Source organism: Triticum aestivum, chromosome 6B (genome assembly GCF_018294505.1).
Source record: "Triticum aestivum cultivar Chinese Spring chromosome 6B, IWGSC CS RefSeq v2.1, whole genome shotgun sequence".
NCBI lineage: Eukaryota > Viridiplantae > Streptophyta > Magnoliopsida > Poales > Poaceae > Triticum > Triticum aestivum.
The window spans coordinates 625,122,512-625,194,600 of NC_057810.1; positions in this window are offsets into that span (position 1 = coordinate 625,122,512).

The following is a 72,089-nucleotide window of genomic DNA, read 5'->3' on the forward strand; positions in this document are numbered from 1 at the left end:
AGGGACCTTTTAAGACAGTCATCATACAATGCATAGTCCCACAAACAAGTCACGTACTTGCTGATACACATCATTGATAATGTCCAAGGACTATCTTTATTCATAAACACATAGGAAATATCATCATACATGATTGCCTCTAGGACATATATCCAACAGTCTCCCACTTACACTAGAGTCAATCAAATAGACATCGAATGCCCATAGCTCTAACGTGCCCCTCATGCTTGGGTTGTGGAAGCGGCTTAGTCAACGGATCTGCAACATTTGCATCCATGTGAATCTTGCATAACTCTACATCATCGTTCTTTATGATCTTTCTTATCAGGTGATATTTCCGATCTATATGTCTGACCTTGTGGTGATTCCTCGGCTCCTTGGCTTGTGCGATGGCACCAGAATTATCACAATAAAGGTCCAATTGTTTCACTGAAACTGGGAAAATACCAAGATCATCCAGAAAATGCTGGATCCAAACACCTTCCTTTGCAGCTTAACAAGCCGCAATGTATTCGGCTTCTGTGGTAGAATCGGCCACCGTATCCTCCTTGGAACTCATCCAGTGCACTGCTCATCCGTTCAAAACGTACACGAATCCGTACTGTGCTCAATAATCATCTCTGTCGGTTTGGAAACTAGCATCGACGTAACCCCTTACGACGAGCTCTTCCTCACCTCCATAAACTAGGAACATCTCTTTAGTCCTTTTCAGGTACTTCAAAATAGTCTTCACCGCTGCCCAGTGACTCTCACCTGGGTTGGCCTGGTATCTACTTGTTAGGCTTATTGCAAAAGAAACATCAGGCCTTGTACATATCATGGCATACATGATTGATCCGATTGCCGAGGCATACGGAATCCTACTCATCCTGCTTCACTCATCAGATGTCGAAGGACTCTGAGTCTCGCTTAGCCTTATACCATGTGAGAGTGGCAAGAACCCTTTCTTCGCCTCACTCATGTTGAACCGCTTCAACACTTTATCTATGTACGTGCTCTGGGTTAAGCCGAGCAGCCCCCTCGATCTATCTCTATAGATCTTAATGCCTAAAATATAGACTGCCTCACCAAGGTCCTTCATAGAAAACTTGCCATTCAATGATTCCTTGACCAAGTTTAGCATCGAAACATTGTTCCCGATCAACAATATGTCATCCACATACAAGATCAAAAACACTATTGAGCTCCCACTTAACTTCATGTATAAACAAGAGTCCTCTTTGCTTTTGATGAAACCGAGACCAGTGACGACCTCATCAAAATGAATGTTCCAACTCCGAGATGCTTGTTTCAACCCATAAATGGATCTCTTGAGCTTGCATACCTTACTAGTGCTAGTCGGATCGACAAAACCCTCGGGTTGTATCATATACACGTCCTCGGTTAAATTTCCGTGAAGGAAAGCCGTTTTGACATCCATCTGCCATATCTCGTAATCGAAATATGCAGCTATAGCTAGTATGATCCTCACCGATTTCAGCATCGCTACCGGCGAGTAAGTCTCGTCATAGTCAATTCCTTGAACTTGTCCATAACCTTTAGCGACAAGCCGAGCTGTGTGGATGTGAACATTTCCATCCACATCGGTTTTCTTCTTAAAGACCCATTTGCAACCAATGGCTGTTATGCCAGGTGGCGGATCAACCAAGTCCCAGACTTGATTCTCATCCATGGACTTTAACTCGGATCTCACGGCCTCCAGCCATGCCTCGGAATCTGGGCTCACCATCGCTTCCGCATATGTGGCCGGCTCGTCGCTTTCTAGCAACAATACATCGCGCACTCTGCGCAATCTTTCCGACCTCCGTGGTTCCGGTGCCGCTTCCACTACGGGTTCCCTGACTGACTCCGGTATGATCTCATCACTAGCCGAGCCATCCCCGAGTGGTCCTCAAATTTCTTCGAGTCGGACCATCCTCCCACTGGCCTCCCGACTAAGAAACTCTTTCTCAAGGAAAACCCCGTTCCGAGCAACAAACACTTTGTTCTCTTCCTGGTTGTAGAAGCTATATCCCAAGGTTTCCCTCGGATATCCCATGAATATGCATTTATCCGATTTAGGTGTAAGCTTGTCTGACATAAGTCGCTTGACAAATGCTTCACAACCCCAAATCTTTAGAAAAGACAAACTGGGACTCTTCCCGGTCCACATCTCATGTGGTGTCTTGTCTACGAATTTTGATGGTACCCTGTTAAGTGTGAAAGCTGCAGTTTCTAGAGCGTATCCCCAAAATGACAAGGGTAAATCTGATTTGCTCATCATAGACCGGACCATGTCCAACAAGGTCCTATTCCTCCGTTCTGACACGCCGTTTCTTTGTGGCGTACCCGGAGGTGTGAGCTGAGGTACTATACCTCGACTTTTCAGATGATCATCAAACTCCTAGCTCATGTACTCACCTCCACGATCAGATCGCAGAAGCTTTATAGTCTTGCCGAGCTGATTCTCAACCTCGTTCTGAAACTCTTTGAACTTTTCAAAAGTTTCCGACTTGTGCCTCATCAAATAGATATATCCATATCTACTCAAGTCGTCGGTAAAAGTCACGAAGTACTGATAGCCGCCTCTGGAAGTTGTGCTCATTGGACCACACACATCACTATGTATAAGTTCCAACAGCTCGGACACCCTCTCGCAACTCTTTGCGAAAGGGGACTTAGTCATCTTGCCGAGCAAGCATGATTCACATGTCTCGAACGACCCGAAGTCGGACGAAGTTAGGAGCCCATCATCATGGAGCTTCTTCATGCGTTTCAGACTCGGATTTATCTCATTAGGCTTATGCCTCTTGACATTCACGTTATAGACCAGTTCCTGTTCTAGATTCAATATAAATAGCCCATCAACAATGGGTGCATAGCCGTGGAACATACCATTCAAAAATATCGAACAACCATTGTCCTATAAATTGAATTCATAACCTTGACTCATCAAACATGAGGCAGAAATAATGTTCCGACTAAGTGCAGGAATGTAATAACAACTATTCAATTCCATAATGAATCTAGAAGGAAGCTGGAGCTGCATCGTGCTGACCTCCAACGCAGCAACTCTTGCTTTGTTGTCGACCCTGATGTCAATCTCCCCTTGTGCCACACGCCTAGTTCTTACCAGCCCCTGCATCGAGTTGCAAATATGAACAACCGATCCGGTATCAAATACCCAAGAGCTACTAGGTATGTCAGCAAGGTAAATGTCTATAACATATGCAACAAGTGTACCTTTGCCTGAAGCAGCATTCCCGGCCTTCTTGCCATGCTCTGCAAGCCACTTGCTATAGTTCCTCTTCCAGTGACCGGTCTCCTTGCAGTGAAAGCAAACGGTCTTCGAGTCCGGTCCAGACTTTGGCGCAGCGGCGGAGGTTACCGTCTCCGTGCCCTTGGCCTTAGCCTTTTTCTTGGACCAACTCTTCTTGAACTTAACCGATTTCTGCACCATCAACACTTGATGCGTGCCTTTCTTAATATCCTGCTCTGCCACTTTGAGCATCCCATGCAATTCAGTGAGCTTCTTATCCATGCCATGCATATGATAGTTAGAGATGAACGTCCCATAGCTGGGCAAAAGAGAACCCAGAACAGTATCAGTAGCCAGCTCATCCAAGAGCAGGAAGCCCAAACGATCCAAAGCTTGCACATATCCGATCATCTTGATCAGATGTGGGCTCAGTGGATCACCTTCCTTCAGCTTGCAATCCATCAAGGATCGCTAGACGTTGAACCTTTTGGTCCTAGCATGTGTCTGAAACATGCTCTTGAGACTCTCGATCATATCGTAAGCCTCAACGTTTTCGAAATGCTGTTGCAAATCGGGCTCCATACAAGCCATCATCAGACAGCTGATCTCCATTGATTCATCAACGAGTTTCTGGTAGGCATTCTTAGTGGTGGCATTAGCATTATCGGTAGGTTCCTGTGGAAGTGGATCCTCTAGAACATGTTCCTTTTTATCGTGCTTGAGAACAATTCTTAGATTTCTATACCAGGTGGTAAAGTTTGTTCCATTCAGTTTATCTTTTTCCAGAATTGATTTCAATGCAAAGTTGGGGTGAGCAGGTGGTGCCATTGATCTACAACAGAAAATATGCAATCACTAAGCAATGTGTTTATGTAGAGTAATTCTCCTAAATAGATTTACTCCCACTGAAGTCAGCATCCCTCCGCAAACTCTCAGTGATTTAGGATCCGACTAGCGCATGCGACTAGTGAGCTTTAGCATCACTGCTAGCCAACATACCTATCCAGTAAGCAACTCCTTGCTAATCGCATCTCTAAACGACTCATGTCGGTCGGGAAGGTATCTCATACCCCGGCTCCCAACCTTCTTTGCCACAAGGCCCAAAACCGTTTTGATAGCCTTGTCAAGTTAACCTGACGCAGTGCATGTCCGTGTCCTACACGAACCCTTCAGTTCAAGGACACCCAGCAGCACCCCAATTTTATGGGCCCACTACTAGACGTACTTGACATGCGAAGGTGCAACATCGGGAATGGCAATTTACTTGATATTCATGAGGGATCTTTCTACCATTCTAACATGCATAGAAACAAAGAAGCATAACAATCACAAATAAACACATATTGTGAAATAGTATGGCTCCTCCATGGACGTTCTTCCAGGTCGGCTCCGACTCCGATGACCATCTAGGAACTCCATCTTGTTTATCACGCCGGGACGCCAAGCCACCAACCTGATCTCTATTATCCAACTACTACAACTAGTAATTGATTTACATAGAGTCACAAGTCGACACGCAGGTCGTTATACAATATAATGACAGCACTTTGGCTCCTGTCGGCTGACAAACATGACACGCAGGCCATGTATAAAATACACACATGCATCACATACACATGAGCCATACTATTCACATCAAACCTGCAAAACAAAGTTATGCATAGAATCACATTCTACCGGTTTGTGTGTCGTGTACAAAATACACGACGCTACGCACACGGCGGTCCCTCTTTTTTGTCCATGGTTGGCCCAAAATCAGCGAGCATACGTGCATATGATGCGGAAGAACATCACAAACGATCAAGTCGGTATATCCACATAAACTGAAGCGTACATGTACTTGATGTTTGATAGTTAAGAATTTGCCCTGCCATAAGAGCATGTATGGATAGGATGATCTATCAGGGACAACTTCAAAGTTGTTGGGATCTACGGTAGGGTGCGTCGACTGCAAATTAAAATTTCCTACGCGCAGAATAACCAAGAACATGCTACGGGAGATGGATCACAGTTCGTTAGCACTAGACGCGCAGTGTCGTGCAGCGGAAGAAGAGTTGGGGCAACGCGTCCGCGTGGATCGTCTCCTCCTCGTTCGATCTCCCTCGAACAGCCGATCATCCGATCCCACGTACAAGTTCGCCGGAGCGGGGCAAGTGCACCGCCTCTAACGGTATCCGCGCGTGTAGGAGGAACACCGTGTGGCGGACTGCTAGGTCCGATCGCATAGTCAGCGGCGAGTGGAGGTGTCTATTCGCAACACATACAAACCCTAGTCGCAGCGCCGAAGCGATCAACCACATAAGTGCACCGCACCTCCACCTTATATAGGCGTCCGTCGCAGGCTCAACACTTGGGCCTTGCACGGACCCTAAAGCCCACAAGTCTACTCGGCCACAATCCGAATACAGCTCGGATCACATCCGACCAGTGTCTTCGGATCCGACCTCGTAGGTTTCTTCCCTTAAGCGCGCGACCCCTTAGGTTCAAGTCAGCTTGGTCGCAGTTCGGATCACCTCCGACCTGCACGGTTGGTAGCGGCCTCTAGCAAGGCGTGCCGACCACTAAGCAGACTATGAAGCTGGTTAGGCGAACCTGTACAACGTGTCACACTTATGTTCCCTTTGCCTCACGATATATGTTGTCGGGCTCAAGGCGAGACTGTCATCCTTGTGCTAGCCTGACCTCTTTCTCGTTCAAGTGATCCCGACCACTACCCGGATTATCTCATAATCCTTGTCGCATGGCCATGCTTATCCTGGTCGGATCACACGATGGGCCCAGAATATATCTCTCCTGATCGGAGGGGCAAATCCCATCTTGCTCGACCATGTCTCGCAGCATGGGACAGGACATACCCGAAACCTACCTTTGTAACTACCCAGTCACGGAGTAGCGTTTGGTCGGCCCAAAGCAAGTCTGTCACTATCCCGAGTACATGCGCCAGCTCAGGTCTTAGGATATAGAACGTATGTTGTACTAGAGACTCACAGATGACATATCGATGCGTCTCATAGTTGGGTCTGTCCGACTCGGACCTTATCTCGACTCGGATCCGACTATGTCGAATCCGACCAGACCTTTCCAAGTCCATATTATCCGGTTAGCATCCAATGCTCCATGGCTAATGAGACCAAGCCATCGACCGTGTCATATGCTAGTCTAATCGGCTGCGCGTCCACACAACCCTTTCGACTAGGGACCTTTTAGGACAGTCATCATACAATGCATAGTCCAACAAACAAATCACGTACTTGTTGATACACATCACTGATAATGTCCAAGGATTATCTTTATTCATAAACACATAGGAAATATCATCATACATGATTGCTTCTAGGGCATATCTCCAACAAAAGCATCAACCATGGTTTGATTAGTCAAATTTATCTTTGAATCATGATCCATCATTGTAGCACAAGTAATACTTCCCACTTGCACCCGCGTTTAAATCTGGAACCAAGAAAGGGCACTTCCTGGTTCCTGCTCACTTTGTGACATCTCACCTTCGAAGTAATATTCGGTCCTCATGGCACTTATAGAATCCGTATGAACAAACTATAGAGAAAATTTGCACCATAATAAACCCAGTAATGTGATACCCACTGATAAGGGCACGACCTCGGACGCGCCGCTGATTTGACCCGATCTTTTATGATGCAATAACTTTCTAGATCTACGATAAAAAATACTTCCAATTACACGAGCAGTACGCGTGACCTGAAGCAGGGGTGACGACGACCAACGGATAATCCCTCGACACACGGGAAACCTTCCGCCAAAATAGACGTAACCAGCATGCAATCCGACAAAAACGACGGACCTCAAGCCAAATGCAACTTGCATGTAGAAAGATCACACAAAATAAATAATAACGACACCTAAAGAAGACCGCTTAATATTTGATGCACATGTTGTCTAACCTATAGAAAGTAACCTCATCCTTTACATGGCCGACTCCTGACCTTTTATATGGTGCACGTAGGCACGTACGTACTCAAACTAGTTTAGGATTCCTTGCTTGATACGACCTTCATCAACCAACCAAAAAGACAAACGTTTCTCCTTTTATGATTAAAGAAATGAATGAACTTTCTAAAACGGACTCACGTAGCTAGTACTCTTTAAAGAGAAAACTAATTAATCTCTACTAAATATCTCCGGCCATGTTGATTGCCTGCCTAATTTTTAGGATGCCGCTAACTGCCATACGTGTGGGCGTTAAGAAATCTGCCCACACGTTCTTTGTGGTGCCTAAGAGGACTAACCCACATGTTTGTGTGTGGGCAAAACAACTAGCGCCCACACATTTTTTTTCTTCTTCCGGTCCCTCTTACACGCGTGCGTGTGGGCGAAATAGATAACGCCCACACGCCCGGTACGTCAGGCTCGCACGCCCCATGTGACAATTTACCGCGCGCCCCGCAGTTGTCATGGGTCGGACCCTCGTCCATGTTCGTTTAAGTGCAGTTGCCATGTCGCTGAACTACGGTTGCCATGTCGGACAACTACAGTTGTCATGTTTGCTCAACTGCAGGTGCCATCTCAGGTCAAAGTTTCAGATTGCCATTTTTTAGACAACTACAGCTATTGTCATGTGTGGTCTGGTCTACTGCAGTTGCCATGATTTCAAAACTTTAGGAGTTGCCACCTACTAACACTAGGCAGTTGCCATGTAGCGCTACAAAAAAAAGCATGGTAAAAAACGTTCGGGTAAAAAGAGAGAGTTGTCATGTGCTCACAAGCACGCTAGGGCAGTTGCCATTTAAAAAAGAAATAGTTGTCATCTGCTTACGTGCACGCTAGGACAGTTTGCCATGTACCATGTCAAACATATGGCAACTGACATATTCGGGTAAAAAAATGAGAGTTGACATCTGCTTGCAATCACACTAGGGCAGTTGTCATGTACACTGCAAAACGCATGGCAACTGGCAGCTTGGGTGTGGGAGAGGAGGCGGGCGTGTGGGCGAGATTGCAAACTGCCCACATACCAGCCCTTGTGCGTGACTGAAACTGGTGTGTGGGCGAACTGCTAAACGCCCACACACCGGCCCCTCCGTGTGGTAAAACGGATGTGTGGGCGACCTCTCTCACACACCACACACGCGAGTTATCCTACGTGGCATACAAATCAGCTAATTCGTGCCAAGATTCATGCAGGAGTTACTGGACGGTGATGGAGGCGTGTTGGTGAGTTGGCTAATGCCCACACGTGTGGGCGTTAACATTTCCGAATTTTTAAAAAGAAAATAAATACTCTCCTTTACGAACTTTGGACTACTATTTCACCGTACGGAAGAAACACCAATATTGGTCTTGGAGGAGTCCTGAAGTTCGGCTTCACGTCATCCTTCTTCGGTTCAGTCGGTGGCACGTCGAAGCTAAAAGAGCCCACTTGTAACACGGACTGAAGATTATCTCTTGCACTTATGGCCACATCACTTCCCTTAGGGCCTACTGCCCAGAGAAGGGGCGCACCCGGGGCTGGCTTGTTCTTCCTTTGTCCCATTAGGCCTATATCTTTGCCGGGGTGCCCGAAACTCCTTTCCAGTGACCCGATAAGTACCTGGTACCCACCGAAACACTTCCTGTGTCCGAATACCATTGTATTATATATCAATCTTTAACTCTCGACCATTTCGAGACTCCTCATCATGTTCTTAATCTCATCCGGGACTCCAAACAACATTCGGTCAGCAAATCACATCACTCATATAATACTATATCATCATTGAACGTTAAGCATGCGGACCACCCTACGAGTTCGAGAACTATGTAGACATGACCAAGACACCTCTCCGGTCAATAACCAATAACGGAACCTGGATGCCCATATTGGCTCCTCCATATTCTGCGAAGATCTTTATCGGTCGAACCGTTATGACAACATACGTAATTCCCTTTGTCCATCGATATGTTACTTGCCCTAGATTCTATCATCGGTATCTCTATACCTAGTTCAATCTCGTTACCAGCAAGTCTCTTTACTCGTTCCGTAATACATCACCTTGTAACTAACTCCTTAGTCATTTGCTTGCAAGCTTATGACGTGTATTACCGAGAGGGCCCAGTGATACCTCTCCGATACTCGGAGTGACAAATCCTAATCTCGATCTATGCCAACTCAACAAACACCTTCGAAGATACCTGTAGAGCATCTTTATGATCACCCAGTCACGTTGTGACGTTTGATAGCACACAAGGTATTCCTCCGGTATCCGGGAGTTACATAATTTCATAGTCGAAAGAATATGTATTTGACATGAAGAAAGCAATAGCAACAAAATGAATGATCATTATGCTACGCTAACGGGTGGGTCTTGTCCATCACATCATTCTCCTAATGATGTGGTCCCATCATCAAATGACAACACATCTATGGTTAGGAATCCCTAACCATTTTTGATCAACGAGCTAGTCTAGTAGAGGCTCACAAGGGACACTGTATTTGTTTATGTATTCACACATATATTTAAGTTTCCGATCAATACAATTATAGTATGAATAATAAACCTTTATCAGGAATAAGGAAATATAAAATAACAATTTTATTATTGCCTCTAGGGCATATTTCCTTCACGACTGGCACCTCGACCTGCACCGCATTCTGGTGCCAGTCGTGCCGCAGTCATAACGCACGCGGAGGAGAACTGCAAGTGTTGTGCCCTCCTGACGCCGGAGCAGCGCCAGGACCCGGCGTACGCGCCAGACTCCCCCATCTGGGATGCCTGATTCGCCAGCGAGCACGACATGCGGTCCGTCTAGATCGACCCCGGGTTCGCACCGACGCCCCCAATGGTAGCGCAGGAGGACGAGGAGGCCGAGGCGCATACCTCACCGCACTGGAGTAGGCATACAGCACGCCCTCGAGGAGGCGCTCCAACTGTCGGTGGCAGGGCCCTGCGTCTTCCCTCCACCGCCACCGACTCCCCCAGTGCAGCCCAAGCCCGAGCCAAGTCCCAGCAAAGCCGTCAGCACAATAGACGACAAAGGAGGCGGCACTGGCGGCCTACCAGCAGGCATCCTTGTGGGCTGCGCCGCCGGTCTTCTTCTATCACCAGCTCCGACTCCGAAGGCGTCGCCTAGGGCTGCAGGCTCTGGCAGCTTGGTGACGGTTTTTAAATGTTTAATTATGTTTGAAGTGGACTTTAACCGGCGTGAACTCTAATTTTAAAGTTTAATGATATTTTAAATTTAAATATTTTGTACGTCCTTTTGAATTTTGTTAAGATCACGCGGAGTAATGCGTTGACCGTGTTGGGTGTATCGGTCGACCCAAATCAAAAACCAGACACCTGTATCCTTTTAGCCTACCCAAATGAATAAAAACCATGTCCGTTTGCATGAGTCGGTTAGAGTTGACCTAAGGTTTGGAGGCGATGGCGACACGGAACCATCTCTCGCGTGTGTGTGGGTCAGTTCGTTCGCCAGGTGAGACATGCATCTCGGAATGGTACACGGGGAGGACGCGACGACCGACTTGTCTACCTGGTCGTACAACTCTCTGATCCCCAACCACCCAGAGGCACACTGCATTGAAGCGATAAAAAACCACGTGGTCTGAGTGGCCGGGTCATGGCAAGCACGACATGCTGCCCAGGTGCCTGGACAGCGGAGTAGTAAAACTGGGCCAACAGGCACCACTGTCCACTGTCACCACGTCTTTAATCATGTACTCCTACGGGCCGAGGCAGTGCGCGGCTCGTGCTTGCAATTACGGGCACCGTCTCACCGGCGACCACACGTACGCCGTGCGCACTCGACACGTTGGCTCGTTCTGCCGCAGCACCAGCAGATCCGGTCTCAATGATCTGAAAAGTGATACGAGCCTCCGACGTCGTCAGATCGTGGCCTTTTTTGAAAAGGGTTTCGTGGCGAAAAACAGCCAATGAAACCGGTTAAAAATACACTTTAAAAAGTCAAGTAGTTTTGTAACTCTTTTTAATGAAAATGCTATAGCGTTACGCTCACATCGAAATTTTACAAACAAATGACTACCGTGATCTTCTATGCAAAATAATTAAAATTAGGCATATACAAACATTTTTTGAAACACGAGGTCTAGATAAACGTTATTGTTCAAGTTTTTGAAGTCACGATTTTACCTTTTTGGCGCAGAATTAAACCGAAAATCATTTCTTCATGAAACATTGTATATTTCACAATTGTAATACTTTTGGAATTATTGAATGTATTTCTATCTTTATTATCTGAACACCAATGCTCGCTAAAAAGGTGTTTTTGAACTATTTGAATGTTTTTGTTATTTTTTCTCTTTATTATTTGAATACCAATCTTCCCTAAAAATGTTTTTTTTTGTTTTTTAATTAAAACGCTTTAGTGAGTACGCCTGGCCCTACTACGTTCCAAAGATCCACATCCATTGTCGCGGCTAATTGTTGGTTACTTCTCGTGCGTCTCGTGCTTGCTGGCATAGCTCGTGCGTCGAAAAACGCCATTCGACAGCAACTGCAGATGCTCCTAGTTTTCCCTGAAACCCTAAAAACCTCTGGCGGCGATTAGGGTTAGGTGGACAGGAAGGCGCCCGCGGATCTCATCGGCGGGGCGCACCGACACGCGCGGGGGCGATGGCAACACCGTCCGCCGGCAAGGGCTGGAAGCGCAGCGGCAACCTCTCTCCCCGCTCCGCGCGAGCGCAAATAGAGGAAGCGCTGGGCAAAGTGGACATCACCGAAGAGGAGGCGACACCCCTGGTGATCGATGACGCAAACGATGGTGCTCCGACGAAGTGGCTGCTGGCGGGGAAGGTCCTCCATCGCAATCTGCTCCATATCCAGACAATCGGCAATGCCCTCCACCTAGCCCGGGGAAACCCTAGAGGTCTATCTTTTTGGCCTTTGGGAGAAAACACTTTTGTGGCAGAATTTGTGTCCAAGCGCGATCTTGATCGCGTTTGGGAGGGACACCTTGGCACATCAGCAAGAACGTTGTTATCCTGGAGGTGTTTGAGGATCATATGCAACCTTCTGAACTACAGTTTAACAAGCTACCAGTTTGGGTTAGGGTAGTCAATCTACCTTACAACCTGAGGGATGACAAGAGGGGTTTGGCGATAGCTCAGCAAATTGATAAGCATGCTTCTGTCATCCAAATTGATCCGGTGGTGGGCATTTTGAGGACACGAGTCACTATTGAGGTGCTCAAACCCCTACGCAGATGGATAGTCATCGAATCGACCAAGAGGGACAAAGTGGACTGCTATGATATTGAATATGAACAGATCCTGCACTTCTGTTTTTCTTATGGTCACTTAGGTCATTCTGATCTGTTCTGTCCTACGTCAGGGACAGGGGATGCTAACGGTGATCTACCTTTCAAGGAAAGTCTGCGAGCACCCGAGGAACGGAAGAAGAACTTTTCTAGGGAGAATTCGTCGAAGGAGAAACAAGATAAACAGAATAGCACAAAGGAGTCTCGAACGTCTAATTTGAAACAGAACAAGGGTATTGAGGTGACCTCTCCTGTCAAGAACCCCATTCCGAATAAGAGGAAAGGAGGGACACAAATGCAGCTTTATCGTCAAGTGGTGCCAGCTCCACTCGCGATCACAGAGAAAGGAGAGACGGCTACGACCTCTGAGGGGGGGAGGGACCCATCTATTGCAACTGATATGGAAAATCCAGGGGATGTCTTTGTTGAGAAGAATCCTAAGAAGAAGAAACCCCCCCCCATCATTTGAAACCTCGGCAATGTCTGCTAGTAAACACTGCCCGTCGCAATGACCACCATCAACTGGAACTGTCGAGGGCTTGGGAACCCTCAGACAGTTCGTGAGCTTCACAAGATTGTGAAGCAGGAAGGTCCTGCCCTGCTGTTCATCATGGAAACAAAAATCAAGGGCAAGAGAGTGGAATATCTGAAATTTTCTTTGGGTTTTTTGGGTTGTTTTGCCATCGACAGTGATGGCCTTAGTGGTGGTATTGGCCTATTCTGGTCAAAAGATGTTGATGTCAAATTGGAGAACTTTAGTCGTTAACATATTGATGCTTATGTAAAACAAGATATTAAAGCTTGGTGTTTTACTGGTTTCTACGGAGAACCAAGGGTGGAGAACCGACACCAAAGCTGGAGATTTCTCGCTACCCTGTTTGCTATTCTACGTGATGCATGGATCTGCATGGGAGACTTTAACGAAACCTTGCAAGCGGACGAGCATTTCAGTATCAACCCATGACCGGAATACCAGATGAGGGTATTTCGGGACACGGTGTCAGATTGTTCCTTCCAAGATCTTGGATGGAGAGGAATTCCCTACACATGGGATAACAGGCAGGCAGGCTCCACGAACGTGAAAGCGCGTCTTGATCGAGCCTTTGCCAATGACAGTTTCCTGAATATTTTTTAGTTTACAGCGGTCAAACATGTAAGCAGTATCAAGTCGGACCACTATTTCGTCAAGGTGGAATTCAGAACTAATGCAGACAATACGTGGCCACGAGCTCGACGAACTTTCAGATACGAGAATGTGTGACAGTCTCAGGGCCAATATGATCAGCCTGTTCGTGATTTGTGGCATGCGGGTGCAGGCCGAGGAGGACTGCAAGGCATTGTTGACGCACTGACAATTGCCCAAAAGGACTTAGGTGCTTGGGGTGAACGAGATTTTGGAAATCTTTTGAAGAAAGTGTGTAAACTCTAGAAGCGCTTGGAACGCTTGAGAGGTGCCTCGATGGGTAGAGGACCGTCACAGGAGGAATTAACGGTTGCATCGCAACTGTGGGAGGCATTGAAGCAGTAGGAAATATGGCTCAAGCAGAGGTCGCAGGTGCTTTGGCTACGAGAGGGTGATCGCAATACCGGGTACTTCCAGGCCCAGGCTGCCCACCACAAAAGAATCAATCATATCACGTCTTTGGAGAACACACAAGGCCGGATCTTACAGGATCCAAAGGAGGTGAAGAAGGAGATTACTGACTTCTACCATGACTTGTACTAGATGCAAGGCTACAAGCCGATGGAAGAGTTGTTAAACTGTGTCCAACCCACTGTCACAGAACAGATGAACGATTTTGTAAACAAACCGTACGAGGTGGGTGAGGTGAAAAGGGCACTCATTGATATGGCTTCGTCGAAGCCCCCGAGAGTGGACGGGTTCACGGCGGGTTTCTACCAATGGCATTGGGATGTTATTGGTGATGACATCACAGCGGCTATCCTGGACTTCTTGAATGGTGGAGAGCTGCCATTGGGACTAAACGACACATCCATCACACTGATCCCAAAGGTACGACACCCACAGAAGATATCTCAATTCCGCACTATTGCTTTATGCCCCGTCCTTTATAAGATCGTTGTTAAAGCAATAGCTAATAGAATCCAGGGGATTCTGGATGAAGTGATTGGAGAAGAGCAAAGTGCATTCACCCCGGGACGACTAATAACTGATAATGTACTTGTCTCTTTTGAGAGTATCCACGCTATCAAACGGCGGAAGAAGGGCAAGAATGTTTGCTGTGCAATCAAGTTAAATATGATCAAAGCCTATGATAGAGTGGAATGGCACTATCTCGAAGCTATGTTAACAAGGTTGGGCTTCGCAGAAAATTTTGTTCGCCTGATCATGAAGTGTGTGACTTCGGTACGGTTCACGATCTGGGTGAATGGTGAGCTCCTGCCTTTCTTCAGCCCATCCAGGGGGCTACGACAAGGGTGCCCCATGTTACCGTATCCGTTTCTTCTATGCGCACAAGGGCTCACATCACTACTGAATAACTTTGGGGGCGCATATATCGACAAAGGCATCAGAGTGAGTTCTCATGCACCTTGTGTTAACCATTTGTTATTCGATGATGATAGTCTGATCTTTCTCAGTGCAAACACCCAAAGTACAGAGAGGCTCAATGAGGTTCTCCGGATTTATGCCAAATGCTCAGGCCAGGAAGTGAACAGGGAGAAGAGCTCCATTTATTTCAGCGGTAACACGACACAGCCCCTACGATCGCTGCTTAAGCTGTCACTCGGGATCAATGTGGAAGTGTTTTCAGAGTGCTACTTGGGGCTACCGACAACTATTGGCAGAATAACCAACGGGACCTTCGAACAGTTAGTGGAAAGGTGTCGTGGTAAAATGCAAGGATGGTCAGAGAGAAATATGGCTTGTGCAGCGAGAGAAGTCTTGCTTAAGACTGTTATACGGGCCATCTCTACATTCAGCATGAGTTGTTTTCTCTTGACAAAGAAGGTTTGCAAGAGCATCACATCACCGATGGTGAAGAACTGGTGGGGGAACTCCATTGATAAACGCTCCCTTCATTGGCTCTCATGGGAAAATCTTGTAAAACCAAAGGTGAAGGATGGCATGGGGTTCCGAGACCTACATCTCTTCAATCTTGCGATGCTCGGAAAACATGGTTGGCGCCTTCTCACCAAGCTGGACTCTTTATGTGCTAGGGTGTTGAAAGGGAAGTATTTCCCTCATACGGACTTCCTCAACGCCACAGACCCAGCTCGATCTTCAGCAACTTGGAAAGCGATCATTGCAGGGCGGGATGCCCTAAATGTTGGTCTTATTCGTCGAGTGGGTAGTTGGCGAACGTAGCAATAATTCAAAATTTTCCTACGTATCACCAAGATCAATCTAGGAGATTCTAGCAACAAGAGAGAGAGGGAGTGCATCTTCATACCTTTGAAGATTGCTAAGCGGAAGCGTTACAAGAACGCGGATGATGGAGTCGTACTCGCGGTGATTCAAATCGCGGAAGATCCAATCTAGCACCGAATGGATGGCGCCTCCACGTTCAGCACATGTACAGCCCGGGGACGTCTGAGGAGAAGTTGAGGGAGAGCTCTGGTAGCACGACGGCGTGGTGGTGGAGCTTGTGGTATTTCTGCAGGGCTTCGCCAAGCTCTACGGAGGAGGAGGAGGTGTTGGGGAGGGAGGGGCTGCGCCAGGGGAAGGGGTGTGGCAGCCCTCCCACCCCCCCACTATTTATAGGGGAAGGGGAGAGGGGGCGGCCCCTTAGATCCCATCTAAGAGGGGGCATGATCCCGTGACCAACTACTTAGTCATATTGAGCTCATTATGATGATGCATTACCGAGTGGGCCCAGAGATACCTCTCTGTCATACGGAGTGACAAATCCCAGTATCGATTCGTGCCAACTCAACAGACACTTTTGGAGATACCTGTAGTGTACCTTTATAGCCACCCAGTGATGTTGTGATGTTTGGTACACCCAAAGCATTCCTACGGTATCCGGGAGTTGTAGAATCTCATGGTCTAAGGAAATGATACTTGACATTAGAAAAGCTCTTAGCAAATGAACTACGGGATCTTGTGCTATGCTTAGGATTGGGTCTTGTCCATCACATCATTCTCCTAATGATGTGATCCCATTATCAACAATATCCAATGTCCATGGTCAGGAAACCACAACCATCTATTGATCAACGAGCTAGTCAACTAGAGGCTTACTAGAGACATATTACGGTCTATGTATTCACACATGCATTATGGTTTCCAGTCAATACAATTATAGCATGAACCATAGACAATTATCATGAATAATGAAATATAATAACAACAATTTTATTATTGCCTCTAGGGAATATTTCCAACAAATAGTGGGTTCATTGCTATGTAAAGTTTTGACCTCTCCAATCCCACTTTTACCAAATTTAGCATCAAGATCTAAAAACTCTGAATCATTGGGACGCCTTTTAACTAAAGTTGACTCATCTCCAGTCCCATCATTATAAAAATTCATATTGCAAAACAAAGATTTAATAGGGGACACATCAATAACTTTTAGATCTTCATCATTATTTTCCCCAATCCCTTCTGGTTTGGCAGCCATATTATTGACTAAGGTGGCTTGCTTATCAAAGATTTGGACTATTGATTTTTCAAGGCGAGCAAACTAAGAATTCAAACCATAAAATTCTTTAGACATATCAAATATCATCAAGCTCTTTATTCATGTACTCCATAAAGCTTTTTTGTTCTTTAAGCTCTTTTCTAAAGAAATTATTATGCTCAAATTGTAAAGTCATAAAGCTTTTATATTTAATTCAATATCTTCCAACCTTTTAAGATGGAGATCAACGTTTTTAGGAAAAGCCATAAGGGCAAACAGGCAGACGAAAGGCAAGCGAAAGAGAAAGAGGAGAACGGGAAAGAGAGGGCGAATAAAACGGCAAGGGTGAAGTGGGGAAGAGGAAAACGAGAGGCAAATGGCAAATAATGTAATGCGAGGGAGATGAGTTTGTGATGGGTACTTGGTATGTCTTGATTTGAGCGAAGACCTCCCTGGTAACGGTGCTAGAAACGCTTCTTGCTACCTCTTAAGCATGCGTTGGTTTTTCCCTTGAAGAGGAAAGGGTGATGCAGCAAAGTAGCATAAGTATTTCCCTCAGTTTTTGAGAACCAAGGTATCAATCCAGTACGAGGCTCCTCAAGAGTCCCTCGTACCTACACAAACAAACAAGAACCTCGCAACCAACGCGATAAAGGGGTTGTCAATCCCTTCACAGTAACTTGCAAAAGTGAAATCTGATAGAGATAATAAGATGAGAATTTTTTTTTTGATATTTTTATGATATAGATTGGAAAGTAAAAGACGCAAATAAAATTATATTGAAAGCTTATATGATGAAATATAGACCCAGGGGCCATAGGTTCGACTAGTGGCTTCTCTCAATATAGCATAAGTATTATGGTGGGTGAACAAATTACTGTCGAGCAATTGATACAAAAGTGCATAGTTATGGGATTATCTAGGCATGATCATGTATATAGGCATCACATCCGCAACAAGTAGATCGAAACGATTCTGCATCTACTACTATTACTCCACACATCGATCGACTCCTGCCTGCATCTAGAGTATTAAGTTCATGAAGAACAGACTAACGCATTAAGAAAGATGACATGATGTAAGAGGGATAAGCTCAAGCAATATGATAGAAACCCCATCTTTTTATCCTCGATGGCAACAATACAATACGTGCCTAGCTGCCCCTGCTGTCACTGGGAAAGGACACCGCAAGATTGAACCCAAAGCTAAGCACTTCTCCCATTGCAAGAAAGTTCAATCTAGTAGGCCAAACCAAACTGATAATTCGAAGAGACTTGCAAAGATAACCAATCACACATAAAAGAATTTAGAGAAGATTCAATTATTTCTCATAGATAAACTTGATCATAAACCCACAATTCATCGGATCTCAACAAACACACCGCAAAAAGAGTTACATCAAATAGATCTCCAAGAAGATCGAGGAGAACATTGTATTGAGATTCAAAGAGAGAGAAGAAGCCATCTAGCTAATAACTATGGACCCGAAGGTCTGTGGTAAACTACTCACAACTCATCGGAGAGGCCTTGGAGATTATGTAGAGGCCCTCCATGGTCGATTCCCCCTCCAGCGGAGCACCGACGAAGGCTCCAGGATGGGATCTCTCGGATACAGAAGGTTGCGGTGGTGGAAATAGTTTCTCGTGGTGCTCCTGGATGTTTTTGGGGTACGTAGATATATATAGGAGGAAGAAGTATGTCGATGGAGCCACGAGGGGCCCATGAGGCAGGGGCGCGCCGGCCACCCTCGTGGCCTCCTTGGCTGCTTCTTGACGTCCACTCCAAGTCTCTTGGATTGCATTTGTTCCAAAAAGATCACTCCCGAAGGTTTCATTCTGTTTGGAATCCGTTTGATATTCCTTTTCTTCGATATACTGAAATAGGCAAAAAATAGCAATTCGGCTTGGGCCTCCGGTTAGTAGGTTAGTCAAAAAAATGATATAAAAGTGTAAAGTAAAGCCCATAAACATCCAAAACAGGTAATATAATAGCATGGAATAATAAAAAATTATAGATACATTGGACGTATCAAATTTGTCCTTGTGGACCTACGAAGTTCAGTAGCAACTTGATCTGAAGTTTCATGATCATCATCATTAACTTCCTCTTTAGTCGGTGCAGGCAACATAGAAACATCTTCCTGAGCTACGGTACTTTCCAGTTCAAGAGGCAGTACTTCATCAAGTTCTACTTTCCTCCCACTTACTTCTTTCGAGAGAAACTCTTTCTCCAGAAAGGATCCATTCTTGGCAACAAAGATCTTGACTTTGGATCTGAGGTGGAAGGTGTACCCAATGGTTTCCTTAGGGTATCCTATGAAGACGCATTTTTCCGACTTGGGTTCGAACTTTTCAGGTTGTAGTTTCTTGACATAAGCATCGCATCCCCAAACTTTTAGAAACGACAGCTTAGGTTTCTTCCCAAACCATAATTCATACGGTGTCGTCTCAACGGATTTAGACGGTGCCCTATTTAAAGTGAATGTGGTTGCCTCTAAAGCATAACCCCAAAATGATAGCAGTAAATCGGTAAGAGGCATCATAGATCGCACCATATCCAATAGAGTGTGATTACGATGTTCGGACACACCATTACACTGAGGTGTTCCAGGAGGCATGAGTTTTGAAACAATTCCACATTTCCTTAAGAGTGTACCAAACTCGTGACTCAAATATTCTCCTCCACGATCTGATCGTAAGAACTTTATTTTCCTGTCACGTTGATTCTCTACCTCACTCTGAAATTCCTTGAACTTTTCAAAGGTCTCAGACTTGTGTTTCATTAAGTAGACATACCCATATCTACTTAAGTCATCAGTGAGGGTGAGAACATAATGATAGCCACCGCGAGCCTCAACGCTCATTGGACCGCACACATCAGTATGTATGATTTCCAACAAGTTGGTTGCTTGCCCCATTGTTCCGGAGAACGGAGTCTTGGTCATTTTGCCCATGAGGCATGGTTCGCACGTGTCAAATGATTCATAATCAAGAGACTCCAAAAGTCCATCTGCATGGAGTTTCTTCATGCATTTGACACCAATGTGACCAAGGCGGCAGTGCCACAAGTATGTGGGACTATCATTATCAACCTTAAATCTTTTGGTATTAACACTATGAATATGTGTAACATCACATTCGAGATTTAATAAAAATAAACCATTGACCAGCGGGGCATGACCATAAAACATATCTCTCATATAAATAGAACAACCATTTTCTCATATTTAAATGAGTAGCCATCTCGCATTAAGCAAGATCCAGATACAATGTTCATGCTCAAAGCTGGTACTAAATAATAATTATTGAGGTTTAAAACTAATCCCGTAGGTAGATGTAGAGGTAGCGTGCCGACAGCGATCACATCAACCTTGGAACCATTCCCGACGTGCATCGTCACCTCATCCTTCGCCAATCTCCGCTTATTCCATAGCTCTTGTTTTGAGTTACAAATATGAGCAACTGCACCGGTATCAAATACCCAGGAGCCACTATGAGCGTTGGTAAAGTACACATCAATAACATGTATATCACATATACCTTTGGTGTTGTCGGCCTTCTTATCTGCTAAGTACTTGGGGCAGTTCCGCTTCAAGTGACCATTTCCCTTGCAATAAAACCACCGAGTCTCGGGCTTGGGTCCATTGTTTGGCTTCTTCCCGGCAACTAATTTACCGGGCGCGACAACTCCCTTGCCTTCCTTCTTGAAGTTATTTTTACCCATGCCTTTCTTGAAACTAGTGGTCTTATTCACCATCAACACTTGATGTTCCTTTTTGATTGCCACCTCCGCTGATTTCAGCATTGAATATAACTCGGGAATGGACTTCTCCATCCCTTGCATATTGTAGTTCATCACAAAGCTCTTGTAGCTAGGTGGGAGCGACTGGAGGATCCTGTCAATGACCGTGTCATCTGGAAGATTAACTCCTAGCTGAGACAAACAATTATGCAACCTAGACATAGTGAGTACATGCTCGCTGACAGAATTGTTTTTCTCCATCTTAAAACTATAGAACTTGTCAGAGACTTCATATCTCTCGACCCAGGCATGAGCTTGGAAAACCATTTTCAGCTCTTGGAACATCTCACATGCTCCGTGCTGCTCAAATGCTTTTGGAGCCATGGTTCTAACTTGTAAAGCATGCCACACTGAACCAGGGAGTAATCATCACTACACGACTGTCAGGTGTTCATAACGTCTTGAGTTGCTGGGAAAATGGGTGCGTCACCTAGCGGTGCTGCAAGGACATATGCTTTCTTGGCAGCTATGAGGATGATCCTCAAGTTTCGGACCCAGTCTGTATAGTTGCTACCATCGTCTTTCATCTTGGTTTTCTCTAGGAACGCGTTGAAGTTGAGGGCAACATTAGCATGGGCCATTTGATCTACAATACATATTGTAAAGATATTTTAGACTATGTTCATGATAATTAAGTTCATCTAATCAAACTATTTAATGAACTCCCACTCAGATAGACATCCCTCTAGTCATCTAAGTGATACATGATCCGAGTTAACTAGGCCGTGTCCGATTGATGTCTACTACACAACATTCTTCTTGTAGACGTTGTTGGGCCTGCAAGTGCACAGGTTTGTAGGACAGTAGCAAATTTCCCTCAAGTGGATGACCTAAGGTTTATCAATCCGTAGGAGGCATAGGATGAAGATGGTCTCTCTCAAACAACCCTGCAACCAAATAACAAAGAGTCTCTTGTGTCCCCAACACACCCAATACAATGGTAGATTGTATAGGTGCACTAGTTCGGCGAAGAGATGGTGATACAAGTGCAATATGGATAGTAGATAAAGGTATTTGTAATCTGAAATTATAAAAACAGCAAGGTAACTAATGGCAAAAGTGAGCGTAAACGGTATTGCAATGATAGGAAACAAGGCCTAGGGTTCATACTTTCACTAGTGCAAGTTCTCTCAACAATAATAACATAGATAGATCATAAAATAATCCCTCAACATGCAAAAAAGAGTCACTCCAAAGACACTAATAGCAGAGAACAAACGAAGAGATTATGGTAGGGTACGAAACCACCTCAAAGTTATTCTTTCGGATCAATCTATTCAAGAGTTCATACTACAATAACACCTTAAGACACAAATCAACCAAAACCCTAATGTCACCTAGATACTCCATTGTCACCTCAAGTATCCGTGGGCATGATTATACGATATGCATCACACAATCTCATATTCATCTATTCAACCAACACAAAGTACTTCAAAGAGTGCCCCAAAGTTTCTACCGGAGATTCAAGAACGTGTGCCAACCCCTATGCATAGGTTCATGGGCGGAACCCGCAAGTTGGTCACGAGAACATACATCAAGAGGCACATGATATCCCATTGTCACCACAGATAAGCACGGCAAGACATACATCAAGTGTTCTCATAAAAGACTCAATCCGATAAGATAACTTCAAAGGGGAAACTCAATTCATCACAATAGAGTAGAGGGGGAGAAACATCATAAGATCCAACTACAATAGCAAAGCTCAGGATACATCAAGATCGTGCCATAGAGGGAACACAAGAGAGAACATGAGAGAGAGAGAGAGATCAAACACATAGCTATTGGTACATACCCTCAGCCTCGAGGGTGAACTACTCCCTCCTCATCATGGATAGCGCCGGGATGATGAAGATGGCCACCGGTGAAGGATCCCCCCTCCGGCAGGGTGCCGGGAAGGGCTCCTGAGAGGTTTTTGGTGGCTACAGAGGCTTACGGCGGCGGAACTCCCGATCTATCTTCATCTTTGAAGGTTTTAGGGTATGTAGGCTTATATAGGCGAAAGAAGTCGGTCGGGGGGTGCTCGAGGGGTCCACGAGACAGGGGGCCGTGCCCTGTAGGGGGGGCCTATCTCCTGGGCTCCTCGAGTATCTTCTGACTTGATCTCCAAGCCTCCAAGATGATATTCTTCCAAAAAATCACGATGCCGAAGGTTTCATTCCATTTGGACTCCGTTTGATATTCCTTTTCTTCGAAATACTGAAATAGGCAATAAAACAGCAATATGGGCTGGGCCTCCGGTTAATAGGTTAGTCCCAAAAGTAATATAAAAGTGTATAATAAAGCCCGTAATCATTCAAAACACATAGTAATATAGCATGAATGCTTCATAAATTATAGATACGTTGGAGACGTATCAGCATCCCCAAGCTTAATTCCTACTCATCCTCGAGTAGGTAAATGATAAAAGAAAGAATTTATGAAGTGTGAATGCTAGCAGGTGCACAATTTTGATCAATGGTAATTTCAATCACCTTTTCTAGCATGATAATATGTCATAACAGTAGTTCATCTCATAAAACTTTTCACGAATAAGTAACAAGCAATTCACATGTTAAAGCATAGACCATAAACTTTCTTGAAAACTAGCAAACTTCATTCTTAGTCATCAAACAATTGCAATTCATCTTACTTTCAGGAAAAGTCTATGTCAGAGCTTTGATTTAGCAAACTTCACATAGTCAACTATCATATAGTCTTCTACAATTGCTAACACTCACGCAATACTTGTGGTTATGAAGTTTTAATCAGACACAGAGAAAGATTGGGGCTTATAATGTTGCCTCCAAACGTATTCACCTTTGGGTGATGTCAACAATAATAGTTCATGCTAACGTACATCCAATTGGAATATATATATATTATCAGGATCACCCCAACACAAAGTGCTTGCCAAAGGATAAAATGAAAAAGGGAAAGGTGAAGATCACCTTGACTCTTGCATAAAGTAAAAGACATAAAGTAAAAGATAGGCCCTTCGCAGAGGGAAGCAGAGGTTGTCATGCGCTTTTAGGGTTGGATACACAAAATCTTAATGCGAAAGAACGTCACTTTATATTGCCCCTTGTATATGGACCTTTATTATGCAGTCCGTCGCTTTTATTGCTTCCATAACAAGTTCGTACAAAGCTTATTTTCTCCACACTAATAAGTCATGCATATTTAGAGAGCAATTTTTATTGCTTGCACCGATGACAACTTACTTGAAGGATCTTACTCAATCCATAGGTAGGTATGGTGGACTCTCATGGCAAAACTGGGTTTAAGGATATTTGGAAGCACAAGTAGTATCTCTACTTGGTGCTAGGAATTTTGGCTAGCATGAGGGGGAAAGGCAAGCTCAACATGTTTGAATGATCCATGACAATATACTTTAACTGAGATGCGAGAAAACATAACCCATTACGTTGTCTTCCTTGTCCAACATCAACTCTTTAGCATGTCATACTTAATGAGTGCTCACAATTATAAAAGATGTCTATGATAATATATTTATATGTGAAATCTCTCTTCCTTCAATATTCTTTCATGAATTGTTCAAATGACTAATACAATGCTCGCTAACCGTGAATAAATTTACAACCTCTACTTCTTAGATGTGAAGTCATTACTCCCCATGGGATAAGCAAATGAAACATATATAATTTCAGATTTATGACAATCAACTCATTCAACAATTTACTCATAGGATATAAGTGAAGCACACGAGTAAATGAAAAACTACTCCAAAAAGATATAAGTGAAGATCAATGAGTAGCTAAATAATTATGCAACTATGTGAAGACTCTCTCGCATTTAAGAATTTCAGATCTTGGTATTGTATTCAAGCAGCAAGAAAACAAAATAAAATGACATTGCAAGGATAGCACAACTCATGTGAAGAAGCAAAAACTTAGGCTCAACCGATACTAACCGATGATTGTTGAAGAAGAAAGGTGGGATGCCTACCGGGGCATCCCCAAGCTTAGATGCTTGAGACTTCTTGAAATATTATCTTGGGGTGCCTTGGGCATCCCCAAGCTTGAACTTTTGTGTCTCCTTAATTCCTCTCATATCATGGTTTCTCTTTTTATCAAAAGCTTCATTCACAACAAACTCAACAAGAACTCGTGAGATAGGTTAGTATAAACCAATGCAAAACCTTATCATTTTCTACTGTAACAAATCACTAAAATTATTATTCAACATTGCATACTAAATGCCTCTGCATATTTAATACTCCTATCCTCAAATAGAATCATTAAACAAGCAAACATATGCAAACAATGCAAACATAACAGCAATCTGCCAAAACAGTACAGTCTGTAAAGAATGCAAGAGTATCAATACTTCCCTGACTCCAAAAATTATGAACTAAAATTCCCACTGTAATAAATTTATCAGAGCTTAATATGCAAAAAGATTCAACGTTATACCATTCTCTGACTTTTCTAGGGAATTTTTGCAACAGCGGTAAACTTTCTGTTTTCAAACAGCAACATGTATACTAGCAAAATAAGCATGGCAAAGGCTATCCTTGACATTTTTATTGAAACTAAAGATGCAAAACATTATTCTAACTAACAGCAAGCAAATACTAACAAAATAAAATGACGCTCCAAGATAAACACATATCATGTGGCGAATAAAAATATAGCTCCAAGTAAAGTTACCGATGAACGAAGACGAAAGAGGGGATGCCTTCCGGGGCATCCCCAAGCTTAGGCTCTTGGTTGTCCTTTAATATTACCTTGGTGTGCCTTGGGCATCCCCAAGCTTAGGCTCTTGCCACTCCTTATTCCATAGTCCATCGAATCTTACCCAAAACTTGAAAACTTCAACCACACAAAACTCAACACAAAACTCGTAAGCTCCGTTAGTATAAGAAAATAAATCACCACTTAGGTACTGTAATGAACTCATTATAAGTTCATATTGATGTAATATCTACTGTATTCTAACTTCTCTATAGTTCATACCCTCCGATACTACTCATAGATTCATCAAAATAAGCAAACAACACAATGCAAACAGAATCTGTCAAAAACAGAACAGTCTGTAGTAATATGTATCAAACGTATACTTATGGAACTCAAAAAATTCTGAAATAAATTTCTGGACCTGAGGACTTTGTCTATTAATCTTCTGCAAAAAGAATCAACCTAAAATCACTCTTCAGTAAAAAATGGCAGCTAATCTCGTGAGCGCTAAAGTTTCTGTTTTTTACAGCAAGATCACATAAACTTCACCCAAGTCTTCCCAAAGGTTCTACTTGGCACTTTATTGAAACAAAAGCTATAAAACATGATTACTACAGTAGCATAATCATGTGGACACACAAAAACAGTAAGGTAAATATTGGGTTGTCTCCCAACAAGCGCTTTTCTTTAATGCCTTTCTAGCTAGGCATGATGATGGCAATGATGCTCACATAAAAGATAAGAATTGAAACATAATGGGAGCATAATGAAGCATATGACTAGCCCATTGAAGTCTAACCCACTTCCTATGCATAGGGATTTTGTGAGAAAACAACTTATGGGAACAATAATCAACTAGCATAGGAAGGCAAAACAAGCACAACTTCAAGATTTTAAGCACATAGAGAGGAAACTTGATATTATTGCAATTCCTACAAGCATATGTTCCTCCCTCATAATAATTTTCAGTAGCATCATGAATAAATTCAACAATATAACCAGCACCTAAAGCATTCTTTTCATGATCTACTAGCATAGAAAATTTACTACTCTCCACACAAGCAAAATTCTTCTCATTCGGAATAGTGGGAGTATCATAAGAGACTTGAACACTAAAAATGGTTTCCACATTAAAAGAGTAATGTTCATAAAAAGGGTAATCATAATCATGACAAGTTTTATAAATATAATCATTGCCACTTTTTATAGCATAGGTTTCATCACAATAATCATCATAAGTAGCAACTTCGTTCTCATCATAATCGATTGAAACCTCTCCCAAGATAGTGGAATCACTAAATAAAGTTGACACTCTTCCAAATCCACTTTCATATTCATCACAATAAGATTCAACATCTTCCAAAATAGTGGGATCACTAATTCCTAAAGTTGACACTCTTCCAAACCCACTTTCATCAATATAATCATCATAGGTAGGAGGCATGCTATCATCATAAAAACTTTGCATATCAAAATTTGGGATGCTAAAAATATCATCTTCATTAAACATAGCTTCACCAAGCTTGTGGCTTTGCATATCATTAGCATCATGGATATTCAAGAAATTCATACTAACAACATTTCAATCATGCTCATCATTCAAAGATTTAGTATCAAACAATTTAATGCATTCTTCTTCTAGCACTTGAGCACAATTTTCCTTACCATCATTCTCACGAAAGATATTAAAAAGATGAAGCGTATGAGACAAACTTAACTCCATTTTTTTGTAGTTTTCTTTTATAAACTAAACTAGTGATAAAACAAGAAACAAAAAGATTCGATTGCAAGATCTAAAGATATACCTTCAAGTGCTAACCTCCCCGGAAACGGCGCCAGAAAAGAGCTTGATGTCTACTACACAACCTTCTTCTTGTAGACGTTGTTGGGCATGCAAGTGCACAGGTTTGTAGGACAGTAGCAAATTTCCCTCAAGTGGATGACCTAAGGTTTATCAATCCGTAGGAGGCGTAGGATGAAGATGGTCTCTCTCAAACAACCCTGCAACCAAATAACAAAGAGTCTCTTGTGTCCCCAACACACCCAATACAATGGTAAATTGTATAGGTGCACTAGTTCGGCGAAGAGATGGTGATACAAGTGCAATATGGATAGTAGATAAAGGTATTTGTAATCTGAAATTATAAAAACAGCAAGGTAACTAATGGTAAAAGTGAGCGTAAACGGTATTGCAATGATAGGAAACAAGGCCTAGGGTTCATACTTTCACTAGTGCAAGTTCTCTCAACAATAATAACATAGATAGATCATATAACAATCCCTCAACATGCAACAAAGAGTCGCTCCAAAGACACTAATAGCGGAGAACAAACGAAGAGATTATGGTAGGGTACGAAACCACCTCAAAGTTATTCTTTCGGATCAATCTATTCAAGAGTTTGTACTAGAATAACACCTTAAGACACAAATCAACCAAAACCCTAATGTCACCTAGATACTCCATTGTCACCTCAAGTATCCGTGGGCATGATTATACGATATGCATCACACAATCTCAGATTCATCTATTCAACCAACACAAAGTACTTCAAAGAGTGCCCCAAAGTTTCTACCGGAGAGTCAAGAACGTGTGCCAACCCCTATGCATAGGTTCATGGGCGGAACCCGCAAGTTGGTCACCAAAACATACATCAAGAGGCACATGATATCCCATTGTCACCACAGATAAGCACGGCAAGACATACATCAAGTGTTCTCATAAAAGACTCAATCCGATAAGATACCTTCAAAGGGGAAACTCAATTCATCACAAGAGAGTAGAGGGGGAGAAACATCATAAGATCCAACTACAATAGCAAAGCTCGAGATACATCAAGATCGTGCCATGCAGGGAACATGAGAGAGAACACGAGAGAGAGAGAGAGAGATCAAACACATAGCTACTGGTACATACCCTCAGCCTCGAGGGTGAACTACTCCCTCCACGTCATGGATAGCGCCGGGATGATGAAGATGGCCACCGGTGAAGGATCCCCCCTTTGGCAGGGTGCCGGGAAGGGCTCCCGAGAGGTTTTTGGTGGCTACAGAGGCTTGCGGCGGCGGAACTCTCGATCTATCTTCATATTTGAAGGTTTTAGGGTACGTAGGCTTATATAGGCGAAAGAAGTCGGTCGGGGGTGCTCGAGGGGTCCATGAGACAGGGGGCCGCGCCCTGTAGGGGGGCACCCTCCTATCTCCTAGGCTCCTCGAGTATCTTCTGACTTGATCTCCAAGCCTCCAGGATGATATTCTTCCAAAAAATCACGATGCCGAAGGTTTCATTCTGTTTGGACTCCGTTTGATTTTCCTTTTCTTCGAAATACTGAAACATGCAATAAAACAGCAATATGGGCTGGGCCTCCGGTTAATAGTTTAGTCCCAAAAGTAATATAAAAGTGTATAATAAAGCCCGTAATCATTCAAAACCATAGTAATATAGAATGAATGCTTCATAAATTATAGATACGTTGGAGACGTATCACCGATCATCACGTGAGACGGACTACTCATCATCGGTGAACATCTCCATGTTGATCGCATCTACTATATGACTCATGTTCGACCTTTCGTTCTCTCGTGTTCCGAGGCCATGTTTGTACATGCTAGGCTCGTCAAGTCAACGTAAGTGTTTTGCATGTGTAAATCTGGCTTACACCCGTTGTATGCGAACATTAGAATCTATCACACCTGATCATCACGTGGTGCTTCGAAACAACAAACTTTCGCAACGGTGCACAGTTAGAGGGGAACACTTTCTTGAAATTTTAATAAGGGATCATCTTATTTATGCTACCTTCATTCTAAGCAAATAAGATGTAAACATGACAAACATCACATGCAAATCATAAAGTGACATGATATGGCCAATATCATCTTGCGCCTTTGATCCCCATCTTCGAGGCGCGGTATGATCACCTTCATCACCGGCATGACACCATGATCTCCATCATCGTGTCTTCATGAAGTTGTCTCGCCAACTATTACTTCTACTACTATGGCTAATGGTTAGCAATGAAGTAAAGTAATTACATGGCGGTTACATTGACACACAGGTCATACAATAAATTAAGACAAGTCATATGGCTCTTGCTGATTGTCATACTCATCGACATGCAAGTCATGATTCCTATTAAAAGAACATGATCAATCTCATACATCACATATATCATTTATCACATCCTTTTGGCCATATCACATCACATAGCATACCCTGCAAAAACAAGTTAGACATCCTTTAATTGTTGTTGCATATTTTACGTGGCTGCTATGGGTTTCTAGCACGAACGTTTCTTACCTACGCAAAAGCCACAACGGTGATATGCCAATTGCCATTTACCCTTCATAAGGACCCTTTTCATCGAATCCGATCCGACTAGAGTGGGAGAGACAGACACCCTGTAGCCACCTTATGCAACAAGTGCATGTTAGTCGGTGGAACCTGTCTCACGTAAGAATACGTGTAAGGTCGCTCCGGGCCGCTTCATCCCACAATGCCGCTGAATCAAGATGAGACTAGTAACGGTAAGCAAATTAAACAAATTATCACCCACAACTACTTTGTGTTCTATTCGTGCATAGAGTCTACTCATAGACCTGGCTCATGATGCCACTGTTGTGGAACATAGCAACAATTCAAAATCTTTCTACATATCACCAAGATCAATCTAGGAGATTCTAGCAACAAGAGAGAGAGGGAGTGCATCTTCATACCTTTGAAGATCGCTCAACGGAAGCGTTACAAGAATGCGGATGATGGAGTCGTACTCGCGGAGATTCAAATCGCGGAAGATCCGATCTAGCGCTGAACGGACGGTGCCTCCACGTTCAACACACGTACAACCCGGGGACATCTCCTCCTTCTTGATCCAGCAAGGGGAGAGGAGAAGTTGAGGGAGAGCTCCGGCAGCACGACGGCGTGGTGGTGGAGCTTGTGGTATTTTTGCAGGGCTTTGCCAAGCTCTACGGAGGAGGATGAGGTGTTGGGGAGGGAGGGGCTGCGCCAGGGGAAAGGGTGCGGCAGCCCTCCCCTCCCCCCACTATTTATAGGGGAAGGGGAGAGGGGGGCGGCCCCCTTAGATCCCATCTAAGGGGGCCAGCGGGGGGGACTTGCCCCCCAAGTTTGGTAGGAGGCGCCCCCACCCCCTAGGGTTTTCAACCCTGGGCGCAACCCTAGGCGCCTTGGGCCCTTTGGGGCACACCAACCCACTAGGGGGCTGGTTCCCACCCTTGATCAGCCCATTGAGTTCCCCGGGGCAGGTGGCCCCACCCGGTGGGCCCCCAGACATCTTTCAGTGGTCCCGGTACAATACCGATAATACCGGTGGTTCCGGTGACTGAAACTGGACTTCCCCTATATAAATCATTACCTCCGGACCATTCCGGAACTCCTCGTGACATCCGGGATCTCATCCAGGACTCCGAACATCCTTCGGTAACCATATACTATTTCCGATAACAACCCTAGAGTCATCGAACCTTAAGTGTGTAGACCCTACGGGTTCGGGAATCATGCAGACATGACCGAGACAGCTCTCTAGCCAATAACCAACAACGAAATCTGGATACCCATGTTGGCTCCCACATGTTCGATGATGATATCATCGGATGAACCGCGATGTCGAGGATTCATGCAATCCTGTATACAATTCCCCTTGTCAATCGGTACGTTACTTGCCCGAGCTTCGATCGTCGGTATCCCAATACCTCGTTCAATCTCGTTACCGGCAAGTCACTTTACTCGTTCTGTAATGCATGATCCCGTGACCAACTACTTAGTCACATTGAGCTCATAATGATGATGCATTACTGAGTGGGCCTAGAGATACCTCTCCGTCATACGGAGTGACAAATCCTAGTTTCGATTCGTGCCAACTCAACAGACACTTTCAGAGATACCTGTAGTGCACCTTTATAGCCACCCAGCTACATTGTGACGTTTGGTACACCCAAAGCATTCCTACAGTATCCGGGAGTTGTACAATCTCATGGTCCAAGGAAATGATACTTGACATTAGAAAACCTCTTAGCAAACGAACTACAAGATCTTGTGCTATGCTTAGGATTGGGTCTTGTCCATCACATCATTCTCCTAATGATGTGATCCTGTTATCAATGACATCCAACGTCCATGGTCAGGAAACCACAACCATCTATTGATCAACGAGCTAGTCAACTAGAGGCTTACTAGGGACATATTACGGTCTATGTATTCATACATGTATTATGGTTTCTGGTCAATATAATTATAGCATGAACAACAGACAATTATCATGAACAAGGAAATATAATAATAACCATTTTATTATTGCCTCTAGGGCATATTTCCAACATGGGTGATGGACAATCCATAGCCACTTGGACAGCCAGCTGGATACCCAACACGCCTACGCTAAAACCCAGAGGGTGCATTGGAACACACCACTACTCACCGTTTCAGAACTCATAGATGATTACACTGGAAACTGGAATGAGCAGGTGGTTCGTCAAAATTTCCTACAGTCAGATGTGGAGGCCATTCTGAATATACCACTAAATCTGGTCGGCAGCGAAGACACTTTGGCTTGGGCCTGGAGAAATCTGGCATCTACTCTGTTAAATCAGCGTATCGTACTCTCGTGACTCGCAATGAGCTGAGCTCTTTAGAGGAAGGGACGATAACCGAAGCATCATCAACAAACAAACAGTTGTGGACAGCCCTGTGGAAACTCAACATCATCCCCAAGGTTCGAGTTTTCTGGTGGCGAGTACTCCGTGGGATACACGCGGATTCCGTTAACTTGCAATATCGCCACATAAAACACTTGCTGTGTGCGAAATATGCAAGGCGATGTACGAGGACATGCTACACGCACAAATAAAGTGTACACATGCAAAGAAGTTTTGGCTGGCAGCTCGAGAAAGATTTGATCTACATCTACCACGGGTGCATCCAAAAACTTGGGCTCCTGACATTTTGCTTGACCAACTCTTCACAGATGAGGACAAGAGCAAGATCATCACAATTATGCACAGTATATGGTCTTCTCGCCGAAGTGGGTTCATGAGACCTTGGCGATTTTGGAGATACCACCAAAATGCAAGATTCAATCACCTCGGCAGTGTTGGCGACCCCCAGAAGTGGGTTGGGTCACGAGCAACACTGATGGGGGCGTCGGGGGTGTGGCTTGGTCACACATCGCGTTCCTGGGAGCCTTGAGCAAGCCTTTACATGTAGTGACCAATCCTTTTATCGTGGAACTTCTAGCACTCCGGGAGGGGATGATCTTTGCTCAGCTTCGTGGTTTCTCACATGTGATAATGAAGGTTGACTTGTTGGTGAACGTGGTAATTTCAAAAATTTCCTACGCACACGCAAGATCATGGTGATGCATAGCAACGATAGGGAGAGTGTATCTTCCTACCCTTGAAGATCGCTGTTGGTGTCAAAACCAACGGATCTCGGGTAGGGGGTCCCGAACTGTGCGTCTAGGTGGATGGTAACATGAGACAAGGGACATGATGTTTTACCCAGGTTCGGGCCCTCTTGATGGAGGTAAAACCCTACGTCCTGCTTGATTGATATTGATGATGTGGGTATTACAAGAGTAGATCTACCACGAGATCAAGGAGGCTAAACCCTAGAAGCTAGCCTATGGTATGATTGTTGTTCGTCCTACGGACTAAAGCCATCCGGTTTATATAGACACCAGAGAGGGCCAGGGTTACACAGAGTCGGTTAGAATGGTAGGAAATCTACATATCCATACCGCCAAGCTTACCTTCCACGCCAAGGAAAGTCCCATCCGGACACGGGACGAAGTCTTCAATCTTGTATCTTCATAGTCTTGGAGTCCGGTCGATGATGATAGTTCGGCTATCCGGACACCCCCTAGTCCAGGACTCCCTCAGTAGCCCCCGAACCAGGCTTCAATGACGACGAGTCCGACGCGTATGTTGTCTTTGGCGTTTGCAAGGCGAGTTCTCCTCCATCTTCCATGTGTTAGCCGAATAGTGTCCGATTTCTTCATAAATGTTGCGCTCCTTGGCTTCCACATCCAATAATGACCCTCTTCCACGTGTTGCACGAATGCGAAAAGCCAGGGTATTTTTACGTTTTACCCCCCTAGCTGCGCGAATAAGCCGCCTATAAGAGAGGTGTGGATCCAGATCCGAATCATACCATCCTCCTTCCGCAAGTACTCATCGAAGCGCATCTGACAAGAATCCATTCCAACATGGATAGTCGACGCGGCTCCTCTTCTCGCGCTCCCAGTCCCCGGCCAGGAGATTGGAGGAGATGATCAGTCCCGCATAGCGAGTTAGTGAAGCTCCAAGCAGAGGGATACCTTCCCCCAACCTTTATGGTTCCGGTTCGAGCCGGACTGGCCACCTACAAGGGTGGGAAGCAGGCGGAGAGCGTCCCCAATCCCTCCAAAGGAGAGCGGGTATGCTTCGTCCCTTACTTAATAAGGGGACTCGGATTTCCCATACATCCGTTTCTCCGGGGGCTCCTGGAGTTCTACGGGCTCCAACTTCACCACCTCACACCTTCCTCCATTTTGCGCATCATGGGCTTTATAGCTGTTTACGAGCTGTTCTTTGGCATCGAGCCCCATTTTGCGCTGTGGAAGAGACTGTTTTGCCTCGTACCCCGTTCTCACGAGGGGTCGATATATCAAGTGGGTGGAGCCGAAATATGGCGCATCGCCGGGACCGGATATCTATCCGGAACCCCGAAGAAGGCGTCCGAAGACTGGCCTTCGGAGTGGTTCTATATGGAAGACGCCTCGCTGCCGGATCCAGTTCAGATCGGCCTCCCGGAGTTTAGCAGCGCTCCTCTAAAGAAACGCCTGAGTTGGCGCCCGTGGAGCGCTCAACTGGAAGATGATAGGAGCGTCCATTATCTGATGGGACGGATACGGTTACTCGCCCATTCCGGATTAACCATGATTGGAGTCATGGCCACATGCATTATGCGAGGGGTGCAACCGCTCCAATATAGGGGCTACCCCATGTGGGATTTCAACGGGAGAATGACGCCACCCGTCATGGCCGCAAGGGGCCGGGATCGGCCGCCGATCTGGTGAAGATCCTGTCCGGCTTGTACAAGGGGGAGAAGGAGGACTTCCTTCGCACGAGTCCATTGAATGGATTCTCCATGAATAACCCTCGGAGCTGGGTAAGCGGATGTTTATATATCTGATCCGTGCTTTCAAAGACAAGTGTCTTACTTTATGATTTCGACGCAGGAACTGCGCCGAGATGTGGAGGGCATAGAAAGCCCAACTCCACAACCCGAGGATCCGGGAAGATCCCTTGATCCGGCCGTCGGATAGGATCCGGACATAACGGTGGAACTGATTGACGGGGTGTTCCACCAGCTCAGCATAGACAATGCTCTAGTCGCCATTACGGCTGACTACCCCGGTTTATCCCCGGCTTCCCAGGTGAGTATGACCGAAGTCCTGATACCGTTACCTTTTTAATGCTTATTTCTGACCACCGTGTGCCAACGGTGCTTCGCAGGAGGTGCCTTTACGGCGGGAAGCCGAGCCCACGGCGAGCGACCAACCAAGGTCAGTATGGCCCAGCAGGCGGAAGAGGAGTGCGGCGCGAATCGAAACATCGCCGCAAAGGTATGGCGCACCATTGTACTTTAAGGGAAAGACTCCTGGGAGGTATATTAATGCTTGTGATTCTTCCAGGAGAAAGAGTGCTCGCCGGATTGAGTCCGGAGAGGTTGCCAACCGAGCCTCCGCCAGCCAAGCTCCAACACCTGGTCCGGAGAGGGAGGCGAGCGCAAGACGCGAGCCGGATGCTCCTCCGACGGAGGATGCCGAAAGGTTGTCCGCCACCAAGTCTGAGGTGGAGAGCGCCATGAATCACAGGTGCCGTCGGACAGTTCTTCATGACGCGTGTTTCTCCCCAGAGGCGTTGAATGCCTTTAATGCGGGAGATGCGCACCTCCGTTCTGCTCAAGATGGTTTAACCAGAGCCACGGAGCAGTATGTAAAAGACATACGGGTGAGGAGTTTTAATAGTTATATATGCCAGTAGCCCCCGAGACTTAAAATAGTTAAACTAACTGATTTAAGGATCATTTGTTATGCAGGATTTAACAGAGAAGAATACCCACCTATCCCAGGAGCTTCAAGAATGCAAGGCCCAACTTGAGGCCGCACTAGCCGCTGCCGGGGGAGCCACATGGACCCCCTCTGGTAATTCATATTTCGAAAAGAGAAATACTTTATGAAGTGCGGCGTGTGTATAATCTGACAATAATATTGCAGAGGGTGCCGGACTAGATCCGGACAAGCAACATCTGCTGCGCCAGCTGAAGGCTGGCGAGAAGGTGCTTATAAGGGTGCAGTAGGAGAGGAACAAACTCCAAGATGCCAACACCCAGCTGGGCGAAGAACTAAAAGATGTTCGGGTCCAGCTGTCTAACTCCGTAAAGGAGAATCAGCGGCTTCGTCGCGGCATTTATAGTAAGTGCTTGAGCAAACTCTTTTGAAAAGAAGAGTTCGGTGAGGAAGTCGATTGATAGAAATATGTCTGTAGGTGTGCTCACGGTTCGTCCGGCGGAGGAGATGCCTGGTTCCACAGGAGACCCTCTTCCCGAGCTGCTACAACTGCACAAACATGGTCGGCAGGCGATGAGCGGCGTCGTTCAGGCCTTATGGCCTTCCGTCTCCCTACCCGAGGGTCTTGGAGGGCTTGTTGAGAAGCTTCAGGGAGTGCGGCGGCGTCTCCATCTGTGGAAGATATCAGCCTGCCGTCAAGGCGCCAGAGAGGCCTGGGCCATGGTGAAGACGCGGTACCCGAAGTCTGATCCAGACCACATGGCCGAGGTCGGACCTGCCACAAAGGAGATCCCTGTGAGCCTGATGTACGGCCAAGTAAAGTTGGCCGCAAAATATTCCCAACAGGACTGTAAATTAGACAGCCTGTTAGATGGGATTGAAGAGGAGTACAATCAGTCAATTTGACGATGTAATTTAAAATGACATGTAAAATGCCTTCTAGCTGGATTGTAGATCGTTTGTCTTTGCGGACCTTTTCGCTTCAACCTCGGGACCCAACAGTCCGGAGTGTGTCCGAATACCCTTACGGTTATAAAAAAATGGGGCATGCATGGAGACAAGGCGTAGGGGTCATAAGTGCTTTATCAGACAAGTGCCCAACTAGCTATGTTATATTACATGGTTAGTAAGAAACATCTTCCAGGGAGAATAGTTCCGTTAGGGGTTCCTTTCCCTGGGAGGCATGCCCTAAAGTGCATGACTGGACTGTGAAAAGAGCAGAAAAAGCATCTGGGGGCAGATAAATGAATAAGTAATAAATCATCTTTCAGGTCACCGACCGAATATTCCCTTAAGAACGCTAGCCTTCGGCTTCACCCAGTCTGAGGTACACATTCGGCTGACCCGACAGTAACAATCGCAGAGGTGCTCCCTTTACCTCCTAGCCGAACAAACGGGAACATAGGGGTAAGCAGAGGAGCCAGGCAACCCGGCTTGGCCAAAACTTAAGTCATATAGATGCATATAATGGTGAGTAAAAGGTACATGCGGAAGTATGACACATGTGTTGGGCATGAAGCCCATATAGATAAGCTTCTATTAAAGAAGCCCCCAGGTATAACGAGTGCGAGTAGCACATCAAGTGAGTGCGAACAAAGCGCAGATCAGCTCTCAAGAGGCTTGTACTGAAAGAGGGAGGAAAAAGGAGGGAAAACAAAGACAGCGAAAAAATATGAAAGGTGGACAGAGGAAGGAGACGAAGTCTGAGTCCGACGCTAGGCGTAGAATCTTCGGAGACGGGCTGCGTTCCATGGGTTTGGCTCGAGTCGGTTGTTAGATGCGTTGCGTAGACGGTATGCACCGCTGGTAAGGACTTGGTCGATGATGAAGGGACCTTCCCACTTGGGCTTAAGTTTGTCCTTTTTCTTGTCCGGCAGGCGTAGAACTAGCTCGCCAACGTTGTAAGTTTTGGCCCGTACTTCTCTGCTTTGATATCTTCGAGCCTGCTGCTGATAGAATGCGGAACGGGATTTTGCCACGTCGCGTTCCTCCTCTAAGGCGTCCAAACTGTCCTGCCGATCCAACTCCGATTCTGTTTCTTCGTACATGCGCACGCGAGGTGAGTCATGAATTATATCACAGGGCAAAACTGCCTTGGCGCCGTATACCATAAAAAATGTTGTGAATCCGGTAGTGCGGTTTGGCGTGGTCCGCAGCCCCCAGAGTACGGAGTCAAGCTCCTCTACCCAGTGCGTGTTAGATTTTGTGAGGGACCGCACTAATCTGGGTTTAATGCCGCTCATGATTAGACCATTCGCTCATTCCACTTGACCGTTAGTTTGAGGGTGGTAGACTGAAGCGTAGTCGAGCTTGATGCCCATGTTTTTGCACCAGAGTTTAACCTCGTCGGCCGTGAAATTCGTGTCGTTATCAGTGATGATGATGTGGGGGACGCCAAAACGGTGTACTACCCCGGATATGAAGTCTATCACAGGTCCGGATTCTGCCGTTTTAACCGGCTTGGCCTCTATCCATTTGGTGAATTTGTCCACCATGACCAATAAGTATTTGTGCTTGTGGGTTCCCCCTTTAAGGGGTCCAACCATGTCAAGCCCCCAAACCGCGAACGGCCAAGTGATGGGTATAGTTTTGAGGGCGGTGGGTGGCATGTGGCTTTGATTAGCAAAGAGCTGGCAACCAACGCATCGTTGGACTAAGTCCTGAGCATCTGCCCGGGCTGTCGGCCAATAAAATCCTGTACGGAAGGCCTTGCCTACAAGGGCCCGGGCTGCAGCATGGTGCCCGCCGAGTCCGGCGTGAATTTCAGACAGGAGATTTCGCCCTTCCTCTTCGGAGATACACCTTTGAAGGACTCCGGTTGTACTTTTCTTATAAAGTTCTCCCTCATGGACCTTGTAGGATTTAGATCGCCAAACTATGCAGCGGGCCTCATTTTGGTCTTCGGGAAGTTCCTGCCTGATTAAGTAGGCTAGGAATGGTTCCGTCCACGGGGCAATTACTGCCATTATTTCGTGAGCTAAAGGTGTTATTTCATTGGCTGAGCCACCGATTGTGTCAGAATGTTCTGTGTTGGGTGGTGCAGTTGGTTCTGGGTTGTTATTTCCGGGCTCCTCTTCCCATAATACGGATGGCTTAAAGAGCTGTTCCAGGAAGATGTTTGGAGGGACGGCGTCGTGTTTTGTGCTGATGCGTGCCAACACGTCTGCTGCTTGGTTATTATCCCGGGCTACATGGTGGAATTCGAGTCCTTCGAACCATGCTGACATTTTTAGGATGGCATTACGGTAGGCTGCCATTTTCGGATCCTTGGCGTCAAAGTCTCCATTTACTTGGGATATTGCGAGGTTTGAATCCCCGTGCACCTCTAGGCGTTGAATACCCATGGAGATTGCCATCCGGAGGCCATGTAGAAGGGCCTCGTATTCGGCTACATTGTTGGAGTCCGTGTACATTATTTGAAGTACGTATTGGACTGTGTCTCCGGTTGGGGACGTCAAGACGACGCCAGCCCCCAAGCCAGCCAAACATTTTGGAGCCATCGAAATGCATGATCCAATTGGAATATGCACTGTACTCTTTAGGAAGTTCGGCTTCGGTCCATTCGGCGATGAAGTCAGCCAAAACTTGCGACTTTATAGCTCGCCATGGTTTGTAGGTTATGTCAAACGGTAAGAGCTCAATGGCCCACTTGGCAATCCTGCCCGTCGCGTCGCAATTATTTATAATATCGTTGAGAGGTACTTTAGAGGCCACCGTTATGGAACACTCTTGAAAGTAGTGTCGCAGCTTCCGGGATGCCATGAACACCGCGTACGCTATCTTTTGATAATGTGGGTACCGGGACTTGCATGGAGTTAAGACAGTGGATACGTAGTACACTGGTGTTTGAAGAGGGAATTTTTGCCCTTCTGTTTCTCGTTCGACGACGAGTATGGCGCTGACAACTTGATGTGTTGCCGCGATATATAATAACATAGGTTCGCCCAAGTTGGGCGCGGCTAGGACCGGATTTGTTGCCAATATGGCCTTAATTTCTTCGAGTCCGGCCGTGGCAGCATCCGTCCATTCAAAGTGTTTGGTGCGCCGGAGGAGGCGATAGAGGGGCAGCGCCTTTTCTCCCAAACGGGAGATGAAGCGGCTTAGAGCCGCCACGCATCCCGTCAATTTTTGTATTTGTTTGAGGTCTTTTGGGATATCCAATTGTGACAGAGCCCGGATCTTGGCTGGGTTTGCTTTAATTCCTCTACCGGATACAATGAAGCCCAAGAGCTTTCCGGCTGGTACGCCGAAAACACATTTTTCCGGGTTGAGCTTAATGTCGTATGCTTGGAGGTTGTCGAATGTAAGCCTCAAATCGTATATTAGAGTTTCGACGTGTTTGGTGTTAACGACCACATCGTCTACGTACGCCTCCACTGTTTTGCCTATCTGGGTGGTCAGACATGTCTAAATCATGCGCTGATATGTTGCGCCGGCGTTTTTGAGTCCGAAGGGCATTGTGTTGAAGTAGAATGGTCTGTACGGAGTAATGAATGCCGTTGCGGCCTGGTATTTTTCCGCCATCTTGATTTGTTGGTACCCGGAGTATGCATCGAGGAAGCACAATGAATCGTGCCCTGCGGTGGCGTCGATGATTTGGTCGATGCGAGGGAGAGGGAAAGGGTCCTTTGGACAGGCCTTGTTAAGGTCTTTGAAATCGACACAAAGGCGCCAGGATTTGTCCTTTTTTGGTACCATTACCATGTTGGCTAGCCAATCCGGATGTTTTATATCTCTGATGAATCCGGCTTCTAAGAGTTTGGCTAGCTCCTCTCCCATTGCCTGTCTTTTGGGTTCGGAAAATCGCCGAAGAGCCTGTTTGACTGGCTTGAATCCTTTTAGGATATTTAGGCTGTGTTCTGCCAGCCTACATGGGATTCCTGGCATGTCTCAAGGGTGCCAGGCAAAAATGTCCCAATTTTCTCGAAGGAATTCTCGTAGTGCGGCTTCTACATCAGGATGTAATTGTGCCCCAATGGAGGCCGTCTTTGTAGGGTCCGTTGGATGGACCTAGAATTTGACTATTTCGTCTGCTGGTTTAGAAGAGGTGGACTTAGACCTCTTATCGAGTATCACATCGTCCCTATCCACCATTGAGCGCAGCGCAGTGAGTTCCTCTGCCGCTAGGGCTTCGGATAGTGCCTCTAGGGCCAGCGCGGCTGTCTTATTTTCAGCGCGGAGTGCTATATCTGGATCACTGACAAGAGTGATTATTCCATTGGGCCCGGGCATTTTGAGCTTCATGTACCCGTAATGGGGTATAGCTTGGAAGATTGTGAATGCCTCTCGCCCTAACAAGGCGTGATATCCACTGCCGAATGGGGCCACTTGGAACGTGACCTCTTCGGACCTGTAATTATCCGGCGAGCCGAACACTACGTCTAGTGTGATTTTTCCTGTGCAGCGTACTTCTCGACTAGGGATTATTCCTCTGAAGGTTGTGCTGCTTTGCTCGATGCGGCTCCAGTCAATTTCCATTTTTTGGAGGGTTTCCTCGTAGATGAGGTTTAATCCGCTGCCGCCATCCATGAGTACCTTGGTAAGACGAAAGCCGTCCACTATCGGACTGAGAACCAATGCGGCTGGTGCTCGAACTGTTCCGAATTTAGGTTCGTCGCTGGCATTGAAGGTGATAGCCGTGTCGCTCCATGGATTTGTTGTTGCTACTTGGTAGACTTCGGCGAGGCTGCGGATTGTTCGTTTCCGCATGTTTTTTGATGCGAAAGTCTCGAAGACTATCAATACCGTACTGGTACTGTTGGACTAGTTGCCCGGGGCTAGAAAGCCTTCGCCACTTTTGGCCACCTGCCGTAATATCCAACATGCTCGAAGGCTATGTGTTGGAGTGGCGCCCTCCGTACTGTGGATTTTACAGGGTCCGTTGAGCCATCCCTCCAGTACGGTTCTGTGCCCTTTAGGGGGTTTTTTCTTTTTGGTTTTTAACCCAGGTGCTTGAGTATGACGCACCCTTTTATTTCGTACTAGGGTTGATTTCAGGGCCGGATTGTCCCAAAACCTGGTTTCGGTTTTCCAGGCACTCTCCATCGCACAGTATTTTTGTACTATGGTCGCCAGATCGGCGAAGCGTGTAACTTCGCGACGACTTATGGCGTTCATGATTCCCTTGTCCGTGCAATTGTTGCAGAAAATTGAGATTGCGCTTTCCTCACGGTAGTCTTTTATCCTGTCCATGACCAGGAGGAATCTGGCCCAGTAGTGATGTACTGTTTCATCGGGCTCTTGCCGTATTTGAGATAGATCGCTTATGTTTGGGTGGGCAGGCGGAATTAAATTTGGAACCCCGCCCGATCTGAGGCTCAAAGGCCGAGAAGTTTCCGGATTTGGAAGCTTGGATTGCTGGATGTTGTCCAACAAATCTGGTCCGATGCCTGACTTTAGGTTCAGTACTTGATTGACATCCGTCCCTCCGCGGGAATCCGGCATGAAGGGATCGGGAATCCGGACATAACTGGTCTTTAACATAGGGGAAGAATCGCCGCGTTGTTCCTCTACCACGACAACATGGTGGGTAGCGTGGGGAGAGTTAATTTCTCTCAGATCGGTTTTAAGCCCAATCTGATCGTAGTTCATGGCGACTCCCAGGGCGGCGATGCAATCCAAGAGCTCATTTACGGAGAAGAGCTCCATCGGATCTAGCTGCTCGGCGAATTCCGAGTTGACGTGAAGATCGTTTTTAATGACTCGAGAGGTCATTGTCGGAGCGGCGGCCGGACAGGCGGTCATAAGAAAACCGCCTAGCCGGATAGTTTGGCCGGGGGCCAAATCTCCGTTGGCGACGGCGCCGTCTTTAAAGACGGGAAAAGGCATCCCTCCTAATTGCAACGGCACAGAGGAACTCTCAATGAAAGCACCAATGTCGGTGTCAAAACCGGTGGATCTCGGGTAGGGGGTCCCGAACTGTGTGTCTAGGCGGATGGTAACAGGAGACAAGGGACACGATGTTTTACCCAGGTTCAGGCCCTCTTGATGGAGGTAAAACCCTACGTCCTGCTTGATTGATATTGATGATGTGGGTATTAGAAGAGTAGATCTACCACGAGATCAAGGAGGCTAAACCCTAGAAGCTAGCCTATGGTATGATTGTTGTTCGTCCTACGGACTAAAGCCATCCAGTTTATATAGACACCAGAGAGGGCCAGGGTTACACAGAGTCGGTTACAATGGTAGGAAATCTACATATCCGTACTGCCAAGCTTGCCTTCCACGCCAAGGAAAGTCCCATCCGGACACAGGACGAAGTCTTCAATCCTGTATCTTCATAGTCTTGGAGTCCGGCCGATGATGATAGTTCGGCTATCCAGACACCCCCTAGTCCAGGACTCCCTCAATCGCTAAGCGGAAGAGTTCATCAACGCGGTTGATGTAGTCGTACACCTTCAGGATCCGCCCCGATCAAGTACCGAATGTACATCACCTCCGCGTTCAGCACACGTTCAGCTCGATGACGTCCTCGCCTTCTCGATCCAGCAAGACGGGCGAAGTAGTAGATAAGTTCCGGCAGCACGACGGCGTGGTGATGGTGTTGGTGAAGAACAATCTCCGCAGGCTTCGCCTAAGCACTACGAAAACTATGATAGAGGATAAACTAGAGGGGACGGGGTTGCCGGCACACGGCTTGGTGTTTCTTGATGTGTCTTTGGTGCTAGCCCTGCCCCTCTATTTATATGTTAAGCCTTGGGGTCGAAACTTGGAGTAAAAGCCTCTACAAAGTCGGTTTCACCCGAAAGGCAAGAGTCCTTCTCGGACTCCAGGGCCAGACGCTAGGGTTCCTGGCGTCTGGACCCAGACGCCAGGGACCCTGGCGTCTGGCCCCTGGAGTCCGCAAAACTTCTTTTTTTGCGCTTTCCAAAAACCTTGTGGGCTTTCCCCTTTGGCCCAAATAACGTGTTCTTGTACCCAAACATTTCGGGAAACATCCGGAACCTCTTCCGGTGAATTCTGGAACCCTTCCGGAGACCAAACAACATTATCCCATATATTAAACTTCATCTCTGGACCATTCCAGAGTTCCTGGTTATGTCCGTGATCTCATCCGGGACTCCGAACAACATTTGGTCACCAACATACATAACTCATATAATACTATATCGTCAACGAACGTTAAGCGTGCGGACCCTACGGGTTCGAGAACTATGTAGACATGACCGAGACACTTCTCTGGTCAATAACCAATAGCGGAACCTGGATGCCCATATTGGCTCCTACATATTCTACGAAGATCTTTATCAGTCGAACCGCATAACAACATACGTTTGTTCCCTTTGTCATCGGTATGTTACTTGCCCGAGATTCGATCGGCGGTATCTCAATACCTAGTTCAATCTCATTACCAGCAAGTCTCTTTACTCGTTATGTAATGCATCATCCCGCAACTAACTTATTAGCTACATTTGCTTGCAAGGCTTATAGTGATGTGCATTACCGAGAGGGCCCAGAGATACCCTCCGACAATTGGAGTGACAAATCCTAATCTTGAAATACGCCAACTCAACAAGTACCTTTGGAGACACCTGTAGAGCTCCTTTATAATCACCCAGTTATGTTGTGATGTTTGGTAGCACACAAAGTGTTCCTCCGGTAAACGGGAGTTGCATAATTTCATAGTCATAGGAACATGTATAAGTCATGAAGAAAGCAATAGCAACATACTAAACGATCAAGTGTTAAGATAATGGAATGTGTCAAGTCAATCACATCATTCTCCTAATGATGTGATCCCGTTAATCAAATGACAACTCATGTCTATGGTTCGGAAAATTAACCATCTTTGGTTAACGAGCTAGTCAAGTAGAGGCACACTAGTGACACTATGTTTGTCTATATGTATTCACACATGTATTATGTTTCGGGTTAATACAATTCTAGCATGAATAATAAAAATTTACCATGAAATAAGGAAATAAATAATAACTTTATTATTGCCTCTAGGGCATATTTCCTTCAGTCTCCCACTTGCACTAGAGTCAATAATCTAGTTCACATCGCCATGTGATTCAACACCAATATTCACATCTGTATGTGATTAATACCCATAGTTCACATCGTCATGTGATCAACACCCAAAGGGTTTACTAGAGTCAATAATCTAGTTCACATCGCTATGTGATTAACACCCAAAGAGTACTAAGGTATGATCATGTTTTGCTCGTGAGAGAAGTTTAGTCAACGGGTCTGTTACATTCAGAGTCGTATGTATTTTGCAAATATTCTAAGTCTACAATGCTCTGCACGAAGCTACTCTAGCTAATTGCTCCCACTTTCAATATGTATCCAGATTGAGACTTAGAGTCATCTGGATCGGTGTAAAAGCTTGCACCGATGTAACTCTTTATGACGGGCTCTTTTATCACCTCCATAATCGATAAATATTTCCTTAGTCCTCACTAAGGATATTCTTGACCGTTGTCTAGTGATCTACTCTTAGATCAAAATTGTACTCCCTTGCCAAACTCAGAGCAAGGTATACAATAGGTCTGGTACACAGCATAGCATACTTTATAGAACCTATGACTGTGGCATACGGAATGACTTTTCATTCTCTTTCTATTTTCTGCCATGGTCAGGGTTTGAGTCTTACTCAACTTCACACCTTGCAACACAAGCAAGAACTCCTTCTTTGACTGTTCCATTTTGAATTACTTCAAAAACTTATCAAGGTATGGACTCATTGAAAAATCTTATCAAGCGTCTTGATCTATCTCTATAGATCTTGATGCTCAATGTGTAAGCAGCTTCACCGAGGTCTTTCATTGAAAAACTTTTATTCAAGTATCCTTTTATGATATCCAGTAATTCTATATCATTTCCAATAAACAATATGTTGTCCACATATAATATTAGAAATGCTACAGAGCTCCCACTCACTTTCTTGTAATTACATGCTTCTCCAGAAGTCTGTATAAAACCATATGCTTTGATCAAACTATCAAAGCGTTTATTTCAACTCTGAGAGGCTTCCACACTTTGTTAGCACCTTTCGGATCGACAAAACCTTCTAGTTGCATCATATACAACTCTTCTTCTAGAACTCCATTCAGGAATGCAGTTTTGACATCCATTTGCCAAATTTCATAATCATAAAATGTGGCAATTGCTAACATGATTCGGACAGACTTAAGCATCGCTATGGGTGAGAAGGTCTCATCGTAGTCAACCCCTTGAACTTGTCGAAAACCTTTCGCAGCAAGTCCAGCTTCGTATATAGTAACACTACTATCAGTTTCCATCTTCCTCTTGAAGATCCATTTATTCTCTATGGCTTACCAACCATCGGGCAAGTCCACCAAAGTCCACACTTTGTTCTAATACATGGATCCCATCTCAGATTTCATGGCCTCAAACCATTTCGCGGAATCTGGGCTCATCATCGCTTCCTCAAAGTTCGTAGGTTTATCATGGTATAGTAACATGACTTCCAGAATAGGATTATCATACCACTCTGGTGCGTACCGTACTCTGGAAGACCTACGAGGTTCTGTAGTAACTTGATTTGAAGTTTCATGATCATCATCATTATGTAACATCCCAAATTTCCAATTTGGCATGTTATACATAGGTCATCCATGCATATCATATTTTATTGCTTTTTCGTTTGCAATCCTCGAAATCCTAAGCAACTCAAGGACCTTCGGAGAGAGTTGGGGATTTTCCAAATTTCATATTTGAAATTTTTATCAAATAGTGAAGACGAGGATTTTGATTTTTAATTATTTCTCTCCGGAAAATATTTCATTTTAAAATAATAAATGAGGGGAGATAATATGACTTCTCCAAAACAATTGAAATATCAGAGGAAAATGTTAAAATCATTATTTGGATTTTATTTGAGTTTATTCAGAATTTTATTTCCCCTAGAAAAATTTGCATGTTTTAAAAATTGCATTTTAGGGGCCAAGAAAGTTCACCTTGTTCTAAATATTTTATTTAGACGGAGAAAACTTGTTTTGGAATTTTTAGATTTTTATTTATATTTTCTAGGATTTTTCTAGTAGGCGGAATGTTTTAAAAAAAACCGCGCCCGACTGGGCCAAAGGCCCAGCCGAGCAGGATGGCCCAGCCGCCCGCCGCCGCCGCCTCCTACGTGCGCGCGCGCCCCGCCGCCGCCGACCCGGACTCCACCGCCGCGCCTTGCCCCCTCCTCCAAGTCGCCCCGCCCCGCCCCATTTATATAGCGCCGCCCCGCCCCCTCTAGCCACCACCACCACCACCGCAGCCGCCGCCTCCCGCAGCCCGAAGCCGAGCTCCGAGTCGCCGCCGCCGAGTCGCCGCCGCCGCCCTAGCGCCGCCGCCGCCTCCCGCCGCCACCCCGCGCCCTCCCCAAGCCCCGCCACCCCTCGCCGAGCCGCCGGAGCCGCCTGCCCCTCCGGATGACCTCGCCGGAGGTAGCCACACCCCCCCCCTCGCCGCCCGTTTTTTAAATAAACCCCTTCTGTTTTTTTTTGAAAAACCCTAGTTCATTTTTTTATATAGATCGGTTTTATTCTTCGGTTTATTTATTTAGCGAGCGTTCGCTCGTCCGTTCGTTCTGACGAACGTGTTCATCGTTTAGTTTCTGTTAACGAACGTTCGTTCGTTTAGCTGTTCGTCGTTTTTCTTTTTATCGGATTTATTCCGCGATTTTTCTGATCGCGAGTTCTGATCCGATGTTCAAACCTGTTTATCTTTTCGCTCGTTTATCGGAATTAGGCGATTCAAGCGCCTGGAGTTTCATCTCGAAACCTTCTTTCAGAATAATCAACTCAAACAAGTTTTATCTCTGTAAAATTTGACCCTAGTTCAGATTAGTTAACGGATCTTGTTTCTTTTGCTGTTTGAGTTTCGTTACTCCGTTTGATTTGATTCTTTTTGCAAACCGAAGTTCTTAAGTTGAACTCTCCGGTCAAACTCTTTTATTTGGAGTTCTACTTGTGCATCTTTGATTTTTGCTTATGTATGTTATTGTTTGCTTGCGATAGAATTCCCGGAGTGCGAAGCGTGTTATTACGAGTCTCTAGGATTCACGGATCGTCAGCAAGGCAAGTAACATATTTATCATACTCTTTTCATACCCAGTTTTTATGCATTAGTTTCAATCCTCAAACATTGCATGATTAGGATGCCTTTAATATGTGGGTTTTGGGAAGTAGTTGCTGAGGTAGAACCTATTGCCCTGTTTATTATCAAACCCTTGGGAGTTACTTCTACGCGTTGCTTATTTTGCCATGCTATGCTCGTAGACGTGGATTGGGTTTGAGTGATTTCCATGACAGATGTGAGATTGTTAAATTAATGGTTTACTTAAGGTGGCAACTTTAATACACATCCGGGTGGATTGAGGCACCTGGGGTATCCAGTGATTGCCTGTTTTATTTTTGGAAATCCCGGGGTTACCGTGTGATTCTCCTATGGACCGCCACCCAGGCTCGAAGGGAACTGAGTCTATTCATGCTAGAAACTTCTGTGTGCAGCCGCAAGCTATTATGGGCTCTAGCATAGTTGAGTAAGTTACGTGAAGCTCTTGAAGAGGTGGATCAGCAGGTAGTGGGTTTGTAGGTTTGGTATGGTCTGCCCGGAGTAGAGAGTTAATGTTTCTGAAAGACTGTGTCTCGGTCATCCGTTTCTCAAACATCATGTAGTGCGAGGAATCAGCGGAGGCGATCGAGTCTTGCGGGGAAAAGTGCGCAAACCTCTGCAAAGTGTACAATCTAATCATGGTTAGCCGTGTCCCCGGTTGTGGACAATTATGAGTTTCTAGTACTTGAGTATTCGCATGTATCTCAACACTTCTAATTAATCTTGTTGGGTTGTTAACTATTTTAATTGGGATCATTGAGTTGGGGTTACCTTCTCAAATGATGTTTCAACCACCATGATAGTTAAATTAAAATTTATTTCTTTGTAGTAGGGAAAAATTGGCTTTTCACAAAACTGTAACCATAGAGCTTTCCACCAGCCAAATATGCATGTAGTGGTAGTATTATTCTGTTATTGCTCTTTTGTGTTACATTGCCAGCATATTCCATGTGCTGACCCGTTCTCGGGCTGCAACGTATTATGTTGCAGACTTTTCAGACGAGGAGTAAGGTTCGTAGGTCGTTGCCGTGCAGCTCAGCTATGCCGTTGGAGTTGATGGACTAACTTTATCTTCCAAGCCTTCCGCTGTTATCGCATTAGATGGCCTTAAGCCATATTATTGTAATAAGTTCTGTTTTGAGACATTCGATGTAATAAGTGTGTGATTGCTACTCTGTTATAAATCCTTCGAGTACTGTGTGTGTCAGCATTACCGATCCAGGGATGACACGGAAGCATAGAGACTTGACCATCTGAGGTCGGGTCGCTACAAGATGGTATCAGAGCACACGCTGAGTGTAGGACACGACCACTAAGATAAACCATAGGTCACTCTTCTCTTCTCATTTCTGACTCCTCTCCATTTTCCACTCTTTAGGATGAAGGAGATGAAGAACAAGTTTGCACAACCAGATGAAGACTCACCTTTTGGACGCCACTTGAAGGAAGTCACTAGGTACTTGAATATTGGAATACCAAGCTTCACCGGGACGTACAACGCCACTCTACTAGAAGAAGAGCGCTGGATGATTCAAGTACGAGTTCCAGGAAGAACGTTCTCGCCAAATTCTAAACCCATAGAGTTTTCTTTCGAAGCACCCACTTGGAGCCTTGGCAAGAGTATGGCAGCTCATATTACCAGGGACACATTGGAGAAATCTACAACAAGGACCTTGAGGACACCACCTATCAAATATGTGGGCACCGAGATGAACAATGGGAGATGATCAGCACCAGGAAGGATAGATCTGTCACAGCCTTTATCTAGGAGCAAAACCAGCATATTCGACGATAGGAGAACCAGATGTGCGCAGACATGATCGAGTTGAAGAAGGCGAAAACTAGGATCATCGAGCTGGAGGAAGAACTTAAGTTCACACGCAATGGATATCAGGAGGAAATCAAGACCCTATTGGAGAAGAATGACGACCTAGTCGAGAAGATCGGAATTTTCATGGGAGGACCAGTTCTGAGAGAAGATGACGGAGACCCCATTTGTCCGGACAACTACATCATCATCGACGACACCGATTCAGATTCAAGTGATGATGACTACGAAGATGAAGCTGGAGCAGACATCATGGAGTCTTCCACCGATCAAAATTTCTAGATGACCACCATATAATAATAGTATTCCCCCATGTAACTAGTAGTAGTGAGCACTTTTGCAATAGTCCTAGACCGTTTTGTATGCCCTTGCTTGATTGAATGAATGAATGCTTGTGTTTGCCTCATATACATATGGGTAGTGTTTCTCCCCTAGATCTTCTTCTATTCTAATCTCTTCCATCTAAACCCATCAGATGCCTCCGAGAAAAGACCCCGATTCTGTTTTCCCACGGGAGATCACCCAGTTGATCCAGCAGCAGAATGCCTTGATGCAATTGCTAGTTCAGAACCAGGGCAATGCCAATAACAACAATGCCAACAACAACCCACTGCCAGTGGATAACCTCGCCCGTTTCTTAAGGTTACAGCCGCCGGTGTTCTCCAGTAGCATCGAGCCAATAGTTGCAGATGATTGGCTACGTCGTATTGGAAGGGAGTTAACCAACGCAGGATGCACATATGCTGAGAAGGTGCGTTTTGCCGCACACCAACTGGATGGACCTGCAGCAGCATGGTGGGAGAATTTCACAACCACCTATCCTATCGACACTGTCACATGGCTAGCAGTTGGTGCACCCAGATACCCCTAATCATTGGCACACATGTATTTCCATCTAACCTAATTATCTTGGAGTCGCAAGGAGTGGATGTGATATTAGGAATGGACTGGATGTCGAAGTATGGAGGAAGTATTGACTGTGCTAGTAAGTCAATTTATCTTACCACCCCGGAGGGAAAAAGGATTAAGTATGTATCTAGGCATGTGCCTAGGAGGAGCCAAGTAAACGCCCTCACGGGAGTTGTACAGGAGGAAGTACCTGTAGTAAAGGATTTTCCGGATGTTTTCCCCAAAGAGTTACCAGGTATGCCACCGGATAGAGACATCGAGTTTTTGATAGAGCTATTGCCAGGTACAGGGCCGATATCCAAGAGACCCTATCGGATGCCAGCAAATGACCTGGAGGAAATTAAGAAGCAGATCAAAGAGTTGTTGGAGAAAGGTTACATTCGTAGAAGTTCATCATCTTGAGGAGCCCCAGTACTTTTGGTGGAGAAGAAGGATAAATCCCTGAGGATGGTCATTGATTACCGAGCTCTGAATGAAGTAAAAATAAAGAACAAGTATCCCCTACCGATGATTAACGATCTGTTTGATCAGTTACAAGGAGCTAAGGTGTTTTCAAAGATTGATCTACGATCAGGATAGCATCAGTTGAAGATCCGAGAGAAGGATATACCAAAGATAGCGTTTACCACACGGTATGGATTATATGAGTACGCGGTCCTGTCATTTGGACTGACTAACGCCCCTGCCTATTTCATGAGTATGATGAACAAGGTGTTCATGGAGTATTTGGACAAGTTTGTTGTGGTATTTATTGATGATATTATGATATACTCGAAGAACAAAGAGGAGCATGCGGAACACTTGCGTTTGGTTCTCAAGAAACTCAGGGAACACCAGTTATACGCCAAATTTAGCAAGTGTGAGTTTTGGTTGAAAGAAGTTGGATTTCTTGGGCATGTTATATCAGGAGAGGGTATAGCAGTGGATCCCAGTAAGGTTCAGTCGGTCACTGAATGGTTGGCACCCACTTCAGTTGGTGAGATCCGCAGTTTCCTTGGACTCGTAGGATATTATCGGAGATTCATTGAGAATTTTTCCAAGATTGCTAAACCAATGACTGAATTGTTAAAGAAGGATACTAAGTTCAAATGGACGGAAGATTGCGAGACAAGTTTTCAAGAGCTGAAGGAACGATTGACTACAGCCCCAGTGCTAACCTTGCCAGATATACGTTAGGAGTTTCAAGTGTATTATGATGCCTCCCGCTTGGGACTTGGATGTGTGCTTATGCAGGAAGGAAAAGTCGTTTCGTATACCTCACGACAACTGAAGCCACACGAGTTGAACTATGTCACACATGATCTGGAGTTAGCAGCCGTAGTGCATGCGCTGAAGACCTGGAGACATTATCTTATGGGAAACCATTGTGATGTGTACACGGATCATAAGAGCTTGAAGTACATTTTCACCCAGAAGGAGTTGAACCTCAGACAGAGGAGATGGTTGGAACTTACAAAGGATTACGATATGAAGCTACACTATCATCCAGGAAAAGCCAACGTCATAGCAGACACTTTGAGCCAGAAAAGTTATGCTAATGTTCTTGTGAGCAAAGGAATGCCAAAAGAGTTAGCTGCGGAGATCATGGAACTTCGGTTGGAGATTGTTCCAAAAGGCTTTCTTGCAGCAATGGAGGTTCAGTCGACGTTGTTGGACAAGATGCGAGAAGCTCAGAAGGAGGACAAAGAGATTGCTGAGATAAGAGAGAGGATGGGCGAAGGTAAAGCCAAAGGTTGTCGCGAGGATGAGCACGATACCTTGTGGTTTGAGGACTGGATTTATGTGCCCAACAATTCGGAGATCAGGAAGTTGATACTTCAGGAGGCCCATGACTCACCATACTTGATTCATCCCGGAAACACCAAGATGTATTTGGACTTGAAGGAACGTTTCTGGTGGACTGGTATGAAGAAGGATATTGCCGAGTATGTAGCCGTATGTGATGTATGTCAGAGAGTGAAGGCAGAGCATCAGAAACCAGCAGGACTGTTACAGCCTATGCCAATACCCGAATGGAAGTGGGACAAACTTGGTATGGACTTTATTACCGGATTACCCAGAACCAAGGCAGGATATGATTCTATATGGGTAGCTGTGGATCGATTAACTAAAGTAGCTCACTTCATCCCGGTGAAAACAATGTATACAAGTGCAAAGTTGGCCAAGATATATATGACCAAGATCGTATGTTTACATGGAGTTCTGAGGAGCATCGTATCAGATAGAGGAACCCAGTTTACTTCAAAGTTTTGGCATCAGTTACACCAGACTTTGGGTACCCGATTGGATTCAGTACCGCTTTTCACCCTTAGACAGATGGACAGACAGAAAGAGTCAATCAGATTCTGGAGGACATGCTAAGAGCATGTGCGCTAGATTATGGATCTAGTTGGGATGACAATTTACTATACATGGAGTTCTCTTATAACAACAGCTACCAGGCCAGTTTGAAGATGGCACCGTTCGAAGCTCTGTATGGCCGCAGATGTAGAACACCATTGATGTGGGATGAGGTAGGAGACCGTCAATTGTTTGGACCAGATTTGATCAAGGAATCAGAAGAGAAGGTTAAACTGATCAGAGATAGACTAAAGATCGCTCAGTCCAGACAGAAGAGTTATGCAGATTCAAAACGCAAGGAAGTAACCTATGAAATTGGAGACAGAGCTTATTTACGAGTATCACCTTTGAGGGGAGTAAAATGTTTTGGAGTTAAGGGAAAGTTAGCCCCGAGATTTGTAGGACCGTATCGTATTTTGGGACGGATGGGAGAAGTTGCCTACAAGCTGGAGTTACGTGAAGGGTTGTCAGGAGTTCACGATTTGTTTCACGTATCACAGCTGAAGAAGTGCCATGCTGAGATGGCCGATATACCATTGAATGATATAGTACCTTTGGAGGCGATTCAGCTGGATAATAATCTGACCTATGAGGAGAAGCCAGTAAAGATTCTTGAGTTTGATAGTCGAGTCACTCGCAACAAGGTGATCAAGTTTTGCAAAGTTCAGTGGAGTCATCATACTGAGGAGGAAGCCACCTGGGAGCGAGAAGAGGATATTTGCAAGGACCACCCGCACCTATTTTCTAGCCAACCCGAATCTCGAGGGCGAGATTCATCTTAAGGGGGGTAGGTTTGTAACATCCCAAATTTCCAATTTGGCATGTTATACATAGGTCATCCATGCATATCATATTTTATTGCTTTTTCATTTGCAATCCTCGAAATCCTAAGCAACTCAAGGACCTTCGGAGAGAGTTGGGGATTTTCCAATTTTCATATTTGAATTTTTTATCAAATAGTGAAGACGAGGATTTTGATTCTTAATTATTTCTCTCCGGAAAATATTTCATTTTAAAATAATAGATGAGGGGAGATAATATGACTTCTCCAAAACAATTGAAATATCGGAGGAAAAATGTTAAAATCATTATTTGGATTTTATTTGAGTTTATTCGGAATTTTATTTCCCCTAGAAAAATTTGCATGTTTTAAAAATTGCATTTTAGGGGCCAAGAAAGTTCATCTTGTTCTAAATATTTTATTTAGACGGAGAAAACTTGTTTTGGAATTTTTAGATTTTTATTTATATTTTCTAGGATTTTTCTAGTCGGCGGAATGTTTTAAAAAAAACCCGCGCCCGACTGGGCCAAAGGCCCAGCCGCCCGCCGCCGCCGCCTCCTGCGTGCGCGCGCGCCCCGCTGCCGCTGACCCGAACTCTGGAGTCCGAGCCGGACTCCACCGCCGCGCCTTGCCCCCTCCTCCAAGTCGCGCCGCCCCACCCCCTCTAGCCACCACCACCACCACCGCCGCCGCCGCCGCCGCCTCCCGGAGCCCGGAGCCGAGCCCCGAGTCGCCGCCGCCGCCTCCCGCCGCCACCCCGCGCCCTCCCCAAGCCCCGCCACCCCTCGCCAAGCCGCCGGAGCCGCCCGCCCCGCCGGACGACCTCGCCGGAGGTAGCCACACCCCCCCTCGCCGCCGTTTTTTTTTAAAAATAAACCCCTTCGTTTTTTTTTGAAAAACCCTAGTTCGTTTTTTTATATAGATCGGTTTTATTCTTCGGTTTATTTATTTAGCGAGCGTTCGCTCGTCCGTTCGTTCTGACGAACGTGTTCATCATTTAGTTTCTGTTAACGAACGTTCGTTCGTTTAGCCGTTCGTCGTTTTTCTTTTTATCGGATTTATTCTGCGATTTTTCTGATCGCGATTTCTGATCCGATGTTCAAACCTGTTTATCTTTTCGCTCGTTTATCGGAATCAGGCGATTGAAGCGCCTGGAGTTTCATCTCGAAACCTTCTTTCCGAATAATCAACTCAAACAAGTTTTTATCTCTGTAAAATTTGACCCTAGTTCAGATTAGTTAACAGATCTTGTTTCTTTTGCCGTTTGAGTTTCGTTGCTCCATTTGATTTGATTCTTTTTGCAAACCGGAGTTCTTAAGTTGAACTCTCCAGTCAAAATCTTTTATTTGGACTTCTACTTGTGCATCTTTGATTGTTGCTTATGTATGTTATTGTTTGCTTGCGATAGAATTCCCAGAGTGCGAAGCGTGTTACTACGAGTCTCTAGGATTCACGGATCGTCAGCAAGGCAAGTAACATATTGATCATACTCTTTTCATACCCAGTTTTTATGCATTAGTTTCAATCCTCAAACATTGCATGACTAGGATGCCTTTAATATGTGGGTTTTGGGAAGTAGTTGCTGAGGTAGAACCTATTGCCACGTTTATTATCAAACCCTTGGGAGTTACTTCTACGCGTTGCTTATTTTGCCATGCTATGCTCGTAGACGTGGATTGGGTTTGAGTGATTTTCATGACAGATGTGAGATTGTTAAATTAATGGTTTACTTAAGGTGGCAACTTTAATACACATCTGGGTGGATTGAGGCACCTGGGGTATCTAGTGATTGCTTGTTTTATTTTTGGAAATCCCGGGGTTACCGTGTGATTCTCCTATGGACCGCCACCCAGGCTCAAAGGGAACTGAGTCTTTTCATGCTAGAAACTTCCGTGTGCAGCCGCAAGCTATTATGGGCTCTAGCATAGTTGAGTAAGTTACGTGAAGCTCTTGAAGAGGTGGATCAGCAGGTAGTGGGTTTGTAGGTTTGGTATGGTCTGCCCGTAGTAGAGAGTTAATGTTTCTGAAAGACTGTGTCTCGGTCATCCGTTTCTCAAACATCATGTAGTGCGAGGAATCAGCGGAGGCGATCGAGTCCTGCGGGGAAAAGTGCGCAAACCTCTGCAGAGGTACAATCTAATCATGGTTAGCCGTGTCCCCAGTTATGGACAATTCTGAGTATCTAGTACTTGAGTATTCGCATGTATCTCAACACTTCTAATTAATCTTGCTGGGTTGTTAACTATTTTAATTGGGATCATTGAGTTGGGGTTACCTTCTCAAATGATGTTTCAACCACCATGATAGTTAGATTAAAATTTATTCCTTTGTAGTAGGGAAAAATTGGCTTTTCGCAAAACTGTAACCATAGAGCTTTCCACCAGCCAAATATGCATGTAGTGGTAGTATTATTCTGTTATTGCTCTTTTGTGTTACATTGCCAGCATATTCCATATGCTGACCCATTCTCGGGCTGCAACGTATTATGTTGTAGACTTTTTAGACGAGGAGTAAGGTTCGTAGGTTGTTGTCGTGCAGCTCAGCTATGCCGTTGGAGTTGATGGACTCACTTTATCTTCCAAGCCTTCCATTGTTATCGCATTAGATGGCCTTAAGCCATATTATTGTAATAAGTTCTCTTTTGAGACATTCTATGTAATAAGTGTGTGATTGCTACTCTGTTATAAATCCTTCGAGTATTGTGTGTGTCAGCATTACCGATCCAGGGATGACACGGAAGCACAGAGACTTGACCATCTGAAGTCGGGTCGCTACACATTAGCTTCCTCACTAATTAGTGTAGGCATCATTGGAATTGATTTCAGTGATGAACTATTTTCCAATTCGGGAGAAGGTACTATTACCTCATCAAGTTCTACTTTTCTCCCACTCACTTCTTTCGAGAGAAACTCCTTCTCTAGAAAGGATCCATTAGCAACAAATATTTTGCCTTCGGATCTGTGATTAGAAGGTGTACCCAATAGTCTCCTTTGGGTATCCTATGAAGACGCATTTCTCCGATTTGGGTTTGAGCTTATCAGGTTGAAACTTTTTCACATAAGCATCGCAACTCCAAACTTTAAGAAACGACAGCTTAGGTTTCATGCTAAACCATAGTTCATATGGTGTCGTCTCAACGGATTTAGATGGTGCCCTATTTAAAGTGAATGTAGCTGTCTCTAAGGCAAAACCCCAAAATGATGGTGGTAAATCGGTAAAATACATCATAGATCGCACCATATCCAATAAAGTGCGGTTACGACATTCGGACACACCATAACGCTATGGTGTTCCAGGTGGTGTGAACTGTGAAACTATTCCACATTGTTTCATATGAAGGCCAAACTCATAACTTAAATATTCTCCTCCACGATCAGATCGTAAAAACTTTATTTTCTTGTTACGATGATTCTCCACTTCACTCTGAAATTCTTTGAACTTTTCAAATGTTTCAGACTTGTGTTTCATTAAGTAGATATACTCATATCTGCTCAAATCATCTTGTGAAGGTCGGAAAATAATGATACCTGCCATGAGCATCAACACTCATTGGACCGTATACATCGGTATGTATTATTTCCAACAAGTCAGTAGCTCGTTCCATTGTTCCGGAGAACGGAGTTTCAGTCATCTTGCTTATAAGACACGGTTCGCAAGCATCAAATCATTCATAACCAAGTGATTCCAAAAATCCATCTTTATGGAGTTTTTTCATGTGCTTTACAGCAATATGACCTAAACGGTAGTGCCATAAATAAGTTGCACTTTCATTATCAACTCTGCATCTTTTGGCATCAATATTATGAATATGTGTATCACTACGATCGAGATCCGACAAACTATTTTCATTGGGTGTATGACCAATAAAGGTTTTATTCATGTAAACAGAACAATAATTATTCTCTGACTTTAAATGAATAACCGTATTGCAATAAACATGATCAAATCATATTCATGCTCAACGCAAACACCAAATAAAATTTATTTAGGTTAAACACTAATCCCGAAAGTATAGGGAGTGTGCGATGATGACCATATAAATCTTGGAACCACTTCCAACACACATCGTCACTTCACCCTCAACTAGTCTGTTTATTCTGTAACTCCTATTTCGAGTTACTAATTTTTAGCAACCGAACAAGTATCAAATACCCAGGTATAAGTGCATCTAGTGCCCCTTAGTGATTTTGGTGTATTGAAGACTTATAGGTTAAGGGACTGATGCATTTGTGAGTGTACACAGGTCTATAAGTCTATGAGGAGTTTGATATTTACAAAGAAAGTCGACCCCTAAAAATGAAGTTCTTCGATTGAAGATTTTGGATTTCTGAAGACTTTGAAAGTGAAGAAATTGGTGTGACCTTGAAGACTTGGTAATCATTCGAGGAACATGAAGCATGAAGACTTTAGTGTTTACTATTTCATTTTCTCTTTCCTGAGTCATAGGAAACACCGTACTGTTAAAGGGGATCGAGGAAATACTAAGGAAAAATTTCCATGTGATGCTCAACTCAAAATCCTACACCTACCAATCCTTTCGAGTGAAGCCATTGGAAATCTCGCATAGTTCAGTCATATGCTTCAGTGACAGAGACGAAGTTCTTCTGGTCTCTGAGGAATTTATTCTAACTGAAGAGTTAGGAATTCACCAGTGCGGATTGCCTACAAAGTGAGGAACATGATAGCCCTATGGAATTTGAAACCCAATATTCCGACCATTGCTGTACTACGTGCCAGTTGTCCCAAAATATCTACCCACCTAACGGTCATATCAGACAAGGGCATTTATGTCTTATCATGTCGGGCTACTCCCCGGCTATAAATAGCCGCCCCCTATAACCACTAGCTGGTTGGCTGCTCCGAGAGAAACTGACACTTGTCATTTGAGAGCAACCCATCCTCCGAGGACTTTGAGCGAAAATCATCAAGTGAGGAAATCCCAAACCCAAACCTACAAAACTCCAAGTGATTGAGCATCACTGAAGAGATTGATCCTGCGTGGATCCGACACTTGTTTCCTTTGAAGACTGTGCTTCTTCTAGACGGTTAGACATCAAGGTCTAGAGCATCCAAGAGGAATTGTGGATCACCGAGTGACCGAGTTTGTGAAGGTTCGGAAGTCACCTGAAGACTTACCATGAGTGATTGGGCGAGGTCTGTGTGACCTTAGCTCAAGGAGAATACGGTGAGGACTGTGTGTCCGGGACTGGGTGTCCTCGAGTTGAAATACTCAGCCGCTCCAACTAGATGTACAACTGAGACAACAGTTGCAATTGCTCTACCAAATCATTGTCTTCACCGAGCTAACTGTTTCTATCTCCTCAACTCTTTCATTTCCTCATGTATGTTGTTGTGCGTTTGTTCATATCTGTTTGAAGACTTTGACTGAAGACTTTCTCAATTTCCTCAGTTCTATTTCTTTAGTCTGTTCGTCTTCTTCCTTATGTTATCCTGTGTTTACGCTTTCTGTACTCTGTGCTTGTCTTCTTTTCATCGTGATGACTATGCTTGTGTTCTGTTATGTTCCTTTCTGAGTACTTATTCCACTACAAGTAGTTCTTCATTTAGGAATTTCCTCACTGGCAAATTCCTAAGTGAAGAATTCATATAAATTGCCTATTCACCCCCCCTCTAGTCGATATAATGCACTTTCAATTGGTATCAGAGCAAGGTACTCCCTTGTTCTGTGTGATTTTGGTTTAACCACCTGGAGTTCTAGTTATGTCGACTGCATGACCAAGGAACGTTTCCTGCCCCATCTTTTACAGTCATGAGTATCCTCGGTGGAAGGCCATGATGAAAAAGCGACTCATGGCTATGGACAGCAAACTGTGGACCGTCACCGAGATCGGTCTTACCGATCTATGCAAGATGGCCGAGGCTGATGACATTCGCAAATACACACTACTTAACCTGGCAACAAAGGATGTCATCTGCTCTAGTTTGTCCCGAAATCAGTTCAGGAACGTCATGCATCTCAATCACGCGAAGCTAATCTAGGACCGTCTCTCTGAGGTCTATGAAGGTCATCAAACTCGTCATGATCCTTGGTTTGAGGATTACAAGGAATCTCTCAATGCAATGACATTCGAACCAGAATCATCATCATCTAACCCCTGCCTTATGGCAAACAGTGCTAAGGTAACCGAATGCTACCTATCCGAGTCTAGTGATGATGAATCTGGCGATGAATTTTGACCTAGCTATGTTAAACTTGCTTCCCTTGCCACTAAACAACAAAGAGCTTTGGAAAAAGTTCAATACATGCTAAATAAGAGCGATGATATGTTGGGTGAAGAAATGGATCAGTCAAAAGCCTTGGCTGAAAGTCTTCATGGACTCCATTCCAAGTTTGACGACCTCCAAGGTCATCATAACGCTCTCTTATTTAATCACGAGAAGCTTTCTCTTGAACTTCTTCAAAGAAAGCAAGATCCTGAGAAGCTAAGAGTGAGTTATGAAGATCTTTAGAAGGAGCGCGATTCATTACTTGCTCAACAAATCAGCGCTACTCAGGAAGAATTTATTCCTCCATGTCTGAAGTGCATAGAACGTGGATCTGCTAATTCTTCACCTGAATGTTCAAATGCTTCAAATATTACAAATTCTTCACCTGTCTCTGCTATCACTAATTTCTCATCTGAGGACATTGCTGGTACTACTAATGATGCAGGGCTGAAGGAATTGTACACAATAGGCATGTACAAAAGCCTCAAAGGGCATCAGATTCTTTGTGATGTGCTCAAAAAGCAGATCCTCAACAGAAACCCTGGGAAAGAGGGTATTGCCTCTGAGAGGAAACTCAATGCTGATGGAACATATTGGAAACCTGAGCAGTACCCCAAAACCTCATGGGTTGCTGCAAAAGGACCTCTAGTTGATCCATCCAATCTATCTGGCTTTACATGTGAATCTCCTCATTCTTCTGATGAGTCATTTGACTCCAACTATAAACTGTTCAAAAATCAGAATGGTGAAGTATTTGCTAGATATGTTGGCACTAACTGCAGGAACGGTTCCCCTATGAAGAAAATTTGGGTTCCCAAAAGTTATCTTGAAAGTCTTCAGGTGAATGTCCTCATGACACCACCTGTGAAGAATAGGAACCCCAGATCAAATTCTTCATATGGACCTAATTCTTCATATGGATCAAATTCCTCAAAAGGATCAAAGTCCTCATATGATCGTCATCATGCTAACCCTTCTGTTTCACAGGGTAGAGCTAAGGGCTACGAATATGAGCATTATTCTTCAAATTATTATGTTCATAAGTTCTCAAAGAATTTCTCTGCTTACTCATATGCTTACCCTAACCCCTCTTATGTGAAACGAAGCGGACTAGCTTTGATGCCACCTTTCTCATATGTTGCTCGCAGAGTGATGAACTCTTTGCCACCCCTCCAGATGTGGGTGGTGAAGAAAAAGAACTAATCTCTTTTGCAGGGTCAGGACTCCAGTCGTGCTCAAAACGACTGAAGAATTTGCTGGAGACCTGAACGATGCTGAAAGGATGCATGCTAATCATGAAGAAATGAATTTTCATTTCTCACGTCCTCATACTGATTTATATGTGCTATTGCTGGATGAAATTGAACTGATGATATTGATGTCATATTCTTCACTGATGAAGTATATGAGGTCGTAAGTTGCACTAATTCATCTGTAGGATGATCAGCCCAAAGCAAAGGAGTGGGTCCTTGATAGTGGATGTACGAATCACATGACGGGTGACAAGAATCTATTGATGGATGCTCCTTTATCACCGTCACATCTGAAGCATATCATCTTCGCTGACAGAGGCAAAAGTCAAGTATTGGGTCTAGGTAAGGTTGCGATCTCAAAGGATCGACACATGGACAAAGTCATGCTTATCGAGTCCTTAGGATACAACCTCATGTCTGTCTCAATGCTTTGTGATCTTGATATGGTTGTTGTCTTTGGAAGATATCATTGTGTTGTGATCATGGAAGCTGAACATTCCAAAGTCTTCGAAGGCTTTAGGAGAGGATATATGTATATTGTTGATTTCTCTACAGGACCACAACCAGCCGTGTGCTTACTTGCGAAAGCTTCAGAAGGCTGGCTATGGCATCGATGACTTGGTCATGCTGGCATGAGGAATCTGCACACGCTTGCAAAGAAGAAGCATGTCATTGGCATTGAGAATGTCAAATTCCTCAAGGATCACTTATGCGGAGCTTGTGAAGCTGGAAAGATGACAAAGGCCAAGCATCTAGCGAAGACTGTCATGACTACCACTCGTCCATTTGAATTGCTTCACATGGATCTCTTTGGTCCTAACCACTATTCTGCAATTCTTAATGATGCATCTCAATATGGATTTGTTATTATTGATGATTATTCTCGTTACACATGGGTGCACATTGTCACTTACAAACATGAAGTGCAGGAAGTCTTCAAACGATTTTCCTCGAAGGCTTCAACCAACTTTGGTGTGAAGATCAAGCACATCAGAACTGACAATGGGACCGAGTTCAAGAATTCTGGTCTAGATGGCTATCTTGATGAACTTGGTATTACCCATGAGTTATCTGCTCCTTATACTCCTCAGTAGAATGGCGTCGTGGGGCGCAAGAACAGAACCCTTGCTGGAATGGCTTGCACTATGCTTGATGAATATAAGACGCCTCGTCAGTTCTGGATTGAGGCAATTAATACTGTGTGCCATGTCATCAACCGGGTATATCTTCACAAATTCTTCAACAAAACTGCTTATGAACTCCTCACTGACAAAAAACCAAATGTGAGTTATTTCAAAGTCTTCGGTGTTAAATGTTGGATTAGAGATCCTCATCACACTTCTAAATTCTCACCAAAAGCACATGAAGGTTTTATGCTTGGTTATGGTAAGGACTCGCACACCTACAGAGTATTCAACAACGTTCTTCACAAAGTTGTTGAAATTGTAGATGTGCGGTTCAATGAAACTAATGGCTCACAAAGAGAGCACCTACCTTCTGTGATAGATGAACCAGCACCTGAAGATTCCATAAAGTTCAAGGCTACTGAGGATGTCATTCCTACCAAAGAATCTGCTGAAGAATTCATTCCTGATTGTGATGATCACCGAGCTGGCGCACATGAAGAAAATGGTGCTGAAGAAAATGCTCCTGAAGGGAATGTTGATCAAATTCCTCGAAGACAACCCACTCATCCTCGCACTGCTAACGAATTGCAAATTGAGAAGATCATTGATGACATTGAAGCACCAGGTCCTCTCACTCGCTCAAAATCTTCACATTTATCTAACTTTTGTGGGCACTTTGCTTTTGTCTCTATCTCAGAGCCCACTAAGGTAGATGAAGCATTTCTGGAGCCTGAGTGGATTCAGGCTATGCAAGAAGAATTACATCAGTTCGAGCTCAACAACGTGTGGGAACTGGTCAAACATCCAGATCCTCGCAAGCACAACATCATTGGCACAAAGTGGATCTACCGCAACAAGCAAGATGAAAATGGCCTTGTGGTGAGGAATAAGTCACGGCTTGTAGCTCAAGGCTACACACAGGTTGAAGGAATTGATTTTGATGAAACTTTTGCACCTATTGCTAGACTTGAGGCTATTCGCATATTACTTGCTTACGCTAACCATCATGATATTATCTTACAACAAATGGATGTGAAAAGTGCATTCCTCAATGGTAAGCTTGAGGAAGAAATATATGTTGCTCAACCCCCAGGTTTTGAAGATCCAAAGAATCCCGACAAAGTCTTCAGACTCAACAAGGCCCTGTATGGCCTCAAGTAGGCCCCTCGGGCGTGGTATGACACTTTGAAGGAATTCTTCATGAAGAAAGGCTTCAAACCCGGTTCACTCGACCCAACTCTTTTCACTAAATCTTATGATGGTGAATTGTTTGTGTGCCAAATATATGTTGATGATATTATCTTTGGCTGTACTGACCAACGTTATAGTGATGAATTTGCCTATATGATGTGTGAAGAATATCAAATGTCTATGATGGGAGAATTGAAATTCTTTTTAGGTCTTCAAATTCGTCAATAGCGCAATGGTATATTCATATCGCAGGAGAAATACCTCAAAGAAGTATTGAGGAAATTTGGCATGCAAGATTGCAAAGGGTTAAAATTCCAATGCCCACAAATGGCCATCTATGCACTGATGAAAATGGTCAAGACTTCGATCAAAAGGTATACCGCTCCATGATTGGCTCTTTATTGTACCTATGTGCATCTAGGCCAAATATTATGCTTAGTGTTTGCATGTGTGCCCGATTTCAAGCTACACCGAAGGACTCACACCATAAGGCTGTGAAGCATATTCTTCGATATCTAGCTCACACACCAACACTTGGATTATGGTATCCCAAGGGCTCTTCATTTGATCTCTTTGGATATTCAGACTCTGACTATGTTGGCGATCATGTGGACCGCAAGTCAACATCAGGCACATGCCATTTCCTCGGACGATCTTTAGTCTGTTGGTCCTCGAAGAAACAGAACTATGTATCTCTCTCCACTGCAGAAGCTGAGTACATTGCTGCTGGATCATGTTGTGCTTAATTATTATGGATGAATCAAACTCTCAAGGACTATGGAATCAACGTGAAGAATGTGCCTCTCTATTGCGACAATGAGAGCGCTATCAAGATTTCTTGCAACCCAGTTCAGCACTCGAAGACAAAGCACATCCAGATTTGTCATCATTTTCTTCGTGATCATGTGTTCCAGGGCGATATCTCCATCTGCCATGCAAGAACTGAAGATCAGCTGGCTGATATTTTCACTAAGCCCTTGGATGAGAAGAGATTTAGCAAGTTGCGGTGTGAGCTAAATATCCTAGAATCTTCGAATGTTCTCTGAAATGGACACTCATCCTAAAACTTATGCTGACTTGATGACTTAGATGCGCAACACACGAAGTAACGTTTTTCTTCAATCAATGAAGACTAACCCTCTAAGTGTGAAAAAATTAATGAAGAAATTGACTCTTAGAGCCCTACGACAATTGTACGCAGTGTCTGAAGCCAACTTTCTTATACTGTGGGTTACGCCACCACAAAAGTTGAAAATCTTAAATTTGAGTTTTTTTAGTTTTGAAATTCCTCAATTTTTCAAATTCTTCAACTTGCAATGTCTTCACTATTTCGGTCGTTTGTCTTCAAGTTGCAACTTGCAATATATTTGAGTTTATGTCCTCTACAGCATTCACTTATTGCTAATTCTTCAAGTTGACTTTTTCCATTAAGTGAATGTGATCGGACCCTTCCCCCTCTATGCTAAAGTCAATCTAATCTTTTCACAAATTCTTCATATGCGTTCTGATTTGAAACTCGTTCAAAATCTTCACTGTGTCCTTGACAGCTGAAGAAATTGCGAACGGTAACTTAAAACTTATCTTATCTAAATTTTCGGCTTTGCCGCTCAAATTGTTCCGCTTCTCATGACAAATACTTATCTATTCACCCACGATCCTACATGATTGCCACCTCACAGTACGTGGGTTACACATGTCATGTGAATGAGAAAAGCCAGGGGCACGTTCGTCCGAAATCCTCGGGCGCATAGTTTTTCACTACCGCTATAAATACCCCTGCCTTCTCCTCACTTCATTTTTACTCCGCTCGACCTCTCTCTCCCACTTGAGCTTCCCAAACCTTAGCACCGCCGCTACTTCATCGTCGCCGGTGAGGAAGAGCTTCACTGCCTCGACCTCGTCGCCATCGTACTCGCGCCGGTTGCGGATTTCTTCACTCCGCCGTCGTCGTAGTTATCCTCCTCTACCGAGTTAGGGCGTGGAAGATCTGAACGGACGAACTTCACCTCAACGCTTCCCAGTTCGTCGTGTTCTTCACTTCGGGTAATTAAAAGTTACTTTTATTGCCCGCTTTGATTCATGTGTTTTCCTAAAAATCTTCAAAGGTGTTTATTCTTCAAATCTTCACACACTAGAACACCTCACATGTTATCTGTTCTTGATTCGTTTCTCTAAGCAATGATTTTTTTTCAAGATTCCTCAATTGTGTGGATTTTCAAATCTATACAACTCTGGAACCTAAGATAAAGAATGCTTAGCGAAATTCTTGAAGACTCATCGGTCAAATTCCTCAAACCTATTCTTTTTTGAAAATCTTCTGAGAACGCATATGACCTCTCCAAATTCCTCGCAACTATACTCTGTTCACAGGTACAAATATCCGCTGCTGAATCACTAGGTTCTCATCAACTTAACTCATTTGCAGCGTTCCTCGAAGAAAAGTTGCATACCTCTTCAGAAACTTCAGTTGTTCATCCTCAGCTGAAGAAAATGGCTGACCGTAAGAAACCATAGAAGGGAGGAAAAAGACTTGAGGTCAACACATTGTTTGAAATCCCTGAGGATATTTATGCTGGATACTGCACTCCTGATGAGGCCAAGTTTGGCAAGGAGGACAAGAATCAGCGCAAAGTGCGCATCCAACGTATTGAGAGGAGATGGGTACGAGAATGGAGGGAGTACAGGTATGTTACTCCCAAGTACATGAAGAAATTCGCACTCAACCCTCCATGCTCAAGACCTCCATTGAGACCTGGCCAACTGGCGGATCCCACTAGCCTCAAGCGTGGTGAGGACTATGCTGCTGAATGGGCTAGGCGCCAGGCCAAACTAGCCAAGCAAGCAAAAGAAGCAGTGAGGAAATTCAATGAAGATTATGCTGCTGCTACTAACGCTGCTGAGGCCTCTGGTAGTATGCCCAGGAAGGCTAGGCCAAAGAAGCCTGCCCACAAGTCTAGTGCTTCTCCTTCAATGCCCTCACGGCCAAGCTCCTCAGCAATGCCCTCACGGCCAGCATCTTCAAAGCCCTCACGGCCAATTCCTCAGTCTGCTCCTCCTCCTCCTCCAAAGTTCTCAGCTCCTCCAACAAAGTCTTCGGCTGCTCCAACAAAATCTTCGGCACCTGTGCATCTTGCCACGTGCCAAAGGACTCAAGGCATCTCTATTGCCTCAGGAGCATCTGCTAGCTCCACTGCTGCACCAAGTTCCTCAGCCGGACCATCTCTGCTGAAGAAAAAGACCACTGCAGGACAAGGCCATCGCCCAAGTCCTCACAAGAAGCAGGTTGTCTTCCAAATCCCCTCTGATGACGATGAGGATGATGATGAAGAACTTGCTGAAATCATTAGGGACAGGCAAGCCAGGGCCGCTAGAGCCAAAGGCAGCAATGTGCCACTACTTCTGGATCCCAAGCTGATCCTTGATTTCATTGACTTATGGCACAAGGACCCCACTACACCTTTGCCGGAGATGAACCTCACTCCTGGTCAAAGTCATGTTGTCACTCACTTCATTGAGGAAGAGAAGTGGAAATATGAAGAAGGACGAAGGCTGAAGAAAGCGCAATACAAGAAACAACGCTACCTCAAGGACAATGTCCTCACTCTTACCCCTGAACAAATCATTGATGTACAAGCTGAAATCAAGCAACTGAGTGATGATTTCAATCGGTACCATGCTGATTGGAAGGGAGCAAAGGTTCGGTTTGTCAACTTGACGAAGACTTTCTCTTCAACTGCCTCTGCGCCGGTGCATGTTGAAATTCCTCAGGCTGAAGCATCTGCCCAGCCCACTAAAGAACATGCCAGCACCGCTGATGTTACTATGGCTACTGAAGAAAATAAGAGTACCAGGGATGATGACTCCATTCCAGCTGCTGATGATATTGCCAGGGCATCCACTAGTGATGCGCTTGAAGAAAGTGAACAAGTCAGGGCAACCACAACAGTTGCGCCTGAAGAAAATGCACCTCCTGCACCTACACCAATCCCGATCCTTCCATCTGCATCTGATGTGAAGAAGACCAAGGCTGCAAAGCGTGCAGCAATGAAAAAGACGAAGGCATCAGCTTCATCAAATTCTTCAGCTCCGAAGAAGATGAAGAATCTGATCAGTTCAATTGACAATCCAATTGATGTCGTTCCCGTCTCATCAATGCCATCAAATGACCTTGTTCCTTTTGGTGAAGAATATGAGATTCCCGAGGAATCTGATGAAGAAACTCCATCTGCTACTTCGACAGAGCAGATGGACGAAGAAATTGAAGTGGATAAGATCCCTTCAACCCCAGTCATTTCCTCACCTATGCCTCAGTTCACTACTAAAGAGGCAGGTGTTGAAGAACTTGAAGATGAGGATGTGGACATCGGATGTACCACATCGGTGCTAAATGATGACTTTTGGGAAAGTCAGCACCCCAACTCTCCGTTGTTCACTCCTCTCCAACCTGTTCCTCAGTCCCCACCCGCTACTGAAGTACAAGTGGAATCTGATGAACCTCGTGCAACCCTGTCTGTTCATGAAGACATTCCAGCCACTAGTGCTGAAAAAACTATGAATGAAGAAGTAATGACACAGGCTGCAGATGCAGAAGAAACTGAAATTCCTCAGCATGAGGAACCTGAGATTGCGATTCCGGAGGTGGTTCTGCAGATCACTGACACCCCTCAACCCAAGCCAAAGAACTCCTTGTCCAAGAAGCCAAAATTCAAGGCTGATGATTTCTTCGCGAGCACGTATTCCTCACTGAATTCAACCCATATGACAATGCTCGTCTTAGAAGGAAGCGATTCTAGACTGCCAGCCAGGCCAACTTCTATTCCTCGGTTCTTTTCAACAAGGACAAAGTCTTCGACCACGAGCACATTCCTCACGTGGACATGGAATGTATGCCTTGCTTCACGCTGGTTCTTAGTATGCTTCACGATGCAGTCTTGCTGAATTTGTGCTCTGACATCGTTGATTGGAATGAAGAGCTTATTCTTCAATTCTATGCAACACTGCATATCACTGGTGAAGCACATGACATCAACTCCTGGGTGTTGGACTGGATGACCGAAAACACTCATTACAAGGCACCAGCCTCTGAGTTGCTTCATGCCTTGCCAATCAGTCCACAACCAGAAGGCACTCGCTGTCTATATGATGAACCTGAACTCACTGACCACTATATGCAAGTGCTCATGAAGCCGTTGAAGCCTGGACAAGCCCAAAGGACCAAATTCCTCGTGAAGGATTTGCTGTATGTGCCAAGGACTATATATCGCATTTTGACGAAGACCATGAGTCCAATCAAAGGTTATGATTCATCTGAGGAAGAAATTGTGTGGGTGATGAAGAATATGCTCTTCAACATCATGCATGGTATCCCTATCAATTACCATGATTTCTTCATAAGGACTCTAGCGAATGTTGCACTTTCACCGTTTGAGCTGAAGCCTTATGTGATGGAGTCATGTACCTAGGGTAGGGTCACAGACCTGATCTAAGTAACCTGCCCAAGGACACCCTTAGAAGAGATCACCTTCCAGTCGACCTACGAGGGACTCACTCGACTGACTTGAAGGACTCGACCACGAAGACTCACTCGACCACCAGAAGGTCAAGAGGCACTCTGCACTGCAACGGTCTGTAATTAAGTAGACTTTATGATAGTAAAGACACTTTATGTGGGGCGGTACCAGTAACGCCCTAGACTTAATGTACCTTAAACCCTTCATTACGTGGGTTGGCTGGGGTCCTGGCGCACTCTATATAAGCCACCCCCCTCCACAGGCAGAGGGGTTCGGCACCCTGTAATCCATATACACATAATCCACTCGACCGCCTCCGGGCTCCGAGACGTAGGGCTTTTACTTCCTCCGAGAAGGGCCTGAACTCGTACATCTCTTGTGTTTACAACCTCTCCATAGCTAGGACCTTGCCTCTCCATACCTACCCCCACTCTACTGTCAGACTTAGATCCACGACAGTTGGCGCCCACCGTGGGCCAGTGTTTTAGCGATTTTGTGGAGAAGTTGCGATTCTTTCGAGTACTTTCATCATGGTAGCTGCTGGAGTTTTGGTCGAGGGTCGAGAAATTCGTCTCGGTACTCTCATCTTCGTCGCCGATGACTCCGCCTGGCTCCAAGAGGCTCCACGCTCCAAGAGGCTCCACTCGACGTCGATGCGCTCCCCGTCCGCGGTGCGATGCATTTTCGCGCATGTGTCCGCGGCGTTCTGCTGCGGCAACCGTCGACCCCATATCGGTCGACTCCCCTATCGACCGCCCTCCCGATCTCCCGCCAGCGCAAGCGCTCGGGTCGGTCGAGGCTTCAGCGATGGGTGAGACACGCGGTGGCTCGCCAGACGGCCACCACCCAAGTTGCGGCAATCGAGCCCGACGAATCTCTCTACGGCCTGTTCGATCTGTCGACTGGCTCCGTAGAGACTGCGTCCGAATGCGATAGCAGTGATCCAGCGGAGGAAATCTTGATGGTCGACGGGCCTCGCAGCCCCCCTGGCTTCGCCCGTGATGGTGGGGCAGGCGACGGAGGCAACCCCGCACGAGACCATGAAGAGTATCAGCCCGAGCCACTCAACTCTCTGCAAAGAGAGGAACTTCGCCGCAGGAACATGGATGCCCTGCATACTCCCATCGCAGGAGAAACCCCCGAGGCTTGCGCCTTGGAGGAGGCACGTTTGGCCAATTTGGCCGAACGCGCTCGCCTGGAGAATCTTCAGCGAGCACTCGACGAGCGCGCGCGGCAACGAGTTCCCGACGCCAGTCGACGTCAACTCTTCCCACCGACTCAGGTATATCGAACCCCAATCCAGAATTTAGCAGCTGCGGCCCGTATTGCAGAGTCCATCCAGCCCTCTCAATCGGAAGCTGGCAAAGGCTTGATGCAGATCAGGGATCTGCTCCGGGCAGCAGGAGATCAGAATTCCGCCGTGTCGCAGTCGCGCAACAGAATTCACAGTCAATCCGTCGCTGCGAATACGGTTCAGTCGGCTCACAGTCCCAGATCGCCTCCGCGGCGTGAAGGGCGCGAGAATCGGCGGGACCAATATGGAGACCGACACGACCGAGATGATAGGCGTCGAGTGCCCACTTCCCCTCCGAGGGGTGGGTCTTACGCTCCTCGGCAGCAAGATGACAGACGTCAGCTCAGTGCGGGGCGAAGAGTTCCAGTAGACCCCAGAGAGCCAGGCTTCGACGCGCGATCCATTATCGTGCAAGGCTTGGTCGACCGGAACAGAGCGCATCGAGGTGGACTCGACAGAGATGCGCCCACGAGCAGTCAAGTGCACGTTTCTGGTCCGGAATGTTTCAGCAGAGCTATCAGAGCCGCAGTGATTCCTCCCAATTTCAGGTTGGCCACAGGAGTCAGCAAGTTCACCGGTGAGTCTAAGCCTGAAACTTGGCTTGAGGACTACCGAGTGGCGGTTCAGATTGGTGGTGGGAATGACGAGGTGGCCATGAAGCATTTGCCCCTCACGTTGGAAGGTTCTGCCAGAGCATGGTTGAATCAGTTACCTCCTAGCAGCATTTACACTTGGGAAGATCTGTCCCGAGTGTTCGTCAGAACGTTTGAAGGAACTTGCAAGCGACCGGCGGGATTGACGGAGCTGCAAGTCTGCGTGCAGAAGACCAATGAGACTCTCAGAGAGTATATTCAGAGATGGATCACTTTGCACCATACTGTGGAGAATGTGTCTGATCATCAGGCAGTCTGTGCCTTCAAGGATGGTGTCAAGAACAGAGAATTGAGTTTGAAATTTGGTCGAACCGGAGACATGACCTTGAGTCGGATGATGGAAATTGCTACCAAGTACGCCAACAGTGAAGAAGAAGACCGACTCCGAAGCGGCAAGCACAAGCCGAGCCAGTCGGAGAAGGGAAACACCAGTCAGAAACAAAAATGGAAGGCTGAACCGGTAGCTCCTGGAGAGGCTCTGGCCGTGGCTCATGGAAATTTTAAAGGGAAACCAAAAGGATCCTGGAACCCTAAGAAGGTAAAGGATAAAGAAGGGAACGACGTGATGGATATGCCGTGTCATATCCACACGAAGAAAGACGAAGAGGGGAATATCATTTACCCAAAGCATACCACTCGCCAATGTCGACTCCTGATCCAGCAGTTTCAAGGAAAACAGTCTAAAGACAAGGAAAAGGAGTCGGACAAGGCCGAAGACAAGGAGGACAGTGAGGAAGGATATCCGCATATCAACTCCACTCTGATGATCTTTGCAGATGTGGAAAGCAAGAGTCGATTGAAAGTCATTAACCGCGAGGTGAACATGGTTACCCCAGCAAAAGCAAATTATCTGAGATGGTCCCAAACACCCATCACATTCGACCAATCTGATCACCCGGCTCATATTGCCACCCCTGGGAGGCAAGCTTTGGTGGTCGATCCAGTTGTCGAAGGCACTCGACTGACAAAAGTGCTGATGGACGGTGGTAGCGGGCTGAATTTGTTGTATGCAGACACACTGAAAGGAATGGGCATTCCGATGTCCCGACTGAGCACCAGTAACATGAGCTTTCATGGAGTTATACAGGGAAGAAAGCCGAGTCACTCGGCCAAATAGCTCTGGACGTGGTGTTTGGTGATTCGAAACATTTTCGCAAAGAGAAGTTGACGTTTGAGGTCGTGGATTTTCAGAGTGCATATCATGCCATTTTGGGGAGACCAGCTTATGCACGGTTCATGGCTCAACCATGTTACGTGTACCTCAAATTGAAGATGCCCGGCCCCAAAGGAGTGATCACTGTCAC